This window comes from Balaenoptera musculus, chromosome 8 (genome assembly GCF_009873245.2).
Source record: "Balaenoptera musculus isolate JJ_BM4_2016_0621 chromosome 8, mBalMus1.pri.v3, whole genome shotgun sequence".
Classification (NCBI taxonomy): Eukaryota; Metazoa; Chordata; class Mammalia; order Artiodactyla; family Balaenopteridae; genus Balaenoptera; species Balaenoptera musculus.
Genome location: NC_045792.1, coordinates 18739717 through 18809450, shown reverse-complemented (window position 1 = coordinate 18809450; position 69734 = coordinate 18739717). Strand labels below are relative to the sequence as shown.

General features: G+C 52.7%; 2 protein-coding genes across 2 annotated transcripts; one reads left to right on the top strand and one right to left on the bottom strand.

Moving 5' to 3' along the window:
* The first annotated feature begins 9991 nt into the window (after window positions 1–9991).
* On the top strand, window positions 9992–23533 carry ANKK1 (ankyrin repeat and kinase domain containing 1). Its single transcript, XM_036862597.1, has 8 exons — window positions 9992–10173; window positions 16079–16373; window positions 17782–17933; window positions 18186–18235; window positions 18857–19012; window positions 19735–19853; window positions 20492–20528; window positions 21443–23533. Exons 1-8 carry the CDS (start codon window positions 9992–9994, stop codon window positions 22654–22656), a joined length of 2205 nt encoding a protein of 734 aa, XP_036718492.1. The 3' UTR covers window positions 22657–23533.
* Window positions 23534–31126: 7593 nt separating this feature from the next.
* DRD2 (dopamine receptor D2) lies at window positions 31127–45941 on the bottom strand. The gene is made up of 7 exons (XM_036859267.1): window positions 45532–45941; window positions 40429–40538; window positions 39233–39369; window positions 37878–38068; window positions 36886–36972; window positions 34958–35285; window positions 31127–33220 (listed from the first exon to the last, which is right to left on the bottom strand). Exons 1-7 carry the CDS (start codon window positions 45814–45816, stop codon window positions 33027–33029), a joined length of 1332 nt encoding a protein of 443 aa, XP_036715162.1. The 5' UTR covers window positions 45817–45941; the 3' UTR covers window positions 31127–33026.
* Window positions 45942–69734: the final 23793 nt, after the last annotated feature.

The window sequence follows — 69734 nt, the reverse complement described above, 5'->3', positions numbered from 1 at the left end:
TGAACTCAGCTGTGACTTTTTCTTCCAACGGCAGTTTGGAAGTGCATCGGGAGAAATGCAGTCTGCCCTCTTTACCCAATCAGTGGAAGGCATGACCCCCTCTGAGCACCAGTGAATAAACTCTGATAACTAGAGCTAGACTTGGTCTCATCTTTCCCTTAGACGTTTGCTGGGGACAACATCCTCCATGAAAGTGCTATGTGTTTAGGATCTCTAGTCCTTGTTGGACCACACATCTGAGGCTCTGGATCATTAAAAATGCAATTTAAAAAAAAGTGTCTTTTTTTTTTTTTTTTTCTCAGAACTAGTGGAATCAAATTCAGGTCAGGAACTGAAGCAGGAATGGTGTTTTTGAAATAAAGACTTTCAAATAGTTGGGCTGTTTTCTGCTGTAACCAGAGTCATTGAGAAAAGAAGATCAGCATCTGCAGGGGTGGCCAGGGAACACTGTTTGTTCAGCAGCAGGAGGCCAACCAAGGGGGCCCCAGTGGGTTCTTTCTGAAGGCACTCTGGGACCAGCATGGACCAAGAGCCTGAGGCCCAGCTCTGCCCTAGTCATGTTTATGATCTCAGACTGACCAGCTCACTTCTCTGGGTCAGGGCCTTTGACTTGCTATTTCCTTGTAGACTGGACAGTTGATTTGCATGCCCAGCACCCATTCCCCGTGTTGTACAAATGACACCTCAATCTTCCTTGGAGAACCACTCCTCCCCATGCATGGACCACATGATTTAGGTGGAGCTGATTTTAACCCTGGTTCCAGAGATGGGCATGGAATGCAAGCCAATCATAGCATTGTACATCCCTTTCATCATAGTGATTGGTTCAGAGGCGGTCATGTGACCTGAAGAGGGCCAATCAGAGCTCAGCCCAGACATGGAGAACAAAGGAAAGAGAGGAGCTCTTACTTTCACTGAGGTTGCTCAGAGGACTAGGACCTGAGTTTGGAGCTGTGCTGGTGGAGATTTTACCATCCTTGAGAAGGCCTTCACTGAGAATGGAGTCATCATAGAGGAAAGCAGAACCAACAGATGGAGTTAAAGAGAGCCCTGACATCATTGTTGGAGCCCCCAGATCCAGCTGTGCCTGAGGCTATCATTGGGCTTCCCAGTTATGTGAGATAACAAGTCCCCCTTTTGCTTCAGCCAGTTTGAATTGTCACTGTTACCAAAAGAGCCCTTATCGATACCCTCCAGCTGATTCCCCTTGTCCCCTTTACCTTGCTTAAGATCTACTTACCCTAAAAGTGTCAGTGTAAATGTTATGTGCTCCTGCAGCTTGGCCCTGGGGTGTGGGCAGAAGTGGAAACTGTAACAGGAGGAGGAACTCACTGGGAAAAGAGAGGACCCTGGAGAAGTGTCGGAGGGACCCCAAAAGTCAGCCTCTATCCCTGAGCTTCACTTTTCCATTTATTCCTTCCTTCCTTCCTTCATTCATTCACTATCAGATATGACTTGAGCTCCCTCCAAGCTATATGCCATGTGCTGAGAACACAGCAGTGAACAAGACACACCACAATTCCTGTCCAGGAGCTTACATTCTACTAGTCTATTTGAGGTTTGACTTTTAAGAGTTGTGTTCTTCACAATCACCTAAACCAGATGGTGAACAAACAAACAAACAAAATCTTTTTTTGGTTTCTTTTAGTGTGCCCAAAGTAGTCTAATTTTCCTAACCTTAAAAAAAAAAAAAAAAGGAAGAAAGACCTTTACTAAACAGTAAGGTAAACAAAAAGGAAACACAATACAAGAGGCATGAAATCAGTTGCATCTTAGAAGTCCTTCTCTTGTCCTTCAGAGCCAGCAAGCTTCCAGCGCTTCCTACTGTACTGTTACCTACCTGGGTTCTTGGACTCTTTAATCAAGAGGAATTGATAAGAGGCCACATGAGGAATTCAGGCAAGGCTTTACTGGGGCCCGTGCTGCAGCATGAGAGAGCGAGAACAAGCGACAGGTGCCCTAGCTCGATCCCTCAAACAGGGTGAGGGTGGAGATGGATCTGTGTGTTGGGTGGGAGGGGTGGCTGAGGTGGTCTGCCCACCCCCTGGGTGGTGCCGTGTGCAGAGATCATGCGCAGTACCCTGCTTTTGCTCCCGGCACCTCGGCACCTTGGAAGGGCAGTTGGGTTTGGCCTTTCTGTATCTTGTTCATAATTTGCCCCAACTGCGCATGCACACAGATATTTCAGTCCCTATAGTTTCTTTGTATTCTGTTGCTCGAGGAGATGTTTGTCCAGGTGCAAGCACTGCAGCAAAGGCCCCAGGTCCCAGGTCCCAGCCTGTCTCGGTACAACCTGAGAAAGCCACCTTTTAGCAATTGGCTCTCTCTCCGGTCCCACTCCTCCTGGCTCCCGCCAACCCTGGAAGGGCCCAGAGGAAAGAGGAGGCTGGCTGATGCCCAGGCGGACAATCCAGCCCCGACCATTCTCAAGACTGACGTCTGGGGGGTATTTTCCCTCCAGGGTCCCTGCTAAAGGAGTCTCAGTTCCTTTCTTCACATCTCCCTGCCTGACTTGTTATTAAATTAAAAGCGTTCACATTTAAATTCAAAGCCCCTTTGTAACTCCTAGAGAAGATATTGACCATGATCTCTTGGATCCGGTGTGGAGCTCTAAGCCTGAGGAGGCCCAGGGTAAGACCGAAGTTCTCTAAAGCCCTGGCCATGGCCAAGCGTTTCTTCTAAGCTGATAGAGGTGGCAGGGTTCTTGGGACATTTGTTTCTTATTTTGATATGGACCCAACTGGGATCACAAGCCCCAAGGCTACAAAGAACCTGTGGTCATAATTATGACAATGAGAACTGTCTTTCCTGAAACACAGGGTTTCCATTTCTGCCTTCTTGACACTTAAAATAGTTTTTATCAAAAGCCATTCTAAGGGGAGCCTGGTGTTTTATATCAGGGGGAAAGAATGGATATCCTGCCAAATCCAGAAATGCTTGTACTCCATCCTCGGTTTATCCCATTCTCACTCCTGCTTCTGTACTCATTTTGGTCCTAAGATGGGCTCTTTTTCTGAAGAAATAAGACCATCAGCCTGGGTGGAAACAAACCCAGCAGACATATATGCCAGCCCCTCACCATCGGGCCCCCCTGACTAGCAGCAGGCCAGGTGGGGACATCCTGTGGCCCCCGTGAAGCCATGCTGGCGTCCCTGGCTTTGCAGCCCAGCCCACACCTGATGCCTGCACATCTCAACTGCTGGACCACAATCTCACAAGCCTCGGTGAGGTATGCTGAATAGAGAGAGAGAGCACTGAAATAATGCTGAGAATGGTAAGTAGATCTTTTTTCTGGCTTTCTCTGAATGACTATTTCAAATTTGGCTTATCAGATGTAATTCTGGTTTTACCCAGAAGTTGCAGCTTATCTGACCAAATCACCTGGGTGAGAGTATTGAGTTTTAGAAGGAACTGGATGGCTTCCTCCCACCATCCTCTCCTGCCTCAGACGTTTTAACACAGTGGCCTTTGCTCTCCCTCTTTAGGGCTTCTGTGTGTCCACGGGCGGCCAGGTATTTTCCAGGCTTTCCGTGGTAAATGTTAGATTACTCACTCTCTTTCCGCTGTAATGGAAAGATTTTTCTTCTGAGAATGTAATGTTGCCTGGAAATAACAAGGAGAAAGAGGAGGAGGAGGGAGAGGAGGAGAGAGGGGGAGGAGGGGGAGGGGAGGGGGAATAAAAGGAGGAGGAAAGAAAGAGGAGGAGGAGGAGGAGGGGAAATGGGAGGAGGATGAAGAAGATAGAGGGAAATTAGAGGACAAGATGGAGGAAGAGGGCTTTACAGGCATTGTTAAAACTTTTTGTTTTGAGGTAATTATAGATAAACATGCAATTGTAAGAAATAATGCAGAGATCCCTTGCACCTTTCACCAAGCAAATGGTAACACCTTACATAACTATAGCACAATATCACAACCAGGAAACTGACAATGATACAATCCACAAATCTTGTTCAAAATTTCACCAGTTTTAATGCACTCGTGTGTGTGTGTGTGTGTGTGTGTGTGTGTTGAGTTCATTGCAGTTTTATCACTTGTGTAATTCTTGTGACCACCACTACTGTCAAGATACAGACAGTACCTTGTGCTGCCCTTTTATAGCCACCTCCACTCCACCCCCCACCTCTGACAACCACTAATCTGTTCTCTATCTCTAGAAATTTGTCATTCTAAAAATCTAATATAAATGTAATCTTTTGGGATTGGCTTTTTTCACTCAACAGAATCCCCTGGAGATTCATCACGTTGTTATGTGCATCGCTAGTTCCTTCTTTTTTATTGCTGAGTAGTGTTCCACAGTATCCATATCCCAGTTTGTTTAACATTCACCTGTTGAAGGATAGCTAGGCTTTTTTCAGCAGCTACAAATAAAGCTGCTATGAAAATTGAGGTTAAGGTTTTTGTGTGAACATATGTTTTCGTTTCTCTAGGACAGATGTCCAATGTTCTTTTGCTAGGTTGTATGGTAACTGTATGTTTAGTTTTATAAGAAACTTCTAGAGTGGCTGTACAATTTTCCATTCCCACCAGCAATATGTCAGTGATCCTCACTTGCATTTGGTGATGTCTTTTTTTAATTTGAGTCAATCTCATAGGTGTGTAGTGATGCAGTTTGCATTTCCTTAATGGCTAATGTTAACATCGTTTCATGCACTTATTAGCCATTGTTACTGAATGCAAGTTCATGCACCTGACACACAGTGAGACTAAACAAACCAAAACGTCGAAGGGCGGAGCAGAGAAAGGTTTATTGGAGGGCCACGCAAGGAGATGGGTGGCTCATGCCCAAAAAAACCCAAACTCCCTGAAAGTTTTCAGTAAAGCTTTTTTTTTTTTTTACATCTTTATTGGAGTGTAATTGCTTTACAGTGTTGTAATGTTTGTGTTGGTTTCTGCTGTATAACAAAGTGAATCAGCTATACGTATACATATATCCCCATATCCCTTCCCTCTTGCGTCTCCCTCCCACCCTCCCTATCCCATCCCTCTAGGTGGTCACAAAGCACTGAGCTGATCTCCCTGTGCTATGCAACTGCTTCCCACTAGCTCTCTATTTTACATTTGGTAGTGTATATATGTCCATGCCACTCTCTCACTTACCCTTCCCCCTCCCTGTGTCCTCAAGTCCATTCTCTACGTCTGCATCTTTATTCCTGTCCTGCCCCTGCCCCTAGGTTCTTCAGAAACTTTTTTTTTTTTTGATTCCATATATATGTGTTAGAATATGGTATTTGTTTTTCTCTTTCTGACTTATTTCACTCTGTATGACAGACTCTGGGTCCATCCACCTCACTACAAATAACTCAATTTCGTTTCTTTTTATGGCTGAGTAATATTCCATTGTACATATGTGCCACATCTTCTTTATCCATTCATCTGTCAATGGACACATAGGTTGCTTCCATGTCCTGGCTATTGTAAATAGTCAGCAAAGCATCGTTAAAGGCCAGATGAGGGAGGGGCATGCTTGGTTGTTGCACACTTCTTGGTGTAGGAATCCTTTGTTCTTGCAGCTGTCTACCTAGGTCAGGTCACGATGTTCCTGTAAACCTCCCACAAGACAAATGTTATTCTCTGTTCTGCACTTTTCATCTCTATTTGAATGGAAAAGTGTTATACCCTTAAATGTCAGAGACTTGAGAATGGGCTATCCTGTATATTTCAGTCTACAGGCAACATTCTAAACTTGAAGCAAAACCAATAGAATACAAACGTTACAGTAAAAGAAACAGACCTAATATGGAGTCTGGTTTGTTCTTCCCTGTTACACCATCTGTATATCCTCTTCATTGAAATGTCTGTTCATGTCTTTTCTCCATTTTCTAATTGGATAGCTTTTTTGTTTGTTTTTACTATTGCATTTGGAGGGTTCCTTATATATCTAGAAAATTAGCACTTAGTCAAATATGTGCTTTGCAAATATTTTCTCTTCACCTGAAGTTTGACTTTTCATCCTCATCCCAGGATCTTTCACACTGTGAAACTTTTTAATTTTGAGTAAGTTCAATTTCTCAACTCTTCCTTTTGTGGGTTCTACTTTTGGTGTTAAGCCTAAGAACTTTTTGCCTAACCCTAGGTTCAGAATATTTCACCTATTCTTTTTTCTAAAAGTTTTATAGTTTTACATTTTACATTTAAGTCAATGATCCATTCTGAGATAATTTTTTGATAATGTGAGGTTGAGTTGGTTCATATTTTTGCCTATGGGTGTCCTTTTAGGTATATTTTTAAAAGGTTAATCCTTTCAGCAACCATCTGAAATGAGTATTGTATTATATTATCAACCCATTTCACAGATGGAGGAACCTAGAGAGATTTGGTAATGTGACCAAGGCCCGACTGCTGACAGGTGGTAGGAAAAAAGCCATAGTTTGAAAGCAGGTCTACCTGACTCACATGCTCTTGCATTTAAGCCCTGCTGCCACCGCCTCATTCCTTCCCTTTCTTTCTGGGAGAGTCTTCCTTCCTGGGCAGGTGTCCCGGTTTCTTGAACACATTCCTTCATCTTGACTAACCTTGCCCTCACCTCGGTTCATGGGCTACCAGACGTTGGAGCCTGCCACAACTCGTCCAGGTGTCCTTCTGTGACATGTTTGCAGGGTGGAGAATGGGGACAGATTGGGGAACTTCCCTGTATGCAAAGAGCTTGTCATTCCGGTCTGGGGAAAGGCTCATATTGGATTTCAGCATCTTTCAAAGTATTGCAGAGCTGCACTACCAACTCACTGGTCTGGGGGGTGGCAGGCTCTCCCCCAGAACAATCAGACACCAAAATTCATTTAATAATTCTGAGTCTGGAAAATTTTCATCCCTGATCTGCCAAAGTAAAATATATTGATAGAGTCAATAGGAAGGACTCGGAGTATCTTGGAGCAAAATTCCTATGGTTAGACCATGTTTCTTGCTCTTTCTGGTGGGATTGGATCATGGTCAGACTACCCTAGTAGTTCATTTCCATTCATCACACCCATTCCCGTTCATGGGTAGGAGGGCAGTGAAGGTGGAGCTTTCCTCGCCAGCTCTCTGCTCTCCACCCACTGGCTGTGGACTTCCTAGGCAGGCAGGACCTAGGAACTTCAGCATTCAGACCACTGGGGAAAAAATTAGCAGTCTATAGATTGACCTTGTTCTTTCCCAGATCCCTAAGTATCACCCTACCTATTAATGAGGGATCCAGGAACTCTTTGCCTCTGTGACTTTACATTCAGAAAGAGCCCCTCCCCTTACTTGTCTCAGAGTTTTTCCAAAGACTACTAGGCTTTTGTCCTGGCCCACTTTAGAGAGCACAGCTACAGGTATACATCTATTTTGTAGTTATAGGTATACACACATATCTATTTTGCCAGATTCTGCAGAAGCCTCGGGGGTGCCTGATCCCTCAGCTTGGCTGTTTCAACAGATAGGTCAACAGTAACACATGCCAGGTCCTTCGTGTCCTTCCACCCACCCCCTAAAGAAATGAAGAAGAGTTTTATTCGGGATTCTGACACCTGCCTTGAGCCCTGGGTATCTCCTCCCACAGGGATGATTCTCCAGCACTCCTGTGATGGTCTCTGCAGAGGGCCAATGGCAGCTTCTGGTTTCTTGCTCTCCCTAGAGAGCCACTTCAAGTGTAACTGGTCCAAGGGGAATTTCCTTAATGGATTCAGGCCATTTGACCCTAGTATTTCCCCCAGTGGCCTAGATAGATCATGTTGAGGGTCAGAGATCAGAGTCAACCTTCCTTAGGTCCAGTGGGCCACCTTCCCAGTCTCCATGCTCACCCACCCAGCAGAAGCTGAGAAGCATTCTCCTTGGTCTCCTGCTCTCCTTGACAATAATATCCTCTGTCATCTTCCAAGCTTCCCTGGGGGAGGGTTTGAGACTTGTCAGGAGTAGGCAGGGCTGCTGCAGGGGCAGTAAGTTCTGTCGGGCCCTGTCTTGCTCCAACCAAAGCAAGCCAGGGCCTCCCTCTGACATTGTCTTTGGGGTATGTCTCCTGCTCTGGAACAGTTTCCATCGCCTCCACCCTCTTCCAGGAAGCATGACCCCTTTCCCTCCTTTTCCCCCATATCCTTTAAAGGCTCCTGTTATGCCCAACCCTTTCCACAGGGACAAAACAGACTTGGGTTTGAATCTCAGCTCCCACTTACTAGTTATGTGGCCAGTCACTACTTACTGTCTTCAAGCCTGGTTCCCCTATCCCTCACAAATGGGGCGATATTAACCTCATGCTGTTGTTGTGGATTTAAACAAGATCATATCTATAAAGTTTGTACAGTAGGTAAAGGAACTACTGATCTTGGAACAAAGTTAAGGCTCAATAGTGGCACTGTCTCCGGGCCAATCTTCAGTTTTCACTCTGCCCACCAGAATTCATCCTGGGGAAGGCAGGTAAATTGTTATGGGAAGAGCAAGTGCCCCAACTCCCACCTGGGGTCCCTGCTCACCTATCATGGCCCCGCTGCTCCCCAGGAGTCTGGTAGGAGTCAGGATATAGGGCTCTACAGGTTAGGGCCAAAGGCAAGGCATGTCCTCCTCTGGTAGGCAGGCTCCTCAAACTTGAGGATGGTCACTCTGGGGGTTCCCTGTGGACTTTGGCTCACCTGCCCAGCTGCAGGTGAGAAGTGACCTACCCTCCACTGCTCTGTGACAGTTCCTTCAGCAGCACCTGCCCTGGAATGGCCCTGGGAAAGCCACCTGTTCAAGCACTTATAATCTTCTCTGTTCTGGGGGTCTCTCAGGTGAGAGGGCAAGTCCATGGACCCAAAACCCAGAGTCACCCCCCCCCCCAGGTTCAGCACCAGGAAGCTTTCCTGTATCCTCACTTGTATCCCCAGACAAGGACTAAGGGTCCTCCCACAGTGGATGCCAGGAAAGAGGAAGGAAGTAGGGAGTTCGGAGAAAGGAAGGGGAGGCCACCCAGATGTGCTTCCCTAGGACACCTCCCTTCCCTCTGCCATTGGCTAACTTTACCCACCAGGACAGCTTCACATCTGTCCAGAAGCCACATTTGCCTCTGCAGGTGCATTTTCTCCCCTCCTGCCCCAAGTCTCTGCACTGAGCCCTTGACCAGATTCTTCCACAGCCCCACACTGCTCTGTGTTCGTCTCCTCCCAGGCTGCCCCAGTCATGCTCCAGCTGTTCCCTGAGCCTCATCTCTGGCCCCTGGCAACAAGCCACCCCAGTAACTGGGCTAAGGAGTTCACCTCCCCCATGGTCAACCCCAGACCCAGCACTCATCCCTCTGAGGTTGGGGCCAAAAGCAGTGCCAAGAAGGGGAGCTCCCTGCAGACAGAGGTCCAGCCTCTCACCCCATGGATCCTGCTGACCCCTCCTTGGTGACCTTTTGCATTCAGAGACTGAAACAAACAAAAAGAAACAAACAAAAGCCATCAACAACAAGGAAGCATTAAGTCAGCCAAGCCAACTGATTCAGACCAGAAAATCCCCATTACAACTTTTTTACTCCAGACTTGCTATGGAAGGGTGGGTTCCAGGCCCCTAGCTCTACAATGGAGACCCCTGGCAGAGCCCTGAACCTTTTATAAACCCTCAGGACTTATAAGTTGCATGAATAAATGAATCTACTTCCGCGTAGAGTTAGGTCCAAATCAAAGGGGGCCAACTGCTCTGGCCAGACTCCTGTTTCTAATTTCAGGACATCTTCGACTCCCAGCACCTACACAGGATCAAGCTGGGGGGGGCGGGAAATCACAGCCGAGACTGAGGAAGGATAGTGGGGCGGGACAGGGTCTTTTGGGGTGCTGCGGCGAGACGAACCCTCTTTCCGGTCCGGGCCCCCATCGCTGCCCGGGGCCTCAGGGCTCAGGCTGGCTTTCCCCGCCCTCGCAGGGCTGAAGCAGTTCCTCCTCGCTCGCAAGGGGAAGGAGGGAGGGCCGCCCGCCTCCCCATCCCCACCCTCCCGGGACCTGCCGCGCAGGAAGCGGCGGGTGCAGCCCGGCCGGCCGGGAGCGCGCGGGGCTTGGAGGGCCCGGGCCGCGCCGACCCCATGGCCGCGGGCGTGGAGCAGCGGCTGGGCGGCCTCCCCGTCTTCACCCGCGACGACTTCGAGGGCACCTGGCGCCCAGTGGCGAGCGGCGGCTTCAGCCAGGTGTTCCAGGCGCGGCACAAGCGCTGGCGGACCGAGTACGCCATCAAGTGCTCCCGCTGCCTCCAGCCTGACACCACCAGGTACCCGCCTGCCTCCCCCCCTCCTTTTGCGGAGGGACAACCGAGGCCCGGGGAGCTCCCGAGGGAGGGGCGGCCGGGTTGAGGCTGAGGATTGTCCTCTCCACTTTTCTAAACTCTGTCCTGTGGCCTGAGCTCCCCAGGCACAGCCCTGACTGTTTCCGGCTCTGAAATAAACTTGGCTCTGTTTGTGGAATCAAACCTATGTGTGAAATACACAGAGGTCAAGGGTGAGCAGGAACTACCCTCCAAATATGCCTTTGTTCCATCCAACCTCCCAAACTGGTCCCGCCTCCTTCTTTCCAGCCTCACCTTCCTTCCGGGTGTCAGCTTGGTGATGACTGCTCTGGATGACCCTCTGCCACCCTCCTACCCACCCCCTAACTCGCAGGGTGGGCAGGGCTGGGCTTGCTCAGAGCCTGTGGCACTTGGCTCAGTGATGGTCAGTGACCTGGGGGGAATCACAGGCCCAGCCTGCTGGCCTGAGAGCCTGTCCAGGACACTCACTCGCCGGCCCTCACACCGGCACTGCCAGCAGGTCAAGCCTGGAATGCTGCTGTCTCCGTCCTTGTTTTTGTCTCTGGCTTCTCCCAGGTCCCATTATACGTACTATGACCACTCCCTGGCAGGCCTCCTTTTCCCTCTTACTATCTCTTTCCCATTGCTTCCACCCATCTCTGCCTTCCCTTTGCTTCTTTGCTTCCCATTGCTTCTTCCCATTGCTTCATTGCCAACCCATCTTTGCTGGTACTGGCTGTGCCCTCGCCCCTCTGGCAGCCATGGAGACTCTTGGATGTGAAGTCTGAGATAATAAACATGTCCCCCTCCCAAGCCTCCTGGGACATCACCTAGAGGGCCTTGGGGGTGCAGGGAGCAACTCCTATTGGCATCTTTTCTGCTCATTCTCTGTGGTCACTATGCAAGCTCCCAAGACACAGCCTCCGGTCCCACACACCCAAGTCCCTTCTCTCACTCCCAGACCCCCGCCTGATTAATGAATAAGGGCAAAGTGAGATAGCCCCAGATTCACCCACCTTCCTCCCTCAACATCCTGGCTTGGGAGTAGAGTCAGGTTATTCTAGGATCTATTCAAATCATTTACAGCCTTTGAAGCAAAGAACAACAGGAAACAGATGGCATTGACAAGACTACTCATGAGACACTGACAGTAACTCCCATCTCAATTCCCTTCCCAATTCCAGGAATCCTTGGGTGGAAAGGACTAAGGGATTTACAGTAATCAATGCCTGCCACGTGTGGAGTGCTATACTAGGAGTTTCATGAGTATGACTTCACTGGATCCTCCTTCCGTCATCTCATTCATTTGTCCTCCTGATGAATGTTTATTACTCACCTACTATGTGCCAGGCTCTGTGCTGGACCCTGAGATATAATGATGAATGCCACAGATATGGCCCTGGAGATATTCTCCTGGAGCTTGCAGATAGGGGAGAAAAGGCATTAATCAGATAACCCCATGTGTAAATGTAAGTGTGCTGCTGTGAGAGGTGCAAGAAAGGAGAGAGTTGTGGTTCCATGAAGGCTTATTATTGGAGTTTGAGATCAGAAAAGGCTTCCCTGAGGAAGTTACACTTGAGCTGAAATATGAAAGATGAGTCTGAGTTAAGTGGGTGAAGAGAGGAAAGCTTTCCATGTTGAGTTTAAGGTGCCTTTAAACAACCAAGAAGAATTGTCAAGTAGACTTCAGAGTAAAGCTCTGAGCTAACAGTACTAAAATGTGTGAGTCATTTGTTATAGGTGTATTTGAAGCTAGGGCATAGATGATGTTCACTCATTCTAAGCACTAAGTGAACAAAACAAAGTCCCTGCCCTTGTGGAGTTTATAATCTAATGGAGGAAGACAGAAAACGAACAAACAAATAAATATTTTTATCTATATCCCTTACAAACCACCTGACATTTTCTTTGATTAAAATACCTAAGGAGAGTTGAGTAGTCTGATCTTCCAAAAAAAATTTTTGATCTTCCAAAAAATAGTAATTTGTGGGCTTTTTTGCCCAACATGTTAAGATTTTATTTACCAAGCCTCTTTGTTGTACAGAAAGTAAAAATGCTGTTACAATCTCAGTGTAAGTGGTAGCCACACGTGGTTGACTTACCAATCGCAGCTCTCCACCCTACCGCAGGAGTCTTACACGAAACTCTGACAATACTTATAATTTTGTTGTTGCTTATAAATTTGTTATAATGCTTGGTGGTAGATTCCCAAGAGGGACTAAATGGATGAAGGCAGAATGTCAAAGGAACTCTTCTTTGGTTCTTTGCGTGGGTGGGTGTCCTAGGGTTTGTATCACAGCTACCTTAAAAAAAAAAGCTGCCAACTCCATTTGAGCAGTCCAGACAATACGGAACTCAAGAAAAAATAAAGCAAGGTAGTTTTTTTGTGCGGGTTATTTGGAGTCTTTCTTTCAGCTTTCCCATTTTCTTCCTCCCCTTCATCCTCATCCTCATTGTCTTCCTCTTATCAACTTCTCCATCACATCCAAATTCTTCCCTCCCTTGACTTCATCTTCATCCCGTTCCCCTTCTGCATCTTCCTCTTCATCATCAGACTCTTCCTCCTCACCATTTTTCTCCTCTTCCTTGTGTTCATCTTCTCCTCCTTCATTCTCCTCTTCTGGGGGGGATAAGGATTGATGGAGTAGGGTTGCTATTTTCTCTAGGCTTGAAATCCTTACTAATTAAGTACTGTTTGAGAATAGAGATTTGAAGCAAAGAAAGAGCAAACCATGTGGCTCTCTCAGGCTCTCTTAGTGTTCTAGGCAGAGGGACGAGCAAATGCAAAGGTCCTGAGGAGGGAACAAGCTTGACAAGGTGGAGCAGGTCACAGAGGGCTTCGTAGGCCGTTGTAAGAACTTTAACTTTTATTATGAATGAGAAGAGAGCCACTGGACAGTCCTGAGCAGAGCAGTGACATGCTCTGACTGACATTTTAAAAGTACCACTCTGGCTGCTGGTGGAGGGGAAGAGAGAGAAGCAAAGGCACCAGTTAGGAGGATTGGGCCAAGATGCCAATGGATAGAGGTGGTCACCAGTGGTCAGATTCTTGCTATATTTTGAAGGTAGAGCTGATGGAATGTGCTGAGGGGCAGCTTCTGGGAGGGAGAGGAAGAGAGGAGTCAAGGTTAAGCAAGATCTTTGAGGACTAGAGAGATGGAGGCCCCATTCACTGAGATGGGGAAGGCTGACGAGGCAGTGGGTTTGAGGGGAGAATCAAGAGTTCAGCTTTAGACACGTAAAGTGTTGAATACCCAGTTGGAGATGCTGAGATTGCCTAGAGACAGAGTACGGAATGAGAAGAGGAAAGAAGAGGGCCTGGGACTGGGCCTAATGATCAGGTAACACAATAGGAGCCTGCAAAGTAGGCACTGACCCTACACTGAGAACGGAAAATTGCTTGTAGGCTACAGCAACATGGGGGTCATTGGTGATTAGCAACAGCCTGTCAGTGAGGTATTAAGACCAGAAACCAGATGAAAGGGGATGGGGGGAGATGAAGAAAAGAGAAAGACAACAGGTGTAGCAAACACTTTCAAGAAGTCGGGATGTCCAGGGGAGTTGTGCAAGTTACTGTTGTTCCCATTTTACAGTTAAGAAACTGAGGCCCAGAGAGTTTGCTTCTTCAAGGTCATACAGAGAATAAGGTGAAATTGGGATTTGAAAGCAGGGCAATGCGATCCCAGATCCCTTGCTTTTTCCACTTCATGACAGATGTCTTCTCAGTTCTTGTGACTTCAAAAGTACAAGAGGAGACACATTAAAAAAAAAATATTGCAGAGGTGGAGGGGAGAGCCCTTGAACAGTAGAGAAGTAAAGACAAGAACGGCAGAAACCAGGACTAGCTAACCTGTCCAGATGCGAGGGAGAGCAGGTGCTTTTTCCTGGAGCTGAGGAGTCTCTGGCTGGCTTCCCAGGGAGGCCTTGTGAGCACATTTCCAGCAGCCTCCGACTGCAGTGCCAATGCAGCTTTGCAAATACTCTGCCTTTTAAAAAATGTCATTTCTCCTTAATCTTCATCCCTCCAATCCCAGAACAATTTATAACAATTTGCATATTTACTGTTTTGTGGCACGTACAGTGAAAAGAGTGAAAGGTTTGCAAATGCTTATTTTGTAAGGCTTTCCCTTCAGTATTGACTTCTGTTCAGTTCAACAAACATGCCTTGTGCTGTACGTGGCCATGTGCTGTGGGGAGTACAAAGATGAAAACTTATACTTCATCTCCAAAATGGAATCCCAGGCAGCCATTACCGAGCTTGCTTTGAGAGAATAACGATGCAGGAAGTGCTCCGCTACACCAACAGGGAAAAGCAGATCGCAAAACAGCCCACACTATGTGATGGCAAGAGGGAGTGGAGGAGAAAGGAGTGACAGGGAGGGAGAAAAGGAGAGAGGTTCCTTGAAATGTATTGTAAAAGGATACGCTAAATTATTAACAGAGGCCAACTCTGGAAGGTTGGGTTACTGATGATTTAATTATTATTACTATTATTATTATTATTATTTTTTTGGCTGTGCCATGAGGCTTGTGGAATCTTAGTTCCCCGACTAGGGATCGAACCCAGGCCCCACAGTGAAAGCACTGAGTCCTAACCACTGGACCGCCAGGGAATTCCCTAATTTTCTTTTCTATTCCCTAGATGTTCTACAAGGTGTGTATATTACTTTCATCATCAAAAAGGCAATAAGTGACATTTTTTTTCAATATTCTTTTATTGAGATATAGTTTATTTACAATGTTGTGTTAATTTCTGCTATACAGCAAAGTGATTCAGTTATACATATATATATACATATATATATACATTATTTTTTAAAATATTCTTTTCCATTATGGTTTATCATAGGATATTGAATATAGTTCTCTGTGCTCTACAGTAGGACCTTGTTGTTTATCCGTTCTATATATAAAGGCTTACATCTGCTAACCCCACCTCCCACTCCATCCCTCCCCCAACTCCCTGCCCCTTGGCAATCACCAGTCTGTTCTGTGTCCTTGATTCTGTTTCATAGATAGGTTCATTTGTGTCATATTTTAGATTCCACATATAAATGATATCATATGGTATTTGTCTTTCTCTTTCTGACTTACTTCATTTAGTATGATAATCTCTAGTTGTATCCATGTTGCTACACATGGCATTATTTCATTTTTTATGGCTGAGTAGTATTCCATTGCATATATGTTCCACATCTTCTTTATCCACTCATCTGTCGATGGGCATTTAGGTTGTTTCCATGTCTTGGCTATTGTGAATAGTGCTGCTATGAACATAGGGGTACATGTATCTTTTTGAGTTATAGTTTTGTCTGGATATATGCCGAGGAGTGGGATTGCTGGATCACACGGTAGCTCTATTTTTAGTTTTCTGTTTTCCACAGTGGCTGCACCAATTTACATTCCCACCAAAAGTGTAGGAGAGTTCCCTTTTTTCCACATCCTCTCCAGGATTTGTTATTTGTAGACTTTTTAATGATGGCCATTCTGACCGTTGTGAGGTGGTTCCTCAATAAATCATGTTTTAAAAGAGAAGCAGGAGGCATAATTTTGGTCCTCCATGGGCTTGCGATCTCCTAGGGGAGGTAGACATATAGAAGTGGCCAGAATAAACGGCAGGCTTTTTGTGGCCGCCTTTGTAGAATGGGCTGGCTCCTAAATTTGCAGACCCCTTTACTTCCTGTCTTGTTGCTGGAGCCACCTGGACCCTAATCTATGCATCCACTGGGCATCCTCTCGTGTCTCTCTTTCCCCCTCCATTACCTTGCAAGCTCCCAAGGCATCTCTGGGTCTGCACAGCCTGGTATCAAGTCTAGTTTGTGTGTCCTGCTAGTTGCTCTTGTAATTAAAGGGTCAGCTCCTTCCATGTCTCGCTCCTGCCCCTCCATAGCTCTGATGTGAATTGCCTCATTGAAGAAGCAACCAAAATGGAGAAGATCAAGTTTCAGCACATCGTGTCCATCTACGGGGTATGCGAGCAGCCCCTGGGTATTGTGATGGAGTTCATGGCCAACGGTTCCCTGGAGAAGATGTTGCCCACCCACAGCCTCTGCTGGCAGCTCAAGTTCCGCATCATCCATGAGACTGGCTTGGCCATGAACTTCCTCCACAGCATTAACCCACCACTGTTCCACCTGGACCTCAAGCCAGGCAACATCCTCCTGGACAGCCACATGCATGTCAAGGTAAGGACCCTAGTGAACCCCTCTGCCCCCTTTCGCTCCAGAGCCTTCTCCAGATGAACAGGATTATTTACTGCCTGACTAGCCTGTCAAGAGTTTCTGTTGTTGTTGTTGTTGTTTTTAATATTTATTTATTTATTTATTTGGCTGCACCAGATCTTCGTTGCGGCATGTGGGATCTTTAGTTGCGGCATGCGGGATCTTTTTAGTTGCAGCATGCACGTGGGATCCAGTTCCCTGACCAGGGATCAAACCCGGGCTCCCTGCATTGGGAGTGTGGAGTCTTAGCCACTGAACCACCAGGGAAGTCCCCTGTCAAGAGTTTTAAGCAGCTCCCTTCATGGACAAATACCAAAGGCAGGGATCACACCTAAAACAGATAGATGCACAATGAAATTTGGTGCACGAAACTGGGTATCAGGATGCCTGCAAAAACCCTCTTTGGATGTCAGTCTTCCATTTCTAATGTGGGTAGAATAATCTCTATCCCATTCTTTGCTTCAAGTGAGAATGTGTGTAAATGAGATGTTCTTAAGAAAGGTCATGATGGCCATTTTTTCAGTTCCTAAAACACGCCCTGCTTTCATTTCTGCCCCAGGACCTTTGCACATGCTGTTTCCACTTCCAGGAACAGTGTTCCCCCACTCCCTCTTTATCCAGCAAAGGCCTACACATCTTTCAGGTCTCAGCTTAAACAGCACCTCCTCAGGGAGGTTTTCCCTGATCCACCCCCGTGGGCCCCTGTTATATACCCTCGCTGTACCTCTCTTTTCATACTGCTAACCCCAATTTTAAGTATATAGTCATTTGTGAAACTATTTCATTAGTGACTATACCCCCTATTTGAATAAGCACTTAGAAGAGTAATGGGTGCGAGGGTTTCATCATTCTTATCTGCTGCCTGATCCTCAGTATCCAGCCTAGTTGGCACTCAGTGAATTGTCCATTTATTGATGTATGAATGAATCAATGGATGGAAGCAAAGTCAGAGATAAATATACATGGTGTCAATGCTTCAGGGCCCGTGAAAGTGGGATGAACAGAAGCTCACCGAAGATGCCACTTTATCCACAGTCCCTTTGGGTAATGGCCACACCTACCAAGTACTTACCATGTGCCAGGCACTGTTCTAAGTGCCTTTTGCATATTTCCTTGTTTAATGCTCATAATAGCACTGTGAGTTAAGTACTTGTCTTGTTTCCCTTTTATAGATGAGGAAATGGAGGCTCTGAGAAAATAAGTAACTTGTTCAAGGTCATCCTGTGGTACATGGTGGTGCTGGGAGAGAGCATATGGTCTCAGCAGCTACACTACACTGGCAGCGAAGATAGTGGGAGGGATGAGAAACTCAAGGTAGTTTTCTGGAGGCAAGACTGTATTGCCCCCCATCCCCATCCGGGCTTCCTCCCAGGTTTCGGACTTCGGCCTGTCCAGGTGGATGGAACAGTTGACCCGGATGCAGTACATCAAGAGGTCAGCTCTGCAGGGCACCCTCAGCTACATCCCCCCTGAGATGTTCCTGGAGAGTAACAAGGGCCCAGGGCCCAAATACAATGTGTACAGGTGAGATGGAGGCTGGGCTCCAGGCCACATACCCAGGGCGTAGCTTGTTGTCAACGCCCTGCCTGGACCCCAAGGCCCAAAGGGCAGGGCAGGACAAGGATGAGGTCTGGCCCCTCCCTGCCCACGTGGGAGGAGGAGGGATGCGGGGGGATTCTGGCTGGAGAGGCATTGCCTGGGTTTGTGTGGTCCATGGGGCGCCCCCTGCTGGATATCCGAGAAAGCCACTCAGGGGGCGCTTTCCCCTGTCTGCAGCTTCGGGATTGTCATCTGGCAGATCCTCACTCAGAAGAAACCGTATTCAGGTAGCAGGCGACAGTGGCACCGTCAGATGGGGCCCCGGAAGGGACTGGGAGGCTGGGGGCTCGTGGGGGCAGGGGCCGGCGGCAGGTTTTTGTTGGGGACCGTATTGCTCTTTAAGGGTTCCCGTCCTCACCCTCCTTCCTTCCTCCCCCTGCTTTCTAGAGCTCACATGACCGTGAAAGAAAGGGCAACCCTCAGCCCAGACCGTACTTTCTGCCTCTAGTTCCTTTGCTTCAAAGTGTTCTCTCCTGTCTCTCTCACCCCCAACCCTGCCACCCAGGTGTCAGGTAAATAGATTGTCAGGGAATTTGGATAATCGAGCAAAGTTCAAAATCAAAGCCTGTAACTAGGCCTGCTGGTCAGTCCTGCCGTCTTTGGACAGCAAAAGCCCGCAGTGAGGGGCCATGGCCGGTCTCGGCCTGGGAGGGGCCGGAGCTGGACCAGAGACCCAGCTGCTCAAATCTGAGCCTCAAGTCAGCCTGCAATCTAGTTATTAACTCACTGTGCATTTATGGAGCCCCTGCTGTGTGCACCGCCCTGTCGGGGTCCTCAGAGCCCCCATGTCCTGCCCAGCCCCTCTGGCCCTGCCTCAGCACCCGCACAGCCTGGGCCCCCTCTTGCAGGCTTCCACATGATGACCATTATGGTGCGAGTGGCCGCAGGCCTGCGGCCCTCCCTGCAGCCTGTCTCTGATGAGTGGCCGGCTGAGGCCCAGCAGATGGTGGACCTGATGAGGCGCTGTTGGGACCAGGACCCCAAGAAGAGGCCCTGCTTTCCAGGTTCTCATCAGCCTGATGTACACAAGGATGAGGGAGATGGGTGGGGCTGGGGGGCCTGCGGGCCAGGAGCGGTGGTTGAAGCCCCGGGCCACTCCTGAGAGCTCTGCAGGGAGGGCCCTGCGTGACACTAGGGCAGACTCTGTACCACAGTGCGGTGTTGGCAGGGGGTGGGAGGGTGGGGGGTGGATGGCAGAGGGCCAGTGGCAAGAGGACCGCGGTCTTGTCTCTTCGGGTTAATGTGTAACCCTGTGGGAGGTAGAAAAGAAAACCATTGCTGGAAGGCATCTGGGCCCAGCTCTGTTGCTTCTGAGACCCCAGTTAGCCTGCGTCCTCTCAGGCTGCAGTGTCCTCATTTGTAAAATGTTCCCAGACCATGAGATCACAGGCATGATGGATCTTGCGGTCATCCACTCCTTTAGGGACTATGCAAATGTATGCATGCGTGTAAGCGTGAGCATCTTAGCGATCGCCTAGTCCTGCCCCCTTTGCTTTATGGAACAGGTCTGACCCTCCAAAAGGGTCAGAGACTTGCCAAATGCGGCCCCACTGAGCAAAGGCGGGACCCTAGCTTGCCTGCCTCCTGGTGCGCATGTGTGGATGCCCCCGAGCCCAGGGATGGGTTTTGGGAGGGGGGACATGGGACATATTAGGGTATTTAAAATGGGGAAGAACTGCAGGCCAGCCTGTCACTTCTTCTGCTTTCTCTCTGTTTCGCGGAGCAGACATCGCAGTGGAGACAGACATGCTGCTGTCCCTGCTCCAGAGTCCTGTGGCTGACCCAGAGAACGAGGCCCTGGCCAGGAAGGTGTCCTGCACAGCGTGTCTGTGCCAGCCCCGGGAGGTGAGTGCGCGTGGGGCGGGCCTGGTCTCCGGCAGGCACTGAGGATGCGTGCACAGGTCCCTCCTCACGAGGCTGCCTGGCGGAGGGGCAGGTGGGGACCGGAGCCAGTGCACGCTCTGCTGGCCAAGCCAGGCAGCCACTCGGGGACACCTTTTCTTACCTTGCTCGAAGATGCTCTAAGGGCTGCTGGTAGCCGTGGCTCAGAGCCTCTGAGAAGGACATGCCATCCCTCACATGTGTGACATTAAACAGAGCCTGTCCTGCAGAGGGAGACCTCGGCTCTCCCAGGCTCTCACACCCTACGGGTCAGCGTCCTCCCGGCTCTGCTGTCCTTTCCCTCACCTGGGAACCAGCTGTGGGCTTCCATGGGGCTCCTGGCTGAACCCACAGGGCCGCCCTGCCTTCCCTGTGGCCCAAGGGGAAGTCAAGGCCCTGGGCCACCTCTTTCTGGCAGGGCCTCCTCTGCTCGGGGATTTCCCCTAGACACAGCTGGTGGCAGGGATGAGAGAGGAGGGGGTCTCCTAGCACAGGGTGAAATGTGAGTCCTGACAGGTGAAGGGAGGAGTGGAGGCCGGCATAGGCCAGAACTGCCCTGATCATCTGATCCACCCCCGTGTCTTCTGGTTCCCCCTCCCCAGGTCAGTGAGGAGATCAGCCAGGAGCTAACAGACAGCGGTGAGTCCAGAGTGCGCAGCTGGAAGCAGAGAACCCACAGCGGAGGAGAAAGTGGACTCAGACCATATCCTTTCCCCCTCCTCCCTGGCCCACCCTCCTCCCCAGGCCTGTCACAAATCAGGAGTCCGTGTTCCCTTTCCTGGCACCCGGCCCTATGCTCCAGAAATGCACATGCCCCCGGGGGCCTGGCTCTGCTTCCCCTTCAAGTCTGTGTCCTTTTGAGGCCGGACTCCTCCCTTCCTGGCCAGGAAGGAGGAGCGTCAGTTTTCAACTCCGATTGCATATTAGAATTACTTGGGGAATGAAAAAGTATACGATGCCTGAGCCACCCTAGAATAATTCAGTCAGAATCTCTGGGGGTTTGGCCTGAGCAGTGATTTTCATTTGTTTGTTTTTTTTGTTTTGGAAATTGTTGCTTTTAATTCTAATACACCACTGGGTAGAGCAGGAGGAAGTGGGTCCTTAATGGCTCAGGAGGAGTTCAGATCTCAGAGCTCAGCTGCAAATTTATCTCCAATTTGCATTTATTTACTTTGTGCCAAGCACTGCTGGGGAAGTTCTTACCTACATGATATGATTTGTCCTCCCAGTGGTAGCATGAGGTTGGGCATTGTTCGTGTCCCCTTACGGATCAGGAGCTGGAAACTCAAAGAGGCAGAGAGCACGTGATGCGAAGAGGTAGAGTGAGGATTTGCACCCCGGCCTCTTTCTGCCTCATCCTTACGGGAAGAACTGCCAGAGTCAGTTCTCTAGGACAGTGGAGCCTGCATAGAGATCCGGGATACCGGGAAAGACGTTGTCCTCACTCCTAGGTCTTTGTTCCTGGCTGGTACTTCCAGGAGGCAGGGGGATGGCCGAGATGACCTCTGGACAGGTCAGAGGTCCTCTTCTCAATCTCACCTTCCTCCCAGCAGACTCAGGAGACTACTTGAAGCGGGTCCTGCCTCTCTCAGACAGTGAGAGCCTGGTCCTGAGCGATGAGCAGCTGCGCATCCGTGAGAACAAGGTCACCCCCCTCCACTTCCTGGTGGCTCAGGGCTGCCTGGAGCGGGTGAGGCTTCTGCTGGCCCAGGAGGTCCACGTGGACTGCCAGACGGCCTGCGGCTACACTCCCCTCCTCGTCGCCACCCAGGACCAGCACCCTGACCTCTGTGCCCTGCTCCTGAAGCACGGTGCCGACGCCAACCTGGCGGACAAGGACGGCTGGGCCCCGCTGCACTTCACAGCCCAGAATGGGGACGACCGCACTGCCCGCCTCCTCCTGGACCACGGGGCCCGTGTGGATGCCCAGGAGCACGAGGGGTGGACCCCGCTCCACCTGGCTGTGCAGAACAACTTTGAGAATGTGGCACGGCTTCTGGTCTCCCGTCAAGCTGACCCCAACCTGCAGGAGGCTGAGGGCAAGACCCCTCTCCACGTGGCCGCCTACTTTGGCCATGTCAGCCTGGTCAAGCTGCTGACAGGCCAGGGGGCCAAGCTGGATGCTCGGCAGAGAAACCTGAGGACGCCACTGCACCTGGCGGTGGAGCGAGGCAAAGTGAGGGCCATCCAACACCTGTTAAAGAGTGGGGCGGCCGCTGATGCCCTTGACCAGAGAGGCTACAGCCCACTGCACATCGCCACTACCAGGGGCAAGCACCTTATCGGCAAGATGCTGCTCAGGTACGGCGCCAGCCTCGAGCTGCCGACCCACCAGGGCTGGACGCCCCTGCATCTAGCAGCCTACAAGGGCCACCTGGAGATCATCCACCTGCTGGCTGAGAGCCACGCAGACGTGGGGGCTCCCGGAGGCATGAACTGGACCCCCCTGCACCTGGCTGCCCATCACGGGGCGGAGGTGGTGGTGTCCGCACTGCTGCAGTGTGGGGCTGACCCCAATGCTCCCGAGCAGTCAGGCTGGACGCCCCTCCACCTGGCAGTCCAGAGGGGGGCCTTCCTGTGCGTCATCAACCTCCTGGAGCACCGTGCAGATGTCCATGCCCGCAACAAGGTGGGCTGGACGCCTGCCCACCTGGCCGCCCTCAAGGGCAACATGGCCATCCTCAGAGTGCTGGTCAAGGCCGGTGCCCAGCTGGACACCCAGGACGGGGTAGGCTGCACACCCCTGCAGCTGGCCCTCTGGAGCTAAAAGCAGGGCATTGTCGCCTTCCTAGAGGGCAAGGAGCCCTCACTGGCCATTCTGGCCGGGGCTGAGCCTGGAGCCCAGATGGAAGTTTAGACAACCTGTGGTCTCCTTACCTGTAAGGAAGAGAGGTTGGTGGAAGTGAAGCTGGGCTTCTGGCAGGGCCCCTTCCCTGTCCTTGCCAGCTGCCCCTTAGACCTTGAGAGGAGACGGGAACCTGGTCCCCTGGGTGGTGGAGGGATGGGGAGAGGAACACGGAGGTTGTAGCTGGGGAAGGGCCCCCTGGCTCAGAGACGTCCTTTCAGCCCTTCCTGCATGTGTGTCTCTAGCCAACTCTCAGCCTCCTCCTCCTGTACCTGGACTCAAGCCCCCAAAGTGAGTTCCCTCTTTATTCCCAAGGTTCCTGCCGCCTTTAACCACTTGCCCCTGAGTCCACAGGGGCCCTTGCATCCTAGAACTCTCTCTGAAGAAGGAGGGAGGCACAGAGGAGAGGGAAGTGTTCCCTCCCAGCTCACGTCTGTGTCACTTGGCCCCTTTCTTCGGGCACGGTCAGGACAGCCAGACACACGTGCTTTGTGCAAGGGCAGGAGCTGAAAGTTCGGAGGAGTTTCCCACTTCCAGTTGAAAGCCCCGGCCAAGAGCCTATTGCTGCACTGACCACCTTCCTGGCGGCTCTGGTCCCAGGGCCCAGGTCTACCATACAGTCTCTTGCGGGGAAGGAAGGGTCTGCTCCAACCGCCCACGAGTGACCTTACATGGGACGCTTGGTCCCTGGTCCCCCTGCCTCACCCTTCACCCTTTGCTGTGTCCAGTTATATGGCCGGTTTCAAATCTGACTGCAATAAAGCTGTGGCTCTGAGTCCCCGCCTTAGAGGTGGACTGGCCCGTGGCGCCAGGCTGGCTATGGGGGCTGGTGGTGTTAGTCTGGCGTACGCGTGTGCACGTGTGCGGTGTGGTGTGTATGTGATCGTGTGTGAGTTCCCGCTGGGGAGGAGGCGGGGGCAGAGGTGGGGAGGTGGACGGTGGTGATGTCACCTGGAGGGGAGGTATCTGGGCTTGGTGTGGAGCTTGCCGGGCAGGGACTTCCTCCTTGGCAGCGGCTCAGGGAGCTCTGTCCTGCCCCCATCAGCTGGCCTGGCCTGGTCTGCGAGTTGCAGGGCAGGTCGGGGCAGGCCTGGGATTGCTCAGACTAGCCTTGTGTGACCAGTCCCGGGCTCAGCGGCCAGCAGCTCCTCCTTCCTCTCTGGCTCTGCCGGGGCTGGCCCACCGTTGGGAGGGGACGGGGCGGGACTGCGGGGGGGGAGCAGGACGGGTGCCCTAGGGGTCCTCTCCTGCTCCTCTGTCCCTCTTCACACTGCCGGAGCAGCCCCTCCAACTCAAGGATGTTGTGTAGTTGTCAGAGAAGAGGAATCTTCTGCCCCAGCCACTGGCCAGCTCCAACCCCAGCCAACCTGCAGGCTTGCCTTTCAGTGTCACCCTCATGGGCTGAGCGCGGGGCCATCAGTCACCAGCCTCACGTGGGCGTGGGGTAAGAGAGGCGGAGCAGAAGACACCTGTCGCCCCACGGACGTGCTGAGTGCAAGAGTCCGTTCTAGCAGAGCTGGTGGCACAGGTCTCCCATCCTGTGGTCTCTGGGCTGTGGTGCCAGCCTCAAGGACACTTCACCCCACCAAGCCGCGGACTACAGCCACCACAGAGAGTCCTGAGAGCAGCTTTGAATGGGGTTGTGCCCTAGAACAAAGGCTATAAATCAAGCCGGCACATTAGGATCTCCTGGGTGAGGTGTGGCAGGGTGGGGAGGAATGGAAGGGTTTTTAAAGTACCCGGCCCTACCCTTGACCAGTTAAACCAGAATCTCCAGGGCAGGATCCTGGTATTAGCTGGAGAGCAGCCAGGGCTGAGGACCACCACCAGGGGGCGTCCCGTGGTTTCTCTCTGGGCCCTTCTTGGCATCACCATGAAGACAGTCACCAGCCAGCAGCCTGGGTGGTGGTCTTCTCCTCTCCTGGTTGGATGAGTGGAGACTCCGGAGGACCGGGGCAAGGCTCACTCAGCGGACTGTTTCATCTTCTTGCTCCCTGCTAGCTGCCTGGCCCATTCTCCTCGTTCTCCCTGAGACTAAGCCTTGGGCAAAACTTGTAGTGAAAAATGCCCCTGGGAGTTCTGTCTTTCCTAGAACGCCTGGAGCAGGAAGAGGAAAGGGAGGGGGCACAATGCTGTCTGCTTCTCCTCACACCCTGAGGTCTGAGTCTAGCTCCAAGGCAAGGATTCTGCACGAGCCAGAGAAGGGGCGTAGGGCTGCATGTTCAAAGCCAAACGAGCTCAGAACAATTCGTGTGAATGGTCAGGAGTGAACCACGGAAGGACAGTGGTGTCTGGCTTATCCTATCGGGAAGAGTTTGAGGAAAGACTTTGAAGAATGCAGTTAGAAAAGGTAAATGATTTTTTTTTTTTCTTGCACCTATGGTCCTATAAATGGCAGAGGTCCCATGGAGATGCACATGGGACCATCCCTAGGATTCATTTCAACTCTGATGATCCCAGGGTCTAAGCAGAGACCCTCAGACCCCTGCTTTCTCTACTCCCTTCCTCCAAGAGATAACTGAGGTCGCAATTGCAGGCCAGCTCCAGCCAACACAGCCCTATCATTGCTTTTCATCACCTTCTTCTCCCTTCCCAAGCCACCCCTAGCCAGACACAGACCCTACAGACACACACAGCATCTACCCTGAGTCCCATTTCAACAGAGCTGCCTTCTAGAGGTTTCCTAGGGATGTTTAGAATCGGATTTTAGTAAGGCCTTTGCAATTCCCAAGGAGAGGATCTCGGTTGAATTTCAAACCTGTTTAGGGGAGATAGATAGGGGTAGACGAGGATAGGAACCCCTAATTTCCTACTGGACGTTTCCACGTGAAGATCCTATAGACCCTTAAACTCAGTGTCCCAAACTGAGCCTCCCCTTCCCCTCCCAAGACTGCTCCTCATCCTTCTTAGCTGAGGGGACTCCTAACCTAGGAGTCTCTCTAGACCAGCACTGCCCAACAGAACTTTCTGGCAGGATAGAAACCTTCCAAATCTGCCACTTCAAATGTGGCTGATGCAACTGAGGGACCCAATATTTAATTTCGACAAGTTAAATTTAAGCAGCTACAGGTGGCTGGTGAACAGACGGCGCGGTCTACACTCTTTCTCTCCCTCTCCCCCCATCCAATCAGTCACCAAGCTGAGTGGGGTTCATCAGGAAGGGCTTTCCGGAAGCTGCAATGTTAGAGGAGGACAAGGGCATAACAGACAAGGGCCAAGGCCCGGGCTAGGTGGGAGAGGCCGGGGCACGGGAGACTGGGGAATGTGAAAGAGCAATCAAGCTGTTTGTGGGTGCAGACAGCACAGCGGAAGAGCGGGGACGGGGGAGGGTGGGTACTTCACTGGGAGACCATGACGCCATTCATGATTCCAGAGCTTGGACTCAACATGAGGGTCAATTGTGAGCTCCGAGCAGAGGGAGGGTGCCATTGGAATGAACCGCGTATTCCAAAGACCCCTCAGCCATGTGTAGGGTAAGGAAACGGGTGATGCAGAAAGGGGTCCTGCCTGTGAAGGGCCTTGTAGTCTGGCAGAGCTGGGGCGAGGTCTTTACCTAGACTCTGAGCTCCGCCTCTCTCTTTGTAACGCATACTGTTGAGGGGATGAAATTAGATCATGCACTTCCCCGGCTGGCACTGCGACTCCCGTTACTTTGCTTCTCCTCCATTGTTCTGGTTCTGTCCTTTCTCACCATTATCCCGTCCACCCCCTCACTGCCCTCCATCTAGACAGGAGCCTCCTTCCCCATTCCCAGCGCTGCTGCTTGAGCCAATCCATCCCTCCCCAAGGAGGGCCCTGGGAAATGGCACCACCTATCTGGCTGTCCCCAGAGATGCAGACGGCCCTGTTTGTTCTGCCTGGGAGGCCTTTTGTGCTGGGAGGAGCCGTCCCTCAGGGGGCTTCTCCTGGTTGTGAGGCCAGGAGACCAGAAGGAACAGGGAGGTTGGCAAGCTGTATCAACAGGAGTTAAAGTGCAGCACGGAAGTCCAAAGAGACTTCTGTGATGTCTCAGAAGGCGGGCCGGCTCTGGGAACCAGTGGCGTCTGCCCCCGAGTCCCGGCACCTGTGTAACCTCACGCTGCAGTCACCAAGGGTTCCCCTGGTCCTACAGCTGGTCCTGCCACTCTGCTCACAAGCACAGGCCCCCTCCACCCGCCACCCGCCCGCCACTGTGCTCCTGGGTCAGGGTCCTGCCTATTCCTCAAGACCCAACTTGCCTGTCCCTGCTTGTGAAGCCTTCTCTGACTGCCCAGCTGGAGATGGTCACTCTGTCCCAATACCCCCTGCGGTGAGGTTCCTGCCTGGATGTGAGCGCATCGCTGCATCGGCTTATTTCCGCGTTACACCCGGTCCTCCCTCTGCACTCCGTCCGTACCTGCTGGATAGGATATAGGCAGCAGGGCTGTTACTGTAACTTAAGGGAGAGAGGTAGCTGCCAGTCTGGGCTGAGACGAGGAGGGAAGCTGTTGGGGGCTGGGTAGTGGAAAGGCTCTGAAGCTGGGCCAGCCACTAGCCTGTGACCCTCGGCTGCTGAAGCTGGGCCAGCCACTAGCCTGTGACCCTCGGCTGCTGAAGCTGGGCCAGCCACTAGCCTGTGACCCTCGGCTGCTGAAGCTGGGCCAGCCACTAGCCTGTGACCCTTGGCTGCTGAAACGTCCTTAGACTTGGCTGCGTCATCTAACGGAGATAATGCTTATCTCATGGGCTTGCGGTAATGATCGACCCGGATGCCCGGTGGTCAAAGGGCAAAGCTGTTCGTAAGCACTCCACACAGTATTTTCTTGCAGTTTCTCCCAAGTCAGAGGGATTTTTCTCTTGGAAGGGGGCACAGACAACCTAGCCTTCTGCAGCCTTTTGGCGAAGATGCTCTTGGAAGCGGCTGCCTGTTTTTCTTTGCCAGCCTATCCAGGGGAGGAAGGGCCGGCTCTTCTTCAGTGCCTTGGTGTGGACCGTGGCTCTGAGACCTCGTGGGACACACCTAAAGTAGTGTCAGGTCAGCTTCAGGGCAGGGCAAGCCCCACCCGTGGGTCCTGCCGACTGACACACAGCTGAGAGGCCCCAGGAGCCAGACAGGGGGTTCAAGGTCAGCCAAGCAAGGTGGCCATGTCTGCATCTACCAGCAGAGGGTAGGGTCCAGGGCTGATGTTCCGACGGGCAGAGGCAGCATGAGGGCTCAGCCTGCACAGAGAGGACACGTGGATGAAGACAGCAACTGCACAGTGGGTAGGGTGTGGGGTGGGCAGCAGAGGTCTGTACATGAGGCTGAGAAGGGCCGGGTCAGGTCCCTGCTGCGGGCTTCCGGACTCTGGAACCCAGAGCAGCACCTGCTGCGGGGAGAACTAGACCACAGAACATGTCTCCTCCAGGCAGTCTCCTCCCTCTCTTGCCCACTCCATCTTTTCCCTGCCCCGGATGCAGCACAGAGCCTGGCCTCCACGGACTACTCTCATGGGGCCAACAGGACAGTGTTTGGAGTTGGGCCTGGTCAGGAAAACCCAGAAGTTGTGCATGCCATAGCTTTGTTCCTACAAAATCCCCTGCCTCTCCCATGTCCCAGGTGGTACCACCTCCATCCCCCGCCCTGCTTCATCTGCAGCGTCTGACTCCCACTGCCCCTGAGGTTCCGGGGAGGCTGCCTCCCTCTCTCCAGCCTCACACACACATGTCCAGGTCTCAGGACAGAGCCGGGGTGAAGACTGGAGAAAGTGCAGGCAAGTGTGGTGGTCACACAGCATTTCCTGTGGACTCGGTGCTGCACGGCTCCAACCACGTAAAAGGCCTTTCCAGATGCCCTCCAGGCCAGGGGTTCTGCCCAGCAGCTCTCACCCTGCTTTATTTGCCAAGTAGCAAAGGTGGGATGGGAGAGGGAACGGGAAGCTGTTCCTACCAGGTGCTTCCTTCTCCCTGCCTGCAATAACCCCACAGAGTCAGAGTGGATCTCCCTCTGCACAGATGGTCTACTCTCTTCCTGCCAGCTTCCTGCTTCCCTGGATCCCCCAGAAGCAGAGCCAGGGGCACCTGGTTGGCGGGAGAGGAACTTCGGGCGCATGGATGCCCAGAGTCTGGCCTCCCACTACTGAAACCCCACTAAAAGCTGCTCCCCCTAACCTGCGCCCCTCCCACCCCAGCACCTACTCATTTACTCTTGCAGCCCAAATGGCCATCATAGTCACCCCAAGGGCCGCATCCTAAAAGTCTGGTCCCAAATGGTTTTTCTTTTTCTCTCTCCTTTAAAAAATTTTTTTCTGACTACAGTAGCCTCTCGCAACTTCACCAGGGACTGGTCAGGGAAAGAGCAGGATGAATAATAAAAGATGTAGAGTTGAAAGACCTGGGCTCAAAGACCAGCCTTGACACCTGGGCAACCACCCTCCCTGTATGAAAGGCTTCTCCTCCCCCAGGGGTTATGAGGACAGGACAGCACTTGGGGTGAGGCCCACCATGGCCGCTGCATAGATGGTTGCTAAGGCTACGGACACAGCCTGGGTCCTGGGGCCAGGGAGGGCAGAGAGGCAGTGGGGCACAGGGCCTGGCACACATCCCCGGGACAGGGGTGGTGTGGGAAGGGATGCCCAGATAGGTGAGCACACTAGAAAGACCCCCAAGGGGTGCCAGTCCCTGTGTGCGGGCCACTGACTGCCCTGTTCTGAGCCCACCAGGGAGCAGGCTATGCGGTTGCTTCTGTGGGGGGCCTCCTGACCCGCCATTGAGGAAGTCCTCCACCATCACACTTCTTGCCCTCACCAGGTCCCTACCTACTTGTTCCGGGCCAAGGCACGCCGGGGCTGCTGTCTCCCACTCAGCCTCATCATCTAGGTGAAGAGCACCCTGGGGTGGGGCAGCGTGTGCTGTGGCAGTGGTCGCCACGCCCAGCCGGGGCTCTGCCAGGAGCTTTTACCACTATCGTGTGATTGTGGGTAACGCCCGGCGTCCACTGGATTGTGAACCTGCAAAGGCAGGGACGTTGACTCCCTTTTCCACTGTTCATTCCCAGCACCTCGCTCAGGGTCTGGAGCACAGTAAACAGTTGCTCAATAAATATTCACCGAGTAAGACAATGACGGGTGGCTGGGTGGATAAGGTGATGCAGTTTATCCTGCACTACTGCCTTCTCAATTCCCAGGACACCTCCCCAGCCCATCGCCCCCTGGGACTTCTCCAGAACCCACCAGGGGACGAATAAGGGCCTGAAGTTTGAAGACTTGCAGTCACAAACGGACATCTGAGAGGATGATGTAAAGTGCGCCACTGTGCCCGACCAGGAAGGCTCACGCCTTAAGTGGTGCTTCCTTGCTGTGCTCTGGGAGAGGGGGCTGGGGGGGTGCAGACTCCCCCTTCTGTAAAGGCAGATCAGTGATCCTTTGATTAAAAGGCATTCTACAGACAAAGACAAGCACAGAGGCAGAAGCACAGGGAAGGGCAGTGAGGAGAGAAAAATCAGAGCTGCAGCCTGCCCGGCCTCTGGCTTGCTACTGCCCTCAGTGTCAGGGCAAAGGGGCCGCTGTCAGGGCCTCTTGCGAGAGAGCCAGAGCCTGGGCCGCCCCCTTCCACCTTGGCGTTCCTGGGTTGCGCACCATCCCTTTGCCCCTGAAGCACCGAGGGGGGCGAGGGGGGAGCCCAGCCCTCCCCCTGCCCACTCCAGCTGTCAATCTGCTGTCTGGAAGAAAGACTTGAAGCTTCATGACAGCTGTGGGCAACTTTCCCTGCCCCGCCTCCCGCCCCTGCCTGCCCTCTTCCCCTCTTCTCCCTGTCAGTGCTCTTTCCAAACTGCTTTCAGGCTGCCTTCCCTCCCTCCTTCCCTCCCTCCCTCCCTCCCTCCTTGCTTCCTTCCTTCCTTCCTTCCTTCCTCCCTCCCTCCCTCCCTCCCTTCTTCTCTTCTTCTCTCTCCATCCTTTCGTCATCTCTTACAACTCCCACAGCTAATAAACCTATGTGACCTCCTGAGATTTCTAATGATAAGATGAGCTTTTAAGCTCCCATCCAGGTCAAGATCATTCATAGACTGAGTGTGTGTGTGTGTGTGTGTGTGTGTGTGTGTGCATGCGTGCACACGCGCGCCATGGCTATGGGGTGGGTAACAGAGCTGAGAGGTCTCTGGGGGGGGGGGGCTCTAGCCCCCTTGGGGGTCTGATGCCTTCCGCAGGAGGGGGTCACTGGGTTATTGACCCCCGCTCCAGCTAGACTAGGAGCCTGTTTTGCCCACCTTCTGGAATCGGGTATTCTGGGGACAGGAGCCTCTCCCAGGGCTTCGTGCTACATTCAGGTTCAGGGAGAAGATCAAAGTCCATAATTAAGTGTTCAGGGCAAGTTAAGTGCTCCAAACTTTGGTGCTAAAAATATTGTATTTAGCATGCAAATTATGCCCTGACAGCTCCCCGGAGCCTGAGCCCGTGGGTGCCAGCACCTTGTTTGTTATCACCGCTGTTATTCTCAAGGTGGTAAGAATATTCCTCCTTCACGGGGTTGATTTACATTTCATTTTTAAAAAGCCAAATTTCTGTTGTTGGGTCAGTGCCAAGTCGTGGCCCCAGAAGGCTTGGAGCTGTGACTGGTCTGGAGGCCAAGAGGCAGGAGGACACCAGGCCACATCATGCAGGGCCTCCCCGCCTGCCCCAGAGGAAGGGGGTCCTGATGCGAGACAGGGGAAGGGGCAGACACAGACGTGGGCACAGCCGCACCTCGAAGGCCACCTTTCCCACAGAGCCTTCTCTGCCCTGGTGGGCGAGCAGGGCTACGGACTGGGCCTGCAGAGGTGCCAGGACCTGGAGAGGAGGAGAAGGAAAGTGGGGATAGCCCGACTTGCCTCTGGTAGGACCCTGCTGCTCTGGCAATTAGGGGACCATTGGGGACGCCGCAGGATTCCTACTGGAAACGTTCTCCCCTTCCATCTTGGCTGGTGGTTGAAGGTCAGGACCACCCAACAGCAGCTCTGAGGGCGCTCAGGTCCTCTCGGGAGGAGAGGACTGGATGAGGGGAGAAACAGACAGGCACACACGTCTTCTCCTTGGCCCTCCTGGGGCAGCTCCTCTCCTCCTTTCCCCCAAAGTCCTGTACCCTCTGATGGTGGCCAGGGCCACCTTCTCTGGAGGGTCTGCAGAAGGCCTCTCCAACTCTGACCCCCAGCACAGACACGGAGCTTTGGCCACACCGGATGCAGAGATTGGAGGTGACACTGCACCCTCCGCTTGAGGGGCCCTGGATGTGACTCTTGTCAAAGTTTTATTAGTTTGGAGCATGTGTAGTGATGTTACAGAGTTTGGGGCCTGGGGGCTCCCCCAAGGTGCAGCTTCCCCTCCTCCCTCTGGCAGGGCCAGGGCAGGCCGAACGGTATTCAGCAGCCGCTTAGCCATGGGCTCCTCTAAGGCGGAGGCAGTGGAAAGAAAAGGGGCCAAGAGGACTGGAGAGCGGAGAGGCGAAAGGAAGAGAAAAGGACGTGGTTTGCGGCAGAGGGTGTCAGGGGCAGTCTCCCAAAGGACCTCAGACACCCCCAACCCAAGCCCCAGACGTGTCACGTGCCCGCCTTCCCTGCCAGCTCTCCCAGGTTGGCCCAACATTTGCTACAGAGAGGCACCCACGTCCGTCAGGGGGGCAGCAGAGTGGGCTTGGGGTAGGGGTGGTCCTCTCCCCGCAGACCCTCCTGGGCTCTTGGAGTATGGAAACCTCACGGGGAGCTGGGTGAGGTCGGGACCCACTGCTGTGGATGGAAGTAGCAGCTCCTGCCAGGCTCAGGTGGGAGAAGAGGTGAAGTTTTGGCTTGGGCTTCTCTGGGGTCCATCCAGACCTGGTATGTACATGGGTCTCCCTGGCCTGAAGTTGCCTGGGGCCTTGGCAAGAGCTCTGGCTTCCCTGGTGTGGGCCTTGAGGGGTGTGTACTGTCCATCGCTCCCCACTGCCCGCTCCAGCGCAGGCCTGTGAAGACCAGGCCAGCATGGCCTCCGAGCTTTGACACTGGCCCAGCAACCCCAGAGCCCCAGAGAAAGGTCAGAGAAGGCGGCTGTGTCTTTGGTGCCAAGGAGAGGGCGTCTGGAAGTGGGAGGGGGCTCCGTGAGCTGCCTCTGAGCCAGGGGTCCGGCCCGAGGGCTGGCACCGTGCCTGGCTCTCTAGCACTGCCCTGGCAGAGCGAGGGTGTGCGGTCAGTGAGGGCCGTGGAGCCAAGCTAACACCGCGGGGCCTGCGGGCGAGGAGAAGGCCGAGTCTGCCCTGCGCCACCCGGCCCACGGCTCCCAGGGCCCGAGGCAGGGCCGCTGGGCGGGGAGTTGGGAAGCAGGCTGCTGTGCAGGTGGGCAGCAGGGTCAGCAGTGTAGGATCTTCAGGAAGGCCTTGCGGAACTCAATGTTGAAGGTGGTGTAGATGATGGGGTTCACGGCGCTGTTGACATAGCCCAGCCACGTGAAGGCGCTGTACAGGACGGGCGGGATGTTGCAATCACAGTGTATGTTCAGGATGTGGGTGATGAAGAAGGGCAGCCAGCAGATGATGAACACGCCTGGGGGAGAGGGGGGCAGTCAGGGGTGCCCGGGGGCCGGGGAGGGGCTGGGTGGGGAGGCTGTGCCGGGTGGGGCAGAGGGGGAGGACCTGGATCACATGCTTCAGGCCCCGCCCAGGCACCAAGGCTGCAAGAGCAGCGCAGGGGGAGCCGCGGTCTTGGATGCTGGACCTGCCTCTGACCCCAGTTTGCAGTCACCTCCCCTCCCTCAGCCTCGTTTTCCTGCCTGTGCCGTGTCTATAACGATACCCACCTCATAGGGGAGGTTAAAGGGCTTGACAACAAATCCGAACGCTCAACACCCTGACACAGGTCAGCTGGTAGAAATGGATATATCTACTCTACCGCCTCGTCGTCTTTGAGACGACCTTCCGCGGAAGCTGGGAGTGGAGAGTTTGTTCACTGCCGTGGGGAGCGCGCGGCTGGGGCCAGAGGGGGAGCTGGATGCCCATTCGCTTAGTCCTCTTGGCATCCCCACGAGGAAGGCGGGAAACCGAGGCTCGGGAACAGCTCTGTGATGTGCGCAAGGCCACTCCACTCTTGGTGGCAAAGCCGAGATCTGAACTCCAGTCTCTCAAGGTCCCCAAGTGGCCAGGCTCTTGCTACGCTTTCCCCCAGCTTCCCCAGCCCTTGGTGGACACCCCTTGCTAATCCCCGCCTGGGGACACAAGGCTGTCACGAGTCTGACCTCCTGCCCGCCGCTCTGCCTGCCTAACTCAGGACCTCCTGTTTGGTGGGACGCTCCGTGGGGAGGCACCGTCTGCACAGAATGCCACAAGGGCACACGGGAATTCCCCGGGGATGGAGCAGTGCCTGGGAAGGGCAGGGCCGCAAAGCAGAGACCCCCCGGACTGGAGCAGGGGGCCGGGCTGGAGCCCACTCTGCCTCTCCCAGCCGCGTGATCACGGGTTGGTCCCCTAACCTGCTATGACCGCGAGCTCTCATTTGTAAAACCAGAACAGCGACACCTGTCCTTCTCGTGTCATAGGACTGTTGGGAGGCCAAAGGGATGGTGGGTGTGGATGGGTGTCACAACTACCCTGGGTGCCGCCCGGAAGGCAGAGACACATCAGTCCCTCCATCCTGTCCCCATCACCCCTATCAGTCCAGCCCTTGATTCTTGACCTTTATTATCTGGTTTTCTAAGAGAATTTATTCTAAAGCCTTGTCTCACTCACTCTCATTTAGATCGGGGGCCCCCTCACAGCCCCGTTGACTGTTCACATCTTTGGTCCCACCGGGTCTTGGTTGAGGCAAGTGAACTTCCTGATTCCTCAACAATAGCAATATTAACAACGCTTGTGTGTACGGCTTTGTAGTTTGTAAAATGCTTTCACCACCGTGTATCATTTGATGACCACGACAACCCTGAACAGTAACCTCCTCTCTACGGATGGGGAGATGAGAGAGAGAAATGACCTCCCCAGGGTCACGAGGTTCTGGGGGTCATTACGGTAAACTGGTCAAGTTCAGATTCTGGAGTGGGGATGCCTGAGTTTAAATCCTGTATCCTCTTTGATCAAGTTACAAAAGCTCTCTGAACCCTAGTTTCTGCATCTTTAAAATGAGCATAATTATAGAATCTACCTAGTCAGATATGTCAATGGGCTTGACCTGTGCCTGAAAAGTGCCAGTCCTGTGACCTACCAGCCATGATTAGGGAGCAATGGTAAGTAATGGGACCTACAGTAATGGGCCCATTTCTCAGCCGGGGTCCAGCAGCTAGGGCCGACTCACCGAGAACAATGGCGAGCATCTGGGTGGCTTTCTTCTCCTTCTGCTGGGAGAGCTTCCTGCGGCTCATGGTCTTGAGAGAGGTCCGGGTTTTGCCATTGGGCATGGACTGGATCTCAAAGATCTTGGCAATCTTGGGGTGGTCTTTGGCATGTCCGTTCTTCTGTGGTTTGGCAGGGCTGTCAGGTGTGCTGTGGAGGCCGTGGTGGGATGCGTTGGGGAGGGTCAGCTGGTGGTGGCTGGGCGCGATGGGGCTGTACCGGGTCCTCTCGGGCGGGCTGGTGCTGGAGGGCATCTCCATTTCCAGCTCCTGGGCTCGGCGGGCAGCCTCCTGCACAGAGGCAGAGAGCTCTGGGTAGCGCCAGGCAAGTTCTCAGCCATCAGCCACCCAGCCTCACCCGGCCCCTCTGGCCTCACCTGGCCTCACCCAGCCCCACCCAGCCCTTCATTATCCCCCTACGGAGCCTCCTACAAGCACCACAGGGTCACTCTGCCAGAGAGGCAAGGGGGAAGGTCATTGGGAGGCAGGGACTGTCTGGGTGCAGGACCCAGGGCCCAAGGCAGTCCCCGCCTGCCAGGTCACCCCTGGCCCCCTTCGCAGAGCAATCCTCAGGCAGCCTCAGCGACCCCACCACCATTCTGTGGGGGCTTTGTACCTAGGCACTTCTCTTTTATGAGCTGAGTAACACTCGCTGAGTGCCAGCTAAGTGCCAGGCGCCAGCTGGCTGCCGGGAATAAGTTACTGATTGGCGTTCAGTGCCTGCCTCCAGGACCTCATGTTCTAACTGCACGAGGGCAGCCCTGTTCCTCCTGCCAGGCTGAAACAGGGGCTGTCAGGCTGACCCGAGGCACCTGTACCAGCACTCACAGGTGAGCTCCATTTCTCCTGGTAGACTGATGCAGGGGCCGAAGGGTGGACCCCTGGGTCCCCACATCTTCCTGGCTGGGCTGATCTTGAGGGCCCTGGCCTCAGGTCCCTCCTCATGTTCCCTTATTCCAGGCCTTAGGGTCTCAGCCTGAGCTTCTGAAACGCAGCCTCACTGTGTGCCCAGGTGCCCCGATCCTGAGTCCCTGTCTCGGCCTCTATCTCAAATGGTTGCTTGGAGTCCTGCCCTTGCAGGTGAACAGGGAATGTTCAAGTGAAGAGCAGGGGCCCTGCTTCCTGGAAACACCTGACCTGGACTTGGCGTGCAGCTCTCTGTAGATTCCCTGGCCCATCCTCTTCTCACCCCAGGGGATGGGACATCTGCTGCTTGGACCCTAGTGCTACTCTCACTGAGCAGACCCTGGGGTCTGCTGGGATTCTGCATCTCTGGGCTCTCCTTACAGGCTGCACTTCACCGGGAGCCCCATGCCACTCTGCTCCCTCCTCCCCCAGCACCCAGCCTCCAGCCCCAGAACCTGCCTGTCTGTAAGGCAGCGTATGCAAGTAGAAAGAACACAGGCATGGATTTCAGAGAGTCACTTAGGTCTGGACTCGACTACTCACTCTCTCACTAACTGTTTGGCCTGGGTGAGTTACCTAACCTCTCTGAGCGCCTCTTTCTCTTCTGTAAAATGAAGATCCATAAGATCAAGAACACTTACCTCTCAGGGTCGCCGTGAGGATTTGATGAGATACTAGGAAGATGGTAGGTGCTCAGTTAATGGTCATAGCCATTATTATTATTGTTACTGTTACATGGCCAAGTCCTTTCTCCCAGCCATTTCCTTGGGCTACGGGTCCCTCTCTGTGCCTTGCAGAATTGAGCTGTCTTGCTCCATGCCTGCTTACGAGTGTGTGTGGTAAGCCTGGCCTCAGCTGAAACAAAGTGGGGGATCCTGGGAGGTGCTTATCCCTTTGACCAGCTGGTGAGGTCTTCGAGAATCATGGCAGGTGCATTTCCCTAGAGGCAGAGACCAGGGTCCACGTCCCTGACCGGGACACTTACCACTCTCCGCCTGTTCACAGGGAAACTCCCATTAGACTTCATGATAACGGTGCAGAGTTTCATGTCCTCAGGGTGAGTGCAGTTGCCCTGTGGAGTGAGCCAGCACATGGGTCATGACGGGGAGGGGGCTGGCGACAGAATCCCAATGCAGGGTAGTCAGACTGGGCACAGGAGCTCAGAGAAGGGCAGACATTAGGAGGGTGGGGGCCTGAGGAGGCAATCGAGGCAAGGGTGAGGTTCGGTACTGTGATGGGAAGAGGTGGGCAGGATGAGGGACAACAGGGCCCTGACTTTTATGTGGCACCTACTAAGGATCTGGCACCCTACTAGGCATGCTCAGTCCCTCTCACACCGAATCCTCAAGACCACCCTGTGAGATCTGTATTTTGATTCACGTTTAACAGATGAGGGAACAGGCTCAGAGAAGTTAAGCAACTTGCCCAAGGTCACTCAGCAAAAAAGTGGTGGTGCCAGGATTTGAACCTGATGTGTCTAAGCCCAAAGCTCTTGTTCCTCCTGTGCCCACATACCGTCTTTCTCAGGGAGGGCTGAGCGGAGGGAAGAAGTCACAAGACACAAGTATGGAAAAGAAAGAGAGGCAGAGGAGGGAAGTAGGCGAGAGCAGGTGAGGTAGAAGGAGGTTTGAACAGAAGAGGACAGAGCATGGGAGATAAAGGAGGTGGTATGGAGGCCTCAGAGGGACAGAAAGGGAGGCAGAAGGGCCAGAGTGAGGAAAGGAGAAAGGGAGGACAGCAGAGACGTGGAGTTCCAGGAGCTGCTGGGTTCAGACACTGGTCTCCATGCAAAGTCCTCTCCTCCCAGGTGGTCCCCGCCCCCTCCCCGCCTCCGACCCCTGGAGATTCAAGTCGCCCACTGAGGTCCCAGCCTTCGAGATCTGCCGGCGCCCAGCTCCTCGGAGCTCCTCCAGCCTGGACCCCATGCACCCCCGGGTCACGGTTAGGCAGGGACATGGGGGGAGGGGATCTCGGGACCTTGAGCGGGGCCTTCAGGTTGGCCCTGAAAGCCCGGCTGCTGCGCTTAGTGTTGACCCGCTTGCGCCGCCTGCGGAGGACGATGTAGATCTTGATGTAGACCAGCAGGGTAACGAGGAAGGGCACGTAGAAGGAGACGATGGAGGAGTAGACCACGAAGGCGGGGTTGGCGATGATGCATTCGTTCTGGTCTGGGGGGGAGGAGAGCCCCAGGTGGGTGTGTCGGCAGGCCCCCCGGGCCACAGTGCCTTCCCAGTTACCGAGAATATGACTAGACGCCTAAGGCGGCCTGGAAACGTTAAATGTAAATAAATGTGCAGCATAAATCAGAGTATTAAAAACAACCATGAGCAAAAAGCTAAGCTGTGATGACTGTTTCCAAGTGTTTCCATTAATATCCCCTTGTTACTTCGTCATTAGTTTTGTCATCCATGAGCACACAAGTGGCGCCATGGTGTTGGGGACAAAATGACGGAAGAAAATGGTAGAAGAAGAGTAACCTATTATTTTAGCCTTTCCTGTGTATTGGCGGGAGGTCTGACACCTTTTAGTTTTAGGGACAAGATGACTTGATCCTCTTTGCTGAACTCACCTGTGTTCCAATGTCTTTCCAAGTTCCCTTCCAGATCTAGCAGATGTCTATCCTCTCTCCCAGGGCCTTTCCAGATTAATCCAAGCACGTTTAGCCCTATTCCTGCTTCTTGGAATTCCCATGACACTTAGATCTTGAACCGCATGCTTTCAAGTCTTCCTTGTGTCCTGTCCGGTGATGGTCTCTGGAGGCACACCGGTGTCATCTATCTCCCTGACGGTCGCTGTGCCTCTTCTGTCGGAGGCGCTCCTGACTGCCTTGCACAGGACACAGTCACAGTGAGCTAGCCTCCTACTTGTTTCTACCTTTCCTGCTCCAGGTGGCTCAGGCCTGGCCTGGGTTTGGCCGGCCCGGAGGCTTCAGCTTCATTACACAAACACTATTATCAGGGGTGATGGAGGCCCAGCAGCCTCCTACCCTGTGTGCACACACACAGACAGGCACACACATGCATTTTGCAAGGCTGTCTGGTCTGCTTCAATTCAAACAAAGTTGAAAATGGCCAGGCATCCTCCTGAAGCATTATCCCCACTCCTCACCCAACTCCCTTGTGCCCCAGGCCATTGTTCCTCTCTGACCTTACCAGGTACAACTCGGAGTCAGGCTTGGCCCAGGAGACTCAGCCTGGCCTCAGTCCGAGGTGGCGAACAGGCTCCTGATGGGTCACCACCCATGTCCGCACCAGGGTTCAGCTCCCTCAAGGTCCTGCACAGGGCCAGGGCTGGGGCCAGCTGAGCCCCAGGCAACCAGAGGCAGGACTCACCTGTGTTGTTGAGTCCGAAGAGCAGAGGGCAGGAGATGGTGAAGGACAGGACCCAGACGATGGAGATCATGACGGTGACTCGGCGCTTGGAGCTGTAGCGCGTGTTGTAGAGCATGGGCATGGCCACGGCTGTGTACCTGTGAGGGCGCGGGGCGGGAACCTTGAGTCTGGGGTGCAGGCCCAGGGACCACTCACTCCACAACATTGGCACAACAGAGACACCCCACTTTGGGAGGATGGAAAGTTGGTCCACCTCCTGTTTACTCTAAATCGACCCTCTCCTGCCCCAAACTCAGACAGCAAGGACAGTTGGTGACTTCTAATCAAGTGTTTAATGACTGACCGGCTACCATTCAATCCTGGACCATATCTGCCACTCCAGTCTCCCTGCTTGGATTTTAGGCTTTTCGAGGGGCCATGGCCTGGGTCTTTGCACCTTTGAAACTGTACCCCCTGCACCTGTGCTGGGCCCATGGCGCGTAGAAGTGATTGTTGATAGATTGGTAGCCAGGACCCTCAGAGCAAGGGTTAGGTCTCATTCAGCAGAAAATAATAACAATGGTAATTGTTTATGATGCCACACATTGCCCTACCCAGCGCTTCTGAGACATTAGTTCCATTCATCTTCCAAGAATCCGGCAAAGGGTGTAGAGCCAGGGCCTCTGGGAGCCCATGTGGCCCATGTGTGCAAATTAGTAAAAGGCTCTGGGGATAGAGCTTAGTAAGGTGGGCAGAACCTGGGCCCCCTTTGTCTTATGCCCTGTGCTGGGCGCAAAATGCACAACCAGATACAAGACCCGCATGTGGGCAGGTGCCATCATGCTTGGTTTCTAGACAATGAAACTAGGGTTCTGAAAACATCCACAATCTGCCCAAGGTCATGTAAGTAAGAAGTGATAGGGCTAGGGCTTCAGTCAGGTCAGGAGCTTTCTCCTCTATGCCTGTCCCTGTCTGGGTGTTCTTGGTAGCATTACTGTCTATAGACAGTCTCCCTTTAAGGGGTCTGTCCTCTCCCACACACGTGCACGCACTCACGCGTGCACGCGTACATGCACACATGCACACACAGACATGTGGGCTCACAGGCACACAGCCAGCCGTATAGCTTCATGGACAGAGCCTGACCCTGCAGAAGAGGCGGGGCAGCCCAAGAGGTGAACGGTCCAGCTCACCTCTCCCATCCTGGCTGGGCTCACCTGTCGATGCTGATGGCACACAGGTTCAGGATGCTTGCTGTGCACATCATGACATCCAGAGTGACAAAGATGTCACAGTGAATCCTGCTGAATTTCCACTCGCCCACCACCTAGGACAAAGCAACATGATGGGTGGACGGTAGAGGAGATTGGCTCAGGCACTGTATCTCGGTGTCCCGGGGCAGATCGGGCCATGGGCTCCGTGGGGGTCTCGCGGGGCTCTGGCCGAGGGAGGAGAGGGGCAGCCATGGGGAGCTGTACCCACCGGTGTCTGAGGCCCTTGCCCCGGCCCCTTCTCCTCCTAGACACATAAGGCCACTTTGCGCCAAGAAGTTTGCTAGAGGAAAGATGACCAACTTACTCAAGGGCCTCAGCTTTGAACCCTCACCTGTAAAACGTTTGTGTGAACACCTTGCGATCCTCATGTTACCAGTGAGGAAACTGAACCTCAGAAAAGTGCAGTGACTCGCCTAAGGCCTTTCAGCTCAGCTTCTGCCCTGCCCTGGCCCAGGTTTCTAGGGGAGCCGGGCTGCTCCTTGGTGTATGGCACAGAGTTGGGACCCAGCAAGTGTCTGTTAAGAACAATGGTGAAGACGGTGACTATGAAGCAGTGAAGACATTTCTGCTCCTCCCTGCACTTAGAGAGTAAGAGAAGGGAAGCCCGGGCTAGAGCTTTCAGAAAAGCAGGACGGGCCGGGGAAGGTGTGTAACGACACATCCCTGGTTCAGTGTAAAATGAGGAGTCCAGCTCACGGGAAGAGCGATTTGCACCCCTCTTCCTCCCCGACAGACACACACATTCATACCCCCCCCCATGCACACCCACACCCCGACACCTCCCATTTACACACACAGGCACACACACTCACACAGCAGGCTGGCCCTGGCAGCCGTGGAAGGTTGCAGCAGGCCCCATCCCTGAGGACAGAGTCAGGACAGGGAGACACAACTTGCACTACTACCTATTGGAGAAAAGAGGAGCAGGAAATCCCCCTCCCAGTGACGGGAGCAGAGCTCCCACTCTGTGGGGCACAGCAGGGCAGCAGGGCTAATTATAATGCTCACTCTCAGCCCTGTCCTCTTAGCTGCTCTCAGGCATAAAACCAATTGCTGGCATTTAAGCACAGTGATGGAGGAAACTGCAGCTTTTCCCAGAAGACAGGAAACCTCTCGTGTCGCCACGCTGGCCAGGTGGGCAGGAGCTGGATATCCGGGGGCCAGGGAGGTGGGCACAGGTGGAAGGGGATAGACGGGGCTTCCCTGGCATCAACAGAGTCTACCTTTAAGACACTACTGGGAGGGTCCCAGGCCCACGTGGTCTGTGCTCTACCTTGGCGCCCTCCTAGGACTAGTATTTCCAAACTGCTCTCATTCCCCTGGGGATCTAGGTCTGCAATATCAGGGCCGTCTTCTCCATCCTCCCTGCTTCCTTCCGTCCTCCCTGCCTTCTTTTCTACAGACACTTATTGGACAACTTACTATGCGTCTGGCTCTGTCCTAGACTCTGGGGCACCGTGGTGAACAATCCTGACACAGTCTTCAGGGAGCTCTCAATCCCTGCCCCCCAAAAGCCTTCCTGGAGGACAGAAGAAGGCGGGGCTTCCTCCGAGGTACCAGGAGCAGCTGCTCTAGAACGCAGTTAGGGGCTTCTGAATCAAAGGCTCAAGAAAGTGTGTTGATAGCCACTGTTTATAGAGCATCTCCTGTGGGCACATACTTTATCTCATTTATTGTACAAGAGGGGATTGCTTACGCCCATTCCTGGATGAGGGAATGAAGCTCAGGAGAACACCCAGCTAGTGTGCAGCAGGGCTGGAATTTCAAGCAAGCTCTTTGGGCAGCACATCCTATGCTCTCTCCTGAGCTGCCTTGGAAGGGACAATCTAGCTTGTCAAAAGAGGAGATGATTATGTAAAAAGTACTAGATAAACACCAAGTGGGAAAGGAGAGATTGTAACTGCAAGGGTAGACTAACTTGGGGTCAGGGAGAAAAAGGACTTGCCCAAGAACACCTGGTAATTTAGTAACAGAGGGAGCACCATCCCCCAGGTATACTAGCCCCACTCCAGGGCTGTTTCCTCCGCACCTTTGGACAACATTCCTCAATATCCTTGCACAGAATGAGACCTGTGGGATGGGCCTCAAGCTGCCTTGGCTAAATCCTAACAATGACTTGTACACATGTGTCAGGCACGGTTCCCAACATTTTACACTCATTTCTATGGAATGTGACAGCAAACCTCAGAGGCCACCGCTCCTCGAAACCTCCAGCCAGCTATGCCCCTGCCCCTATACTCCACTCTGGGCCTTTGCACACTTTTTTCTCTGCCTGGAGTGCAAGTGCCTTGCTCCTCTCCGGGATAATTCTTCTGAAAGCATCACTTCTGCCTGCGAGCCTTCCCCAACGCCTCCAGGCCTGGTCCTGTGCCCCCCGCCCCGTCGTGCTCCCACATCTCCTGTGGAGGCTGCTCCGTTGTCATCTCCATCGGGCTGCACTATAATGGCCCTGCCAAGGCCTTAGAGCCCGGCCCTAGGAACGGGGCAGGACGCAGATGTGCTCATACCTGTTGACTGAGTGAGTCAAGAACGGGGATCTGAGTCTGCCCACTTTCTCAATTGCATCTGCTCTTCTGGAAAATGCACGAGGCAAAGCCTCCCCTCAAAGGCTTGTGAGGCCAAAATGGCCTATGCAGACAAGCAGACCCTGGCTCTCTTCTCTCGGTTTCTCCAGGTGGAAAGTGGTAGGGTCAGGAATTGAACCTGGTTTTCTCACTCCAAAACTAGCGTGCTTCCCATATACTGAGCAGAATAACTGATGCACATCCAGCCCCACCTAGCCGGATGCCAGCATGGCAGGCTATCAGAGGCATTTAACATCCGTGGAAATGGAACAGGCTGGAAAATTCTGGAAAATGAGAGTGTCTCTGGAGAGGGTACAGTATATGGTTGGGAGGATACTTTAACAGGATGTTGGGATAGGGTGAGACTCCACTTGGGACATTCTCTAGGGACAATAAGTACCCGAGACAATGTCGCAGGGCCCACTGTCCAGCTCTTGTTTGATGGGAGAGTTTGAGCACTGCCCTCTGAGATGCCATTCTTCACCCTCCCCTGAAACACTGAGCTTCACCTTTAAAATAATGTGAACAGGTATGTTTAAAATATGTGTGTCGAGAACCTATAGATTCCTAGGAGCCCTAAAGCACAGATGTGGCTCTCCCTTAGAGGCTCTGGGTAGGGGTGGTGGGTCTGGAAGCCCCAGATCCCACGCCCAGAGTCCTGGGCAGAGCAAGTCTCCCTCTGGAAGAGGGCACCTCTTTGCCTGGGCATGAGGAGGGTGCTTCAATGTGCAGAGGTGTGGCTATCTATCAGCATCTTCATCTTCATCACCGTTGTCATGACTACTTTTACATGGTGCTTACTATATGCCTGCTGCCATTCTAAGCACTTTTCATATATTAATTCATGTGATTCTCAAACAATGCTATGACATAAGCACTGTGATTATCTTCATTTCTAGATGAGGAAACCAGGCACGGAGAGGTTATTTGCTTGACCAGATACCCATCATTTTTTACCTGATGGTCTGCGGCCTGGGATCCTCCTTTTCAAGGGAGCAGGAGGGGAACAAGTGTAAGAATCAAGAAGGGGTTCCTCAGGGAGAAGCCCTCAGACAGGATGTGGGATGGACAGAGTCTAGGCGTCCCCACAAACGTGGAGTCGTGGAATAATTGGACGGCTGGCCGGTGGCGCCTGTATGCTTTTAGGTTGTATTGTATCTGTCGTTTGTTTCTTGTTGGTTGTCTCTTAACATTCCAGTCATTTTGAAAGTTCCAGCCTGTCTGAGCCGTGCTAAAGGAAACCAAGGGAGTGATGGCCCAGAGCTCCATGTGGGTCGGTGTGGTAGTGACAACAGGAGCCCCTGGGGACATGGAGACCGTAAGACCAGCCTCTCCTCCCCACCTCCGCTTCTTCTCCTACATGTCTCCTCTGCTCAAACCTACAAAGGTTTTGTGTTTTCTTTGAAAGGTGGAAGCCTTCCCTCCCAGGCAGGGGGCTTGTCTCTACGGCACAGGTAAATTCCCCTCTTGCCCGGGGTGGGGAGGTAACAGCTCAGAGATCTTAGTGACCTTGGCATTGGCTTTTTCCTGAATGCCTGGTCAGCTTCCCTTGAATCCAGACTCCACCCCAGAACCCAGGGCAGAGAAAGTGGCAGGATCCAGCCTGTGCCCACCAGATCCCCCAGGCCCTCCCTCATCTGCCTGACAGCCCTGGAAAGTGTCCTCCTGGAGGTGGGTCCCCACTTCAGGACTTCTCAGTGATTTCTCCCTCTGCTGTGTGATCCAGGTAAAGACGGGCAACTTCTCAAAGCTTCTGTTTCCTCTTCCTTAAAGTGAGAAGAATGATATCCACTCAGAATCAGCACGAGTATTTGCTGAGTATGTGTCTGTGGAATGCCCGGCAGCACCTGGCCCACAGCAGGGGCTGCCTACTCACTGTTCCGGGCTCAGGGCCGGGCTCTGTTCCCGGCCGAGCAATGCGTCACCATGCGGTCCTTCCCAAGGAAAGGGGGTACAGCACAGTTCACAGCGGCCTTGACCTGGAGGTCCCAGACACAGGCTAGGACACACAGAGGAGCGGGGAGGGCAGCAGGGAGAGCGGGGAGCGGCAGCCCGCATTCTGAAGTGGGGAGAGAAGGATGAAGATTTCAGGCCTGGGAGCACGAGCCACTGCCATCCTCAGGGATCCTTGTCGATGACTCCCATGCTCAGCACGACCTAATGAACCAACCCTGGGGCCCGAATTCCAGCCGCTGTGTGAGGCTGGAGAAGTCACCTAACTTCTCTGACCGTCTGGCTCACCCTCTAGAAGATGCCGCGAGGGCTCGGTGGGGAGATGCTGTATGTGATGGACCGATGCAAGGCCTGGCACTTACTAAGCGCCTTACAACTGGTAGTCGGGATTGTTATAAGGAGACGACCTACCCATTTTGTAACACTGAGCCCAGAGTGGAGGAAGGGCCCACCCGAGAAGGCGCACTCTTGGAGGGAGGATGGACTCTCCCGGGGAAGGCGCCTGAGCACGGCAGGGGCCCAGACCTACCTCCAGGTAGACCACCCAGGGCATGACGAGCGTGGCCACCAGGAGGTCGGCCACAGCGAGGCTGACGATCAGGTAGTTGGTGGTGGTCTGCAGCGCCTTCTCGCGGGACACGGCCATGCACACCAGCACGTTGCCGAAGACGATGACGAAGATGAGGAGGGTAAGCAGCATGGCGTAGTAGTTGTAGTGGGGCCTGTCGGCTTTCCCTTCGGACCCGTTGAAGGGCCGGCTCCAGTTCCGGCTCTCCAGATCGTCATCGTACCAGGACAGGTTCAGCGGATCCATGGGAGCAGCGGGGCCACTGGGTAGCCAGGCTCTGGCCAGGAGAAACGGACACAGGGAGTAAGCAGGAGGGCCTCCCAAAGCATGCGGCCACCCACAGAGGGCTCCGGGGCTAAAACCTACCACGGGAGGTTAAAAGAGAATTCTCCAGCCTCAGGATTTAAGGTTTGCATCCCCCAGTTTTTTTAAAACATTGGGGCCTGCTGCCACTCTTCTGCTAGCAAGTTCTTGCAGATGGTAAAACAAATGAGAAAGTACAATTTTTTAACTATAATAAAATAAATGATCTTGAAAAGAGCTGATCATTCATTCACCCATTTATTCAACAAAAAATTAAGTGCATCCCATGCCCCACACAAGTTAGTGAGGAGTTCCAGCTTCTAGTGGTAAGACTAGAAATATGCATTCATTCATTCTTAATTCTATAAATGTTTATTGAACATTGTTCTATATCACGCTAGAAACATAGTCAGGAACAAAATATACGTAGTTCTCCAGCTCATGTTCTAAAAGAAACAATAGCCAATGAACCAAGCAATTAAATCTATGGGTGGTAGGCGCTCAGAAACGGAATGGGGAGAGAGACACAACCTAGTTTAGGGATTCAAAGAAGGCTTTCCTGAGGAAGTGATGTTCAACAGACACCTACAGGATGTACTCAGGTTGGGGCTTCCCTGGTGGCGCAGTGGTTGAGAATCTGCCTGCCAATGCAGGGGACACGGGTTCGAGCCCTGGTCTGGGAAGATCCCACATGCCGCGGAGCGACTGGGCCCGTGAGCCACAACTGCTGAGCCTGCGCGTCTGGAGCCTGTGCTCTGCAACAAGAGAGGCCGCGATAGTGAGAGGCCCGCGCACCGCGATGAAGAGTGGCCCCCACTTGCCGCAACTAGAGAAAGCCTTCGCACAGAAACCAAGACCCAACACAGCCATAAATAAATAAATAAATAAATAAATAAAATTAAAAAAAAAAAAGAAATACTTGAAGGATGTAGTCAGGTAAAGAGTTGGGAGCCAGGGGAAGGGTCCAAATATAGGAAGCAGGTAAGCAAATTTCAGAGCTGGAGAGTAGTTGCCATGTTGGAGGGCTGGCGGGAGATTCGGGACAGCTGGAGCACAGAGGGCCTTGCAATTCACTCTAGGAGGTTAGACTTGACCCTAAGGGCAGCAGGAGCCGCATGATCAGATGTGCCTTTCAGAGAGAAGGGTCTGACTGCTGCGTAGAGAACGGAAGTGTGGCACTCAGTGGGGTGGCAGGACCAGCTGCAGGAACCCAAGGAAGAACTAATGAGTTTCTGTATTTGTGCACTGAGAGCCCTGAGGAATGGGCGTTTCATCTCCGGGGGGAAACACTTCCTGAAGGAGGCGTCAGCAGAGATGAAGTAGAAGGAGGAGTTAACCGGGCAACTGAGTCTGGGACACAACATGGTCCCAAACAGCGAATAATTCTGTTTGGCTAAAAATGTAGGGCATGATGGTGAAGCTGGGGAAAATTAAACTGGAGGGCTGTTCATGGGCCAGAATGGGTCTTGTAAGCTTGGAGCCCCTGAAAGCCTGCGTGCAGAGGAATGACTTCCACTGGATTGCTGCTTTGCACAGGTCGCTGGCTGTGCAGTGCAGAGGGGATGTCAGCGGGCAGGGAGGTCGTGACTGTAATTCAGGTGAGATGGTGATCGTCTGAATGAAGGCACGGGAATGAGCATGGAGAGGCGTGTTCAGAGTCACTAGCTAACTTGGAAGTCAATTTCATGGAATTTGGTCATTGGACAGATGTGGCGTGGGAGAGGGGAGGGGGCAAGCAGGGAGAGAAAGGAGACGAGGATAACTCCAGATTTCTGCGCTGCGCTCTTGGAGGCTTGGTGATGCTGCTCACTGAGAAAAGAAAGCAGAGGGGCTCAGAGGCAGCGGGCATTGATGAGCATGACAGCCTGTGCTTCGGTTGTGATTGAAACACAATGCACATATAATATAGCTGGCTTTCCTGCTAACAAAAGTGTTCCTATTTCACACAATGGAACTAAATGATCAGTATTTCAAGGCATTCCACACAAAGCCCCACGACTTCCAGGTGCTTTGCTACCCAAATGGATTTGAAATCCAGCAATTTATGCCATTCGATTTGAACGTGGTACCATGTCCCAGTCAGGGAGGAGGGCACGCCAGCCGCAATGGGTCAGAGGGGATGCCAGAGAAGGGTCTGCCCACCTCTACACCCTCGTCCCCCTGACATATCTGCTCCGCCAGCTTTCAGCAGAGGAGTACAGATGATGTCCAACCCAGCACCACCACTCCGGAGCCCCTTAGAGAAAACAAAATGCCTAATTCCATGTGGGGTGATATGGAATGCCACCACGCAACAAGTCTTCCAGTTCCACGGTAGTGAAACACTATGTCCTACTGATGCTGCACTGGGCAAAGCCCGCTGGTACCTTTTCCCATTTGGAGCACACAGAGGGAGACCTGCATGTATGTACTGATCAGGCAGCAGGGGCTGATCCCGCCATTCATTTGCTCAATCAGCGTCTATTGAGCTTGCTGGGCATAAAGCATCGCGCCATGCACAGTCAGGGGCCTGAAGACTCGGAGACACACTCCCCTCCCCCAGGATCCTGACTGTTCCTCTCTGCCCCTCCTCCCACCTCTTTAGTCCCTCTCTGGGTAGGGCCAGGAGCATCTGATGGGGACCCTCAGCACCCTGTCTCCCCCACCCCACCCATTCTCCATGCCCAACCAGACTACCGTTTCTGCAGCAGAATCCTGACCCTGCCCTGTGATGACAGCTTCATCTGCTTGCAAAGGAGATGATAGTTTGCCAAGTTTTCTTCTTTTTTTTTTTGATATGCTATCTCATTTATCCTCAAAATAACCTCAGAGGCTTGTAATTCTTATCTCCACTCTACAAATCAGAGAGGTGTCTGGAAAACTTCTTTTCCCTTGCCCCTACTGGCCAATCCCTACCCATCTTTCAAAGCAAGCCTTGCTCAGAATCCTCCTGCCCTGGAATCCATCCCAAGTCCTCCTGGCTGGACCATCTCCCATCTTCCTTGGGGCTCCCAAGGCATTGTCTCATGGTTCCATTCTGGAACATTCCCCATTTGTGTGTCTGTTTTGTTCACTGGGGTGTAAACATTTCAAGGATTACACCGTGTCTTGCTCATGCCTCATCTTATTTGTGGAATAAACAAAAAAGCATACTCTCTTATTTTTCTCTTCCGACTCCTAATGCTGTGATTTGCAGGCAGTAAGTGTTTAACAGCTGTTTGCAGAATTGAATCAAAGGCTCTGTGAGTCCAACTGGGAAGAAAACCCCTCCACACTTGAAATGTAACTGTTAACATAACCCATCAGATCAACAAGTGACCAAAGAAAGATGCAGCCCAAGAATATCATGGGTGTTACATGTTGGTCCCCAGAAAGCAGACTGAGGAGGAGGGCAGCACACAGGAAATCTATTGGGGATACAGGGATAGTCAGACACCAGAGAACACGTGCGCGTGGGCACAGCCAGAGTGTTCATGGAAGGCTTCCTGGAGAGGGGAGAACTTCAGCTGAGACTTACACTATGGGTACAATTTCGATGGCAAATGTGAGCGTTGCTGGTTGGGGGCGGCGGAGGGGGTGGTAGCTGGTGGTTAACGCTTATTCCTTTGCGGTGCTGGTTACTCTGCAAAGAAAGTCTCACCAAGGTTGGAAAGGCCTCATGCATTTAATTGTCAAACTGAGCATTTATTCTCAATTGTTCTTGTTGCTTTTTGCTGATACAAATGTAATATAATTACATTGTAGAAAAAATGAGAAAATATGAATATGCCTAAATACCTGTAGACTCTATTAACTAGAGCCCAGGGTGAGCTCCAGCTTCTCCTGTGTCCTTCCGAGTTGGGGCTGACACCTCTCACCCCCAGGGGCTGTCCGGCTAGCTCTCAGGCTGATCCGGGATTCGGGCGTCAGCAAACCCACCTCCACAGATGGGGTACTCCGGCATAAGAGACACTAGTATAACATAGGAGCTGAAGACCAAAACACCTGGGTTAAATCCCAACTCTAGCCTTACTAGCTCGGGGGTGCTGGCCAGATTATTTGGCCTTCCCGAGCCTCAGTTTTCCCATCTGCAAAATAGGGAGAGCAACTATTGTTGTGAGGATTAAGTAAGATGATGCATATGTGGCTGGCACAGGCGAACCCTCATGGAAAAACCAAACCAGGCTAAATAAACAAGCAATTAGACAACAAGCCTGAGGCTCCTAGAGATGAAGTGACAGGCACTGTCCAAATGCAGCCCATCAGGGTCACAGGTCCTGCTGGGCTCCTCCTGTGACATCCTGTTGCCTCCTACCACTTATCCTTGAGAATTCTGTAGATTTCTGCAGGTCTAGACAAAGGGAGGATTCCAAGATGCAGCAATCGAGCCCTTGGGAAGGAGTGAAGGAAAGAAAAGACGAAGTGTATTCCTGGGCTGTGGTTGCAGGATGAATCTGAGAGACGCTCGGGATGGGGTAGCAGCTGGCCTGGAAGAGCCATCTCTCCCAGGCCACCTGCTCTAACCAGAGACTGTAATACCAACTGCCATATTTCCTAGGCTTTAAGACAGAATTAAATGTAAGATGCACCATTGTCTTACGTACCCCTAGGAAAGAAAAAAATGCCATCTAACTCCGATACTGCTTTAAGATGGGGTTGATTGTGAAAATGCGTTCTGATTTCAGAGACATCAGAATGTTAGAGAGGATATGCATCTTAGAATGGATAAAAGATAGTGACCTCCTGGCATTTCTCTGCTGGCATTTTCTCAGGAGGCCTGAGAAAACCTGCTGGTCCCCAGGCTCCCCCTGTTCCAGCCCCAGCCCCTCCTCTTTTCCTTCTGCCCAGGGCTCCAAGGGGCATCAGTCAGAAGAAAGCACAAAGGAGAGGTCAGGCTGTGGTCTTTCTCACTCTAAGGGCACCCGAAGGACCCCTCAGATCCCTGCCCCTGCCCTGCACCTCAGACTTCTCCACCTGTGTCAGAGCCTGTGCCTGTCGGGGAAGGGGAGAGCTCCAGGTAAATCTGGCCTGGTCCCGGGTCTGGAGAAGCCAGGTGAGATCAGTGCCTACTCTGGGGCTCCTGTAGGTGGGAAATGCCACCCAACAGCTGGCACCCTGGATTTGCCAGGATGGTCCAAATTTCTTGATCTTTTTAAAAAAGGAGATTGGCTAAATGTATGACCCAAGGAGAATTATTCTTATAGTTAAAAGACCTCAGATAAATAAGATCACATACCATAGAAAAAATTTCTTTTGTGAGAACAAGCATTTTGATTTGGGATTATGAAAATATGATCAACTTGCTCACCAACCTCCACATGCCACCTCCACCTTCCTCCCAGGTGGCTCCTGCCTCGTGCGTAAAAGCTCCAAATTGCAGTCCCCAGTCAATGTCATTTAGTGAGCTCCAAACACATGCAGAGTCACAGCCATTTCTAAGCTCTTAGGGGGTTAGCGACTGGGTCCTATCTCCTCGGAGAGGGATGGATGATCTGAGCCTGCTGCTGTGTCCCGGCAAGATTCATATGAAGTCCTAACCCTCAATGTGATGTTCTTTGGAGATGGGCCCTTTGGTCAGGAGGAGGTCATGAAGGTAGGGTCCTCACGATCGGATGACTGCCCTTATAAGCAGAGACACAAGAGAGCTTGACCTCTCTCACTGCCATAGGAGCACACAGTGGGGAGCAGCCATGAGAGAGCCAGGAAGGGAGGGCTCCCCAGAACCTGACTGTCCCAGCACCCTGATCTCAGACTTCCAGCCTCCAGAACTATGAGAAAATAAATTTCTCTTGTTCAAGCCACCCAGTCTAGGGTGTTTGATGAAGGCAGCCTGAGCTGACAAAGACCCCTGCGGATGCAGGCCTCACTCACGGAGCAGCTGCCTCTCCCCCAGAGTACCATCCTCACCTTCCCTGGGCAGCAAAGGGGGGCAACTGCTGCTCGCCACCCCAGCTCCGCCAGCAGAGGTTCCCAGATGAGGATCCAGGCATGCTCTGGGACCACCTAGGCTCTTCTTTCTCAGCTGCCCTGGCACGTGGGAAAGTGGAGGGAGCCGGAAGCACAGGGAAACTCCATCTGTGTGGGTGCCAGAAATCACCTGGGCCTCGTGTGTCTCCAGGACTCGTTGCCCTGCCTCCACGCAGAAGGGCAAAGACCTACTGAAAGATCATCCGGAATCATCCACGCTGGTGGTCAGTAGCCCTCCATCAAGTTCTCCCTAATGGCCCGCCCAACTCTAGCCTGCTGTGACACCTGCTCTCTTCAGAGCCTACACAACAGAGCTCCCTCACGAGCTGTCTGGGATGATGGAGTTGTATGGGGTTATCGGGGCAAGTGGAACGTGGGCCCAGGTGTGTCCAGCCCCCAGCGCCTCTGCCATTACCCTACCTGCTTTCCAACTGTTAGCATTTTCTGTGTGTGCTCTAATTTGAAAACTAGCTAGCTCTCAAGTTGAGGAGTGCTGTGTGAGCCCAGACAGCCACCAGGGGCTAAGCTGGCCCACCGAGGCGGCCCAGGCCAGCAGCCCACCGTGCTCAGACCAGCCACTGCACAGGGGTTGGGGGATGAGGCAGATATTGCAGCTGGGAGGAGGGTGGCCAATCCCCAGCCTGTAAATAGAAACAGCTTTTCACAAGTGTGTTGGAAGAGAGAAACTCCTTTGGAGCTCACAGTTCGAGGCTGACACCCTAAACTGGTATTTTCTCTTAGGAGGGACTTGGAGGTCGCGCTCCCTGGTCCCTAGCCAGGTGTGGTGGGGCGAAAAGGGTCAATCTGTTAGGGCACCTGGGACCCTGGAGGAGAGCTGGGTGGTCGGGAGGAGAGAGGAGAGGATTCCATTCTCTGGTTTTGACTCCATCCTCCAGCGAAACTCTGGGGCGCCGGCTGGGAGGAGGGGGGCAAGGAACGCTTGGTGCTGTATAAACTCAAGCAACCTGTTTCCCTCGTGCTGCCTCCCCCGAGAGGTTGGCATTTAAAGGAATCAAATTGTCTAATTAAAATTTAACAATCCCTTATCGGGCTTGATGGCGGGTGAGACACTGCTGTCTTAAACACATCATTTTTCCCTCTTTTCTGAGACTTGAAGCATTTCAATGAAAAAGAAGGGGGGGGGGCAGGTGGAAGTGCTTCGCATTTGCATTTCAAAAGCAGCTTGCTGGAGTTGGTTGGGAATTGGGAGTGAGGGGTAAGGGGCTCCTCCCCACGACCCTGGTGACTCAGGTCACCCTCTGCGCCTCCAGACAAAGGTCCAGGCTGTGACTTGGGTCTGGGACCTTCCCCAGCTCCTCAGGCCGCTCTGGGAAAGAAGGGTGGGAGGGGAAACGGTAGGGAGAAGCCCCGAGTTCCTTCTTTCTCCAAAGGAAAAAGGAGAAGAGTCACCGAATGAGGCCTCACTTACTGAACCCAGGAGGGTGGGCTCAGCAGGGGGTTCCCAGAGCCCTGGGTCAGGCAGCCTCGAGAGCCTTCTGGGCCCAGACCTTGGGAAGGCTGGTGTGGTGGATGGACGGGAGTCTTACCTGGCTACCTGGAAAGGCTAAGGAGCAGAAAGGCTGCCCAGCTGGGGGCTGGGGAGGTGGGGAAGGATCTGTGGGAGGAGGGGTAGCAGGAGGAGTGGAGAGGAACGTTGGGGAGGAGAATAGGGGAGACTGAGCTGTGAGGCTAGGGTGGGCATCTTTCTCCTTGCCCTGAGCATCTTTCCCGGCATCCCGCACAGGGCAGCTGGGTGGTGAGGCGTGGGTCTGGCTCAGGCAGCAGCAGCTGAAAGAGATACAGGTTGCTTTTTTGCAGCTGTTGGCGTGGGAGCCTCCGGGGCTCAGGCAAGGTCCAGCTCCCAAGAACTCCTAGGCTCCACGAGCTCGGGAATGAGACTCTCCCAGTGCTGCCGCACCCCCCCCACCCCCCGGAACCTGAGTGCTGCTGTGGGCTGGGGACAGATCTGGACTGCTGTAAGAGACCTAGGCTAGTGGGGAAACCTCTACCTGTGGTGGCCTGGGGGGAAGGGAGGCCACACACTGACGCCACCCCCAGGTGCCAGGCCTGGCGAGCCGCCCTGGTCCAGCCTGAAGCTCCACAGGTGCAGCTCGGCAGCAGAACTTAGGTTATCTCTGGTGAGAATTGCCCAGGTTTCCTTAGAAAGGGTGGAACAGCTCGGGTAAATCTCTCTCCCATTCTTGCTGTCTGGCTCCACCCAGCTGGAGCCAGGATGGTGGGCACTTTCTCGAGGGCCGTCAGGGGAGTTAAACCGGGCCAGGCGTCGCCTCCCACCTCACAGCAAACAGAAGCTACCCCGGGACGCCCGCCCATTCCACTTCCGGTCGTCAGATCCACCCACGACCGGCAGAGGGACCACCTGCTCCCGCCCCTGGGCTTCCAGTGTCCTGACTCCCAGCAAGGCCCAGCCCTTCCGCCTGGGCTCAGGGCCCGTCCTGGCTGACCCCCTCCTCCTTCCCACCCTTCAGGACAGCCCCTCCCCATGGAAGGCTCCCTAATGCTCCAGCTCCGAGCCGTCCCCTTGCTCAAGGCTCTCCCAGCACACGTGCTCCGTGGTGGCAGTGATCACAGGTGTAATTAAGTTGTTACTTGTCTATTTGTTTAGTGTCTGTGCTTCTCGCCAAGCTGTGAGCTACACCAGTGTGCGGCTCACACCTGTCTTATCTTATCATGGTTTTCTCACCTCCCGGCAGGGCGCCTGGCAACGGTAGGTGCTCCGTAAACGTCTGAGAGGCGTCCACAGGAGCCACTATCTCACTCCAGCGTAAAGGAGTCAGCTCCTAGGTCTTCTTCTACCCCGGCTGTTGTTTCTCCCCTGGGTCCTCCTCATGGGGTACCAGGAGCCTCCTCTGAGATCTCTCCCTGGCCCCCTGGGTCCCCGTCACGAGGTAGCTGGGCTTGGATGCCCAGCTTGTTGGGGCTCATCCGGGGAGCCGTACACATGGGCCATCCCTGAGCACAACACAGTGTGAACAGGCCTTGAAAGGAAAAGAGAACGCCCTGTGCGAAGGCGAGTGTAGGTATGTGGGGAAGTGGGTGGGAGATAACCTGAACTGTGTAGGAAAAGGAAGCACAGAGCGTGGTGGGGATGGCTCCTGGGCTGCAGGAAGGCCTGGGGACCCAGGGTTTCGCAGCGTCTAGACTAGCGCCCCCTGTGGGCATGAAGCCTCAGCCGGCCATCCGAGCGCGGGCTAGCGGCTGGGAAGCCTTCCCAGGGGCACACTGGGCGCAGCTGAGACTCGGCCCGTCGAAGGGGCCGCAGGGGGCGGGGTGTCCCAGGCAGAGGCTCACACGGCTCCTCCCCCAGCTGTGGAAAGGGGGCCCTGAGTGAGAATTCGTCTGGGAGCAGGAGACCAGAGCGGAGGGTGACCGGGCCTCCTCGCCTCTGAGGCTTCAGCCCGGACGCCCCCTCTGCGGTTCTGCTTCTTCCCTGGGTGGCCAGTGTCCCTGGGTCTGGCCACGTGTCCCTAGGTATGCGAAGTGCTCGGAGAGGACTTCGGGGCCTCCTGGCCTCGCCCCGGGTCTCCCGGGGGCTGGGCCTGGGGTCCCTGGGTCTGCAGCAGAACAAGAAGCGCGTGCAGGAAGGGGTGTCTGCCTGACAGCCCCGTCCCTGTGGATTTCGATGGCTCCGTAAAAACGTCTCCTCACAAACTGTCAAAGTGTCACAAATTAATTAACTGGTAGCGGGAGTGACTCAGGGTGGGGAGGGGTAGGGAGTGCGGCTCCCGTACTGCTAAGTGGTGGGTGACGGCGGCACCGTTCTCTGCCTGCTCTGCCTCCTGGTGAAGAATCCCGGGCGCTCGGCGCTGTGCAAGGGAAGGGGCAGAGCCGTGGGGCAGCTCACGTGCGGAGCAGCAAACGGCAGGTGCGAAGCAGAGTGGAGGGCGTGGGGCTCAGGACCCCCTCCCGAGGAAGGGCACATCGAGGGGAGGAAACGTCTAGAAACTGCTCAGGGAATCTACAGTCAGAGCGGAGTCTACAGGCTGGCACAAATCCAGGGGGTCTATTTTCTTTTCTCTCTCTTTCCCCTCCCTCCTCAATTCCCCCCCCCCCCCCCCCCCGGGAAGAAAAGAATTGGGAAGTTGAGCTCGGTTTGCCCTGGGGCCTGGGCCGGGTCACAGGAGTCCAGGAGGCAGGCCCACTTAGCTGCCAGCCCTCCAGCAGGAGCCGGAGAGGAGGGGGGGGGGGGCTCAGACCAGCCTCCTTGACCTTTACTTTAATTTCAGGAAAGAACTGAGAAAACATGCTCTTCAAAGTCAAGAGGGAGACAAATCCTGAACCTTATTGCTCTAGAAGGACGAAAAACAGTCCTCGCTACTTGGCGGAAAATGGCTCTGCTTTATGAAAAGACACCCCTGCTCGTAAAAACAGAGAGAGGGGCCAGTCCAAATAACAGCCAACATCCATCACGCCACTGGGAACCCTCGGGAAGACCCTCTCCACGTCCCCCCATCCTTCAGCTCCAGCAGGCTTGCTCTGGGGACACTGGGGACATTTCCACAAGGGCTAAAGCCCTTTCTGAAAGGGGGTGAGGTGGCAAGCAAGCTTTAACTTTGTGACACCCACACAAATAGCTATTTGGTGTCGGTATCTCAAAGACGAATGGGGGGTAGAACTTCACCACAGGAACGCAATCAGCAAAATCCAGATTGTGGAACATGCGCCACAGCAAACGACCTGGTTTCTTCCAAAAATAAATTGCAAGGAAACAAAAGAAAAAACGGGGGTGGGGAGAGAACATTTATAATAACAGAAACTTAAAAGCCTATCAGCCAGGTGCAACATGTGGACCTTATTTGAATCCTGATTCAAGAGAAACCAACTTTTCACGATCCTTGACGTTCATGAGACTACTGAATATTTGGAGTACATGTTTTGATGATATTAAAGAATTACTGATAACAATTTTTAGGTGTGGCCAACGCGTTCCAATTAATTATTTTCAAGGCCTTATCTTTTAGAGATATACACTGAAGTATTTACAGTTGAAATTAAATGATGTCTGGGATTTATTTGACAATAATATGAGATGGTGCAGATGAAAGGTGCAGATGAAACAGAATCTGCTGTAAGCTGATTGTGGTTAAAGCTGGGTAATGGATACACTGGGGTTCGTTGTACTATTCTTTGTAATTGTGTATATGTTTAAACTTTTCTATAACAAACTATTTTAAAAAATCTAGTCTGCTCTTTTTTTTTAAAGGAATTCCTTTATTTTTATTATTTATTTATTTATTTATTTATTTATTTATGGCTGTGTTGGGTCTTCATTTCTGTGCGAGGGCTTTCTCTAGTTGCGGCAAGTGGGGGCCACTCTTCATCGCGGTGCGCGGGCCTCTCACTATCGCGGCCTCTCTTGTTGCGGAGCACAGGCTCCAGACGCGCAGGCTCAGCAGTTGTGGCTCACGGGCCTAGTCGCTCCGCGGCATGTGGGATCTTCCCAGACCAGGGCTCGAACCCGTGTGCCCTGCATTAGCAGGCAGATTCTCAACCACTGTGCCACCAGGGAAGCCCTAGTCTGCTCTTTAAACCTCACCACCCACTCTCCTTTCCCCCCCAGCAAAAACCACGGATGTAAGCCAGCCTTCAGGTTACCCGTCTGATCCTGTTCCCTTGTTATAAATGCTGACTTCCTTTCTTGCCTGACAGACCATCCCCCCGTCCCCATCACTCCTGTGCCCTGTCCAGCAGCTGGAGCCCCGGGACCCTTCCTTGGTCTAATGGGCTGTCTCTTCCCTTTCACAGAGGCTGAGGCTTGGCTGGTGGGGACAGGAGGTAGGGGTGGATGCCCACTTTAATGACAAACGTAACGGCTACTGAGCTCCTATTCTATGCCGGTCACGGTGTGAAGCGCTGAGCACATGCATTTCATTTTACCTGCACAGCAGCCCTATAAGATTAGATATTATTTCCATGTTACAGATGAAGAAACAGGCACAGAGAGGGTGAGTAACTTGCCCCAGTTCATCCAAGTGCAGTGGCTTATGAACACAGGTGTATCTGCCTCCAGGACCCAGGCTCTTCTCCTTGTACCAGGGGTTGAGTCTGGGTCTAGCAGGGGTCTAGAGTGGGAGGGAGTGAGGTCTGCGGGCCCAGGTCCCAGATGCACGCAGGAGAGCGATGTCTTTATCTCACTGCAAACAGGGTTCCTTCAAGGGCGTGTCCAGGACCTCACTTCACCAGGCTGTTAGGTCTCAGACCGGTATTCACAGGAGACCTCTAGGAACCCCTCACAGCCTTATAAAGAGGGAAGATGAGGTCCAGGCCACACCCAAGTTTCCTCAGAGTCCTCAGAGCCCTTAGGCAACCGGATGTTTTCCAGAAAACGACACTCCTGGAGTCTCCAGAGCATTAGGCTGCCTTGACCAAGTGAGGCAGAGGAGGGCAGACGTGCAGGATTCTGGGTAGAGAGGAAGAGAGCTGGCTGTCTCCAGGCTCATCCCTTTGGGCCAGTTCAGCCCGCCTTCCTCCTGCTCCTTCCTGGGTTTCCTTTCCTTCCATGGGGTGCAGGTGTAGACCCACCAACAGGGGCGGCACTGTGGGTCTGGGCATCTAGCCCCGCCTGGGCTGCTGGCACCTCACTCAGGTGAGGGGCACACGGCACAGCCACAGAAGGCAGCGGGGGCAGTTTCCCTGCTGCAGCAACAGGCTGGGGGTCCCGGGCAGAGCCCCTACCTTCCTCTCCCACATGACGGAAGTAGGTCAGAAGGGCAGTCTCAGTGATGGGCACAGAGTCCTGATGGCAAGCTGTGTGCCCACTGGCACTGCATTACCCGCCCCCCCATCCCTGTCCTCAGCATTGAGGCTTTTAAGCAGTGATGACCAGAAAATAAAGAAGAGTGGCTTCCTTCTATCCTGGGAATTGAAGGAGAGCAGTCAATATGGCCTGTTTTTTTTTCCATCAGACACAAAGATAGAACTGGGTTTCAGTCTTGTCTCCAATACTTGCTAGCAGTGTGGTCTTGACGGTGTAATAGCTCTGGGCCTCAGTTTTCTCATCTGTAAAATGGAGACAATAAATCTCTCCTCATTGGAGTGGTTGTGAAATTAACTTAGAAAATGCAAATGAAGAGGCCAATAAGATGCTCGGTAATCAGCAACTACTATCACTGCTGGGGGTGAGGGGTACGGTGCAGAGCTCTGCCAGGTCCCAGCAAAAGAACAGCTGAGTGTCTCCTCTGGGCCAAAGACTATGTTAAAGTCTTGATGTATCTCGTTTAACCTTCAAATTAACTCCATGAGGAAGGTGGTCTCACCCTGTTTTAGAGCCATGCAAAGCAGCACTATTGCTGTCAATGCCCACCAGCACCACCAGCAAAAGACCCACGTGGGGATGAGGGGCCCTGAGAGAAAAAGACGCCCTATTTCTCTGTGGCCCCCAATCCTCTGAACACTCTGGAGAGACTCCAGCCACAGCCAACATTTAGTTCCCACCAACCAGCCCTGAGCTAAAAGCCCTGAGATGTTGGGGGCACCTGGCAGGTGACCTTGGTTACAAGTCTTCTCAGCCTGTGCCACGAGTATTTGCAGCAACCTTGACTCTTCCCTCTAAATCTTCAAGGAAAAGCCCTACTTGGCCTGGAGCCTTCCTTATAAATTCTATGGGTACAACAGCTATGGGATGTCTCTACTCTTTTTTTTTTTTTTATTGGGGTATAGTTGTTTTACAATGTTGTGTTGGTTTCTACTATACAGCGAAGTGGAGTTCCCTGTGCTATACAGCACTTCTCATTAGTTATCTATTTTATACATATTAGTGTATATATGTTAATCCCAATCTCCCAATTCATCCCACCCCACCCTTTCCCCTCTTGGTGTCCATACGTTTGTTCTCTACATCTGTGTCTCTACTTCTGCCTTGCAAACCGGTTCATCTGTACCATTTTCTAGATTCCACATATATGCGTTAATATACGATATTTGTTTTTCTGGGATGTCTCTACTCTTGAAGGCAGAGGTGGGCCAGGTACCCAATGAGACCTTGGGGACTCTGAGGTATCCAGCCACCATCAGCACTGGATTATTTCATCTAACTGCGGGTATCTGACAGGCAGAAGGAGAAGGATAATCCAGTTCCCTTGGATGAGCCACTTTCTTAATTCTCAATTTAATAATTAATAATAATTTAATGAGAGCAGTCATACCTAATTTCAGAGAGTGGTGGAATAATCACATAAATTGATATATATCAAAGTGTCCTGCAAAGTCTAAAGTCCTATAAAAATGTTAGTGTGCTATTAGCACTTCAACTTAGACCTTCCTTTGTCATCTGTAAATTGATCCTACTGACATCCTCACTAAGGCGGCACGGAAGCTGGTGCCGTTCACTGGCTGTTTGCGCATGTTCTTTGGTATTTCCTTGCTTCTGTGTCTGTCCCAACCCTGTGATGTGTCTGTGGGGCTTGATGGGCAGAGGTTGTCTTAGACCCATGTATATCCTTAGTGTCTACTGACAAGGATACCAGCTCGCTAAGTGTTAATGAGTCTGTGGTGCTGGTGGGTGTTGACAGCAATAGTGCTGCTTTGCATGGCTCTAAAACAGGGTGAGACCACCTTCCTCATGGGGCTATTTTGAAGGTTAAACGAGATACATCAAGCTTTTAGCATAGTCTCTGGTCCAGAGGAGACACTCAGTTGTTCCTATTCTCTTGACGGCTAACCTGGAAAAATGTGGAGTATTGTATTTTACTCATCAAAGAAACCTTAGAAAATATCAGATGTAGCCCCTTTATTTCACAGACTAAAAAAACTAAGACCCAGAAAAGTGAAAGGATTCACTCAAGTTCACAGAGCTGGTTGCTTTCATTACCGGGATTGCAGTTAAGGTCTCTAGATGGGTCCCCTGCTTGACCCTACTTGGCCCTCTCTGTGGCTCATACAAAGGGCTCAATAAATGGCAGGTATCAGCTACCGACACGGCCACTGTCATCGTCATCATCATCTGCATCTTCAAAGCTACTGTCAGCTAAAGGATAATGACTCTGGAGGCTCTGTGGGTATATCTCCTGAGTCTAACCTGAATTCATCCGACTTCTTGTGTACGCTCATCTCTCCCAGAGGTATGTCAGCAGAGATGGGCAACAGCAGGCATCCGGGAACCTGCTACGTATCCTGTCCCCACCCAGCCTGTTCACCCCCTGGAAATAATCCTTTCTTTATAAGCATTGCTCTCTAAGTCTGACACTCTCCTCTTGCTTTCCTCTGGATATTGACGAAGCCGTGTAGACCACAGGTCATGTGCTCATGGATGGTGTCTTGAACATCTGTTCAGGGAGCAGCCCAGGGCCACGGGGCCTGTTAGGTTGCTTTGTGGGATGCTGCTCCTTGAGACAATTTTTGGGGAGGTTTTCCTGTCCTGTTCTTCCCCAGGAGTCTAGGGAAAGGGCTGAACCTCTGGATTTGTTGCTCAGCAGCCTGACATGGGCAAGGATGGAGACAATACCAGAGACCAACAATCTGAATCCAGGAATGCTTCATGAGACACGGAGGATTCCCAGGCAGGAGAGCTGCTCAGCTACAGAGGATGATGGATGCGACCAGAAACCCTGTTCACCCAGGCCCTCTTTGGGTAACTTTAATCCAGAGACCCACCTATGGAGTCGGGGGAGAGAGGAAGGGAGGGAAGGAGAGACATGCGGAAAAAGTGCCCGTCGGGAAAAGTGTCACTAAGGAAACACCTCTGGCTCGAGTTGTCACACTGGCTTCCCATCCTGAGAATATCTGAGGCAGAACATAAACACTTCAGTCTTATCTTAGGACTCCCGGGACACAGATGAGCTAAGTTTTCTGAGCCCGACGTTGCAAACAACATAATGTCGCTAATCAAACTTCCGGTGCGCCCACCCTATTTGATAAATCAGCCAGCTTTTTGATGCACTAAGTGAAGATGAATTAGCAGTAATGAGGCTGTGACAGCTCCCCGAGGCACAGGCTGACAGAGAGCTCTGATGGCTGTGGCAGGAGGGAGGGGAAGCTCTTCTCAGGGATTAGTTCGAGCTGCCAAGTTTGTGAAAATAACTCACTGATGCCAAGGCACCTCGGCTTCTACCTGCAAGCCACATGCTCTCACACACACAAAGTCGCTGTCCAAGAAATCTAAGCCATTGGGTATCTGAGAAACAGAATTGGCTATCTTCCTCCAATGAACCACACGCCATAAGCAGTAATGACTTTGGGCAGGCCAGAACACACCAGAACATACCAGAACACGGGATCGATCCATTTTGTTGTATGGGAAAAGTGGAGGCTGGCAATGGCAGGCTGGTAAAATCCTTTCTATTCGCAAGGTTGCCAACTACTTAGTTTAGTTTCTGCCAGCCCATTAACAGAGACTCGGCACTGGTCAACTAACCCTTTCATACCAGAACTTGCCACATTTAGTTTGCAGATATGTTTTGTTGGGCTTACATAGCATTGTTGAAAGACTGTAATTTGTTGCCAATATTTAAAATTTGGAGATTTCACATGAGAATACGGGTTCCCATCAAAAGAATCACAGGATTCTGTAAACACTGGGTTAGCATTCCCAAGAGGCAACAACAAGCCGGGGTCAATAAAGGCAGCCTTTTTTACACAGAGCACACACTAACTGAAGAAGGCGGTGGCCCTCGCCGACCAGAGGAGGGTCCAGCTTTGGGGAAGAGACTTTCTGCGGTCCAAGGATGGAAGGTGGGGGAAGGAGCTACATCTCTACCCCATGCTCCTCGCCCCCTGCATTCCCCCTACTCGCCCCAGCTTGTAAGGGTTGAGGACCAAGGCTTTGGCAGAGTGCCTCTCCTCCTGTCACTACATCCTGCCCCAGCTAGCTGGGGCACAGTGTCCTCAAGTTTAATACAGTCCCTGCCAATCTTTATAACCCTACACCCAGCTGGCGTCACCCAGTTTACGTCGATTTCCAGGCCCCAGCATACATTTCCGTTTGCATCCCCTGTTTTATAACAGTATCCAGGGTAACCAAGTTGCAAAGACATTGCTGGACTCCAAAGGCTGGTCTGAACAGTGCTCTAGTATCTTCCCACCTGTGTCTCACCATTAAGGCTGGTGGCCGCAGGAAGATGGGAGCCTCAAGGCTGGGGAGGCTTTAGGAAACACTGGTGCCTTTTGGACAAAGCAGAGATTTTTCTACCACTCCCCAGCCCTGCCTGAAGACTCCAGCCCTCTCTCTGGAGGCCCTTGTCCTACTGTTTCCGAAGCACAGCCTCTCTTGGGGCCCCTTCTGCCCGGCTGATATTCAAAGTGACATAGTAAAAACAAACATCTCTCCCCCAAGTCTGCCTTTGCTTTAGACTTTCTCTGATTGATCATCTAATTACATGTGTGGCCCAGAAAAGCGGTAATCTCTTCAGCAACTGGGGTGCACACCGCAGGCTGAGACAAAACATTCCATCTTCCTGGCATGTGACAAACCGAGGTCTGGAGTTTACCTTGTGTACCAGCCTGATAGGCAGGCTGGGGCTGACCCCGGAGAGGTGCTAGGCACATTATCTTTGCTGCCTTCTTCACTCTGCGCGGTGCTGGGCTCCCTGAGGGAAGACTGGCTCTATCGCCTCCACCCTCCTTCCTTATCTGTAATTCTAACAAATATACCAGGATTTGCTTACTGTCCCCTCCAGTATAGATGGGAATGACAGTAAACAGCAGACCCAGCTACTGCTGGTGCCTTCTGCTTCCATTTCAGAGAATACCACCATCTTGAATTTTTTGAGAGGATGATGCTCAGTGGTCCCTGCTTCTTCCAGATTCCTTTCTCACTCGTGGTCTCTGAGGCCACCTCCTCTAGGAAGCCTTCCATGATCTCCTTCAAGGGAGAATTACTTGCTTATTCCTCTTCCATTTCACATACAGGATTTGTTCTTTTTGGCATTTGTGGTATCAAAACCTGCAGGTCTGTCTCTTCCCTTCTCCTGTGCTCTTTCATGGCAAGGTCTGTATCTTCTTCTTCTTTTGCTCCTCCAGCATCTGGTACGTGCTAGGCACGAAGTAGGAGCCCCACAGATAACAACTAAATTAAGGTGAAAGATCATGTACTTTAAAAGCTCTCCAAGGTCCTCCACGTTGTTGGCCCACTGGATTAGTCATCACTCTCAGGAAAGGATGCTTGACGGGTGCCCAGGGCACACAGTCTGTTAACTGTAGGAATCTGTGCTCTGCCTATGCTCCCGGCACACCTGGAGAGCTGTCTGCTTTCCTGTCGGTTAGATCTGCTCCCAAACCCGTGCATGCTACTTGTCCTTGTAATTGCCGTTAATCTAGTTCACTGTTTAATAAACAATAAAATATGAATACCAAATTAAAACATCGATTCCATTAAAACTAATTTGAATGGATTGGGGACATTTTTTGATAAAGAAAAATCGCTTAAAATCCTGACTAGTTACTTGTGAATGAGATAACTCTAAAAATTCTGAAAATCTAGGAGTCTACATTTACGTTCTTTTGTAAGTTTAAATCTTTGCTTTTAAAAATAAAAGTAAAAATACTGGAAGTTGTAAATAAGGCATTATGGGGATTCTAATGCAAATAAGATGAGGCAAAACTCCAGTTGGTGGACACATAACTCAAAGAAAAAACTCAAGATACACAGCAAAAGTCTGATATATTAGTGGACATGAATATTCTAAGGTAACATGAAATGTCTGAAGTATCATTTTTTAATGCATCTTCTCTTTAATGAACTTTTTCAACTGGTCAATCCACCATGCTCAGCAAGAGGGCTACTACTGTATCGTCTGGCCAGTACGTTAGCTTTTTCTGTCTGTTTACAGAAATAGCCCTGTCTCCCTAACAGGGCTATTGAGGAAATGGCATACCTGACCCTTCTATAGCCCACATGCCTGTCCTTTGCACTCCCTGAGCCATCTATAAATGGTGGCTGATGGTTCTTTGCGCTTGCTGAGTCATCTGTAAATGGTGGCTCGTGGTGAAGGTGACTGCTCATTTATTCCATGTGTGTCTGTGGCCCCTATTACATGCAGCACTGATTAAGAACTGGGGATACAGAACTGAAATGAGGCAAGGCCCCCTGTTCTCGTGGAGTCTACCATCTGGACAGAGTGACTGGCTCAGCACCTGGGCTCCCTTGTGAGCACAAGCTGGACAGAGTGGGTGGGAGAGAGGAAACAATTTGGGGAGGAGAGGTGACGTGGCTACTGTGATATGCTAAACAAACGCACTTCCTACGCCTTTTGTAGCTGAATGGGATCTTTCACTCTGTGGGGCAAAATTTTTGGCAGAAGTAAAGGCTCTGGGAGAAATATAAGAAAGTGGAGAAGTATTAAAGCAAGACTGTAGAACTCAGCGCTGCTCACTCCACCACGAATATTTCAGATGGGTATCCCACATTCTGCAAATACCTGACCCGTACTCTTCAAAAGTCTCAAGGTCACAAAAGACAAGGAAAGACTGAGAGACTCTCACAGGTTGGCAGAGACTAAGGAGATAGGACAACTAAATGCAATATGGGATTCTGATTGGATCCTGGACCAGAAAAAGGGTGTCAGTGGAAAACCTGGCAAAATGCAAATTAAACCTGCCAGTTATTTGCATTGAACCAACCTTACTTTCTTAGTTTAGATAATTGTGCTGCGGCTAGGTAGGATGCTAACATTAGGGGAAGCTAGGTGAAGGGTATACAGGAACTCTACTACCTTTGGAACTCTTCGGTAAGTCTAAAATTATCTCAAACAAAACTAGGCATCCCGGTGTGGAACACTGAATGGTCAGGAGGGCAGCACCTCCGGAGCACAGGTGTCTGCGTGAAGCGGCAGGGGCCCAGGTCCTATCGGCGGACAAGGATGCCAGAACTGCTCCTAAGCAAAGAGGAGGTTCCCCGTGCATTCCTCCACGGATGGAGCACAGACAGAGCATCATGTAGGTGTCAAGCTTCCAGTTCAAGGGGCAGGGGGCAGAGGAGAAAGAGGCAAATTAATATCTGCCCATTGATTAATACCAGTCATTTTAATCACCTACTGTGTTCTGGGCATAGTGATCTCCTTATATAGTTATTCTCCTTTAATTATCATAATGTCCCCATTTTTCAGGAGACTGAGGCCCAGAGAGGGTCAACAATGTATCCACAGTGCCAGCTGGTAGGAGGTGGAAGCAGGACTCTATCCAAGGGGCAGCTTGTCCCCAGACCTGAGCTGGATACAGAGATGCTGAGAGTGGCTTGGCTTGGAGGCACTTTCCAGCCACAGCTCTGGTGCATTTCCAGGGGCCTGAGTCTATGAGTTGCCTACTGTCCTGGCCCGGGAAGTTTTTCTCTCTGCCTGTCCTTTGCTCCTCCTCCTGTGGCTTCCTGGCAGACCACAGGGCCTGCATCACTCCTGCTGGGACACATGCACTCTGCTTCACGCATGGGAAGCAAACGGAGGGTCTTAGGCTCTACCTGTGCACTCACCCCTTTCCAGGGCCCCCTGGAGCTGCTCTCTGAGCCCCAGGTCCACAGATCCCATCCCTAGTCACCCAGGCACCCTCGCCATCCAAGTTTTTCTTATAGTCATTTCTGCAGAGAAGACCCGTTTCTAGGCCTATGGTGCTGAGGGTCAGACATGAGGCTACCGCCAGTACTGGACAAAGCTGACTCTTATCTACAACAACAGCAACAGCAGCAGTAACAGTAATAGCATCTACTGTTCCTTAACCATTGGCTGTGTACTCTGTGCTGTATACTTAACACTCCTTTTTCCTAATTCTTAAAACAACCTTAAGAAGTAAATACTATTAATCCTTTCATTACAGATGAAGCGGGGGAGTCTAAGAGGGTCCATAACTTGGTGCAGCTGGTAAGCAGAGTGGGAGACTGAAGCCTGGATATGTCTAGTAGTAGAACCCCTCTTGTCCACTGGGCTGTGAGGCCCCTACCAACTACTAGGAAAGCAAGACACTCGCTTAGAGATTTTACCACTGCTCGGCCTCATGACGATCCTCCAAAGTCAAGACAATGACCCCATTTAACAATACAGGTTGATCCGAGTAGCTGTGAAAACAAGAAGAATCGGGCAGCATTTATCATGCTGATGTGTGAAGACAGAATGCCAACTCTCCTGGAATAAGTGCGGCTGGTTCCCACCTGTCATTCCACCCAGAAACTTCGTGACCCCACGGCTGGTGAATGGCAGATCCAAGGTTCAAAGCCAGGCCCCCGGGGCTCCCCAAAGCCCACATTCCTTCTGCCATCACCAAAGCCAGGTCCCAGTGGCCTCGGCCCATTGGTAATGCACAATCAAACAGGAGGAAGCCCCAGTGAGCCGTGTAGTCGTACTGGCACCATTTAGGAAGCAGGCGTCTGTGGCAAATGAAGATGACGCTGGCACCACCTGAGGTGTTCCCAAAGTGGGAGGAGCTCCACGGAACCATCCTCACTCCCCCCTCTGGCTGCCCCCCCCGCCACACGTGTTGACAGGCTGGTGTCAGAGAAACCCTAACTGGCCTCCTGTGATCTCGTTTACAGCCTTAACCGAAGCAGAGCTAGAACTCGGCCGAGAACACTGAGCTGACACAGATCCGTGCAGAAGCCCTCAGAGCCCTCGGAAACGGACCCTGTAGCGTATCACAGCCCTAGGATGTCCAAACCTGCCCCGATTCTGCTCCCACCTCCAAAGACAGCAGCCCCCACACACACTGAGCCTAGACTGGGAGAGGCGTGCACCGAGGGCCGGAGACCCACTCCCCGCTCGGGTGCGTTCTGTTCCTCTGTCCCCGAGTCTGTCCCCACGGCTGCTGCACTGGCAATTGCACAGGTCTGAGAAGTGGTTTTTTTTTTTAAATCATAAAATCGTCTCCCACTCCTGTACCTTTCCTGGCCCGCTCCCTTGGGTTTCCTTTTTTTTTTCCCCATAAATTTATTTATTTATTTGTTTGTTTATTTATTTATTTTTGGCTGCGTTGGGTTTTCGTTGCTGCGTGCGGGCTTTCTCTAGTTGCGGCGAGCGGGGGCTAATCTTTGTTGCGGTGCGCGGGCTTCTTATTGCGGTGGCTTCTTTTGTTACGGAGCACGGGCTCTAGGCGCACGGGCTTCAGTAGTTGTGGCACACGGGCTTAGTTGCTCCGCTGCATGTGGGATCTTCCCGGACCAGGGATCAAACCCGTGTGCCCTGTATTGGCAGGCAGATTCTTAACCACTGCGCCACCAGGGAAGTCCCTCGGGTTTCCTATTGAATTTGCATCTCTGTTGCACAGGATGCCTGGCGTGGTTGATGACAGTGGCTGTGAGAACAAGAGAAAAAAACTTTGCCAATTCTCAAGGTTTCCGTATCACACTTCTGGAAAAAAAAAACAAAAAACAAAAAACAGAAAAGATGCTGCTTTCTCAGCACTCCGGGAGCACACGGGCCAGGCAGCCAAGCCGCTAACACCGGCACCCGAGCAGAGCTCTGGGGCCGAGTGCGTGCCGGTGACAGGACAGAAGGACACCGGAGGCCAGCTCTGCCCTGCACCTCCAGCCGTGTGACCTCTGAGCCTCAGTTTCCTTTTCTGACAAGTACGCGTGGCTGCCCTGGAGGAGCTCCAAAGCTCCATCCTCCCAGTGCCCTCCCACCCGCCACGACGTGAGCTCCAGCCCGGCTGGTGCTGAGGGCCCGTGGTGGAAGGAGGGTAATCAGAGGGCCCAGGCAGTCCTCCCAGTCAGTCTGGGGGCAGCTGTCTGCTATGGTTACTGCCCAGTAAAGCGGATGTCTGTGGTCATGGTGAGGGTAAGGCCCCATAAAAAGACCCCGAGAGGTCTCTGGGAGTGAGGCCGGCAACAGGGAACACGCTCAGAGGACCTTCAGGCTGAGAGGTCCCCATTGTTCTGCAAGATGGAGCCAGCAAACGGAGTTGGGTGAGTCACAGGGATAATGAGCTCCGAGGCAGGAAGGCTCAACCATCCGCTGACACCCTTCTGAGTCCTGAAGAGATCTCTGGTCCGCAGGCCAGCAGAGCATCCACGCCCAGAGGGGAGCCCAGAGCAATGGGGAGGGGTCCGGCTTCAACCAGAGGCAGCCCAGCCTTGGAGGCAACTGGCTGGCGACTGTGCCCAGAGGAGCTGTGTCTGGAGACCACGCTCCCCTCTGGGGCTGGGGGGGAATCCCTGGCTATTCCTGAAAACACAGGGACTCCTGGCACCCTCCCAGAGCTGCTCCCCACTCTAATTAAAGCCCAGGAGTCCCTGCCACAATATTTGCCCCTCGGAAGGAGCTGGTGTCTCAGTAACTGCAACGTGGCGGTCGCTCGGGAGCAGCATTAATCACCTTTCCCAGCCCAGCCCAGCCAAGAGAGAAGGAACTGGGGGAAAGGCGGAACCAGAGGGGCCTGGGGCTGCTAACTGCCCTACCCAAGGACACGGGCAACGCAGTCTGCCTGGCGCCTTCCTCAAGCGCAGTCCCGCATCCCTCCCGGAGAGGCCTGGGCTCAGACTTCATTCAGGTCCTCCCGAGGTGGGAAGGGGTGACAAGGAGAAGGGCAGCTCTCCCCGGCTGCCCCCGGGGGAACGTGGCCTGTGCAGTGAGACCAGGCCCAGAGGCCCCAAGTGGACGGAGGCGATGTGAGGAGGGAGCTGGAACTCGGAGTCTCTCCTCCCGCTCCCACCTCCAGGCTCACCTCCCGATCCCCTGCACGGTCTCCTAAGACCACCTCCCCAAGCCACGGCTTTGGGATCCCGTCATCGCCTTGCTCAAAATACCTCCAACCCCTTCCCCGAAGGAGACAGTCAAGATTCCTCTATTTTCGACCCCCCCTAAATTAAACCAGCTGCTCTCCTGTGGAAAGGCGGCTCTAGTCGGAGCTGCTCTGTGCTTTTCCGCCCTCCTCTTTGCCTCACCTTCCCCATCCCCTCACCTTTGAAAGTCACCATTTCTCCACCTGCCACTGTTCCCGCTGGCTACATCCCACTGACTCTTCAAGGGGCAAAGCCTACCTCCTAGAAGACACCTTCCCTG

Excerpts from the sequence above, each read along its gene's own strand:
- DRD2 (XM_036859267.1), bottom strand. The coding sequence starts at position 45,816 with ATGGATCCGCTGAACCTGTCCTGGTACGATGACGATCTGGAGAGCCGG. Across the intron at positions 40,539-45,531 it reads CCTGGGTGGTCTACCTGGAG|GTGGTGGGCGAGTGGAAATT; the intron begins GTAGGTCTGGGC and ends GCTTTGTCCTAG. Across the intron at positions 39,370-40,428 it reads TGTGCCATCAGCATCGACAG|GTACACAGCCGTGGCCATGC; the intron begins GTGAGCCCAGCC and ends GCGCCCTCACAG.
- ANKK1 (XM_036862597.1), top strand. The coding sequence starts at position 9,992 with ATGGCCGCGGGCGTGGAGCAGCGGCTGGGCGGCCTCCCCGTCTTCACC. Across the intron at positions 19,854-20,491 it reads GTCTGTGCCAGCCCCGGGAG|GTCAGTGAGGAGATCAGCCA; the intron begins GTGAGTGCGCGT and ends CCCCCTCCCCAG. Across the intron at positions 20,529-21,442 it reads CCAGGAGCTAACAGACAGCG|ACTCAGGAGACTACTTGAAG; the intron begins GTGAGTCCAGAG and ends TCCTCCCAGCAG.